The 66,635-nt window shown below is 44.6% G+C and overlaps 8 protein-coding genes across 8 annotated transcripts in view; 5 read left to right on the plus strand and 3 right to left on the minus strand.

The window, feature by feature from the left end:
- Positions 1–3,028, minus strand: part of LOC127760026 (uncharacterized) — a 5,822-nt gene extending 2,794 nt beyond the window's left edge. Inside the window, exons 1-3 of the mRNA XM_052284235.1 lie at positions 2,286–3,028; positions 2,065–2,164; positions 1,898–1,963 (exon numbers count right to left, since the gene is read on the minus strand). Coding sequence (XP_052140195.1) covers positions 1,898–1,963; positions 2,065–2,164; positions 2,286–2,928 — 809 coding nt within the window. The 5' untranslated portion in view covers positions 2,929–3,028. The remainder of the gene's footprint in view (positions 1–1,897; positions 1,964–2,064; positions 2,165–2,285) is intronic.
- Positions 3,029–11,992: 8,964 nt separating this feature from the next.
- On the plus strand, positions 11,993–12,748 carry LOC127778146 (LOB domain-containing protein 11-like). Its single transcript, XM_052304803.1, has 2 exons — positions 11,993–12,479; positions 12,627–12,748. Exons 1-2 carry the CDS (start codon positions 11,993–11,995, stop codon positions 12,746–12,748), a joined length of 609 nt encoding a protein of 202 aa, XP_052160763.1.
- A 2,026-nt stretch (positions 12,749–14,774) lies between these two features.
- LOC127778274 (LOB domain-containing protein 1-like) lies at positions 14,775–15,302 on the plus strand. The gene has a single exon (XM_052304888.1). It carries the CDS (start codon positions 14,775–14,777, stop codon positions 15,300–15,302), a length of 528 nt encoding a protein of 175 aa, XP_052160848.1.
- Positions 15,303–28,301: 12,999 nt separating this feature from the next.
- Positions 28,302–28,688, plus strand: LOC127768235 (LOB domain-containing protein 22-like). The gene has a single exon (XM_052293772.1). The coding sequence runs from the start codon at positions 28,302–28,304 to the stop codon at positions 28,686–28,688; it is 387 nt and encodes a 128-aa protein (XP_052149732.1).
- Positions 28,689–42,692: 14,004 nt separating this feature from the next.
- On the plus strand, positions 42,693–48,060 carry LOC127782982 (ATP-dependent zinc metalloprotease FTSH 4, mitochondrial). The gene is made up of 7 exons (XM_052310281.1): positions 42,693–42,814; positions 43,642–43,729; positions 44,060–44,320; positions 45,077–45,313; positions 45,403–45,527; positions 46,245–46,721; positions 46,807–48,060. The coding sequence occupies exons 1-7, from the start codon at positions 42,788–42,790 to the stop codon at positions 47,719–47,721; spliced, it is 2,130 nt and encodes a 709-aa protein (XP_052166241.1). The 5' UTR covers positions 42,693–42,787; the 3' UTR covers positions 47,722–48,060.
- Positions 48,061–50,526: 2,466 nt separating this feature from the next.
- LOC127782973 (ATP-dependent zinc metalloprotease FTSH 5, mitochondrial) lies at positions 50,527–56,371 on the plus strand. Its single transcript, XM_052310270.1, has 7 exons — positions 50,527–50,814; positions 51,383–51,470; positions 51,783–52,043; positions 52,807–53,064; positions 53,150–53,274; positions 54,482–54,958; positions 55,044–56,371. The coding sequence occupies exons 1-7, from the start codon at positions 50,788–50,790 to the stop codon at positions 55,953–55,955; spliced, it is 2,148 nt and encodes a 715-aa protein (XP_052166230.1). The 5' UTR covers positions 50,527–50,787; the 3' UTR covers positions 55,956–56,371.
- Positions 56,372–56,417: 46 nt separating this feature from the next.
- LOC127782993 (glyoxylate/succinic semialdehyde reductase 2, chloroplastic) lies at positions 56,418–59,323 on the minus strand. Its single transcript, XM_052310292.1, has 11 exons — positions 58,944–59,323; positions 58,645–58,710; positions 58,082–58,157; positions 57,916–57,971; positions 57,735–57,819; positions 57,533–57,593; positions 57,374–57,426; positions 57,213–57,283; positions 57,038–57,110; positions 56,847–56,951; positions 56,418–56,742 (listed from the first exon to the last, which is right to left on the minus strand). The coding sequence occupies exons 1-11, from the start codon at positions 59,162–59,164 to the stop codon at positions 56,581–56,583; spliced, it is 1,029 nt and encodes a 342-aa protein (XP_052166252.1). The 5' UTR covers positions 59,165–59,323; the 3' UTR covers positions 56,418–56,580.
- A 292-nt stretch (positions 59,324–59,615) lies between these two features.
- LOC127783004 (probable pyridoxal 5'-phosphate synthase subunit PDX1.1) lies at positions 59,616–60,456 on the minus strand. The gene has a single exon (XM_052310303.1). The coding sequence runs from the start codon at positions 60,073–60,075 to the stop codon at positions 59,731–59,733; it is 345 nt and encodes a 114-aa protein (XP_052166263.1). The 5' UTR covers positions 60,076–60,456; the 3' UTR covers positions 59,616–59,730.
- Positions 60,457–66,635: the final 6,179 nt, after the last annotated feature.

The following is a 66,635-nucleotide window of genomic DNA, read 5'->3' on the forward strand; positions in this document are numbered from 1 at the left end:
GTATAAGATCAATTGCTTTCTAGAAAGGATTAAATTACAAATGTGTATTTACTACCACTAGGTAACGATCTAGAGATAAATGTTTAATCACACAGCCAGGCCAGAACCAAAGCAAGTCCATCTGAGCAATGACCTAAGCCAAAACTAACTTGACCTGTTGAACCAAGTGCAGTCCAGGTCAACTTAATCTTGTCCTAGGCCCATCCTAGGACTAACCAACTAGGAATAGACCCTACCAGCTTATCCCACCCAAACCCACTATTTCCCTGCTTTGTTCACTTGTTAATCAAAAGGCCATTGTAGTACTATGATGCGGAGCAAGAGTTGAGCTTTATTTGTGAGCAGGGTTATTCTGTTAGTAATAATTGATTGATTAGTTCATTCTAACAGACACACAAGAGATTATCCAATTTTATGATATGGGACAACTCAAGAAAAGAATAAATGCTATAAGGATTTACATGAGCCCTGACCAAGGATAAATAGCTTTATTGAAGGCCTTGAGGAGAACATGCTCATAGCACAATGGTAAGACCTCCAGGTATGAGGCTGCCAACCAGGGCTCAAACCTGGGATCACGCAAAGAAAGGCCCCTTGCTGTGTATGCCCCGTGGTCGTGGCAGGTCACTATTCACTAAAGCGATAGCTGGCTTTCTGGGCCTTTTCTTGACCTTAAAGCAATGCTTTCGGAACGTCTCTCCACTTGGATCGAGTGTTATTATTATTAACAATAATATTAAAGGCCTTGATGCCAGCATTCACTTGTTCAATGAACCAAATTAACCACTTCATTTTGAAGTGTTATATCATCTACATAAACATGATCATGTTAAATTTTAGTTCCTTCAGTTTTTTACTCCCTCCTTTTCATATTATAAGACGTTTTGAGTTTGTCCTAAGTCAATTTCTTCAAGTTTGACCAAGTTTATAGAAAAGCATAACATCTACAACACCAAACTAGTTTCATTAAATCCACCATCGAATATACTTTTAAGTATATTTGTTTTGTGCTGAAAATGTTGCTGCATTTTTCTATAAGCTTGATTAAACTTGAAGAAGTTTTACTTAGAACAAACCCAAAATGACTAATAATATGGAACAGAGTGAGCATTATGTTTACGGGTGGTAATGGGCTTGGCCCATGGGTCCTTTCACAGCCCAATTTTCTAGGCTAAAATGTTGGGCCCTTTACCACCCTTAATTCTGTTAGGTGTCATACATCAGGAATTCAGGATTACTTGCAAAGTGGCAAGTTCTACCTTGTATTAAAATGCAGCTGTCATGTGTGTGAGCACTGAGCAGCAACCATGAAACTATAGCAGCAGTTTTGTTGGTTGTCATCTAATCTCCTATTTGCAAATCTTATTTAGCAACCTGGAGGGATATGATATTATCTGGTTGAGAATGTCTATCTCCAATTGTTAATTTGTTAAGACAAGCTCTAAATACACGGACCTTTCTTATGTAATAAAAGATGGAGCAAATCTAAGTCCCAACCCCCTTTGTCCGTCCCATTCTCTAGTCTCTACTCTATTCCCTTCTTTAGCGAAACCAGCTCCACCTGCTTTGTATGTATCCTGGTGTTTACTTCATCATGATCTAAGGATCCTTACAGTGGAACAGTAAGGAGTCAAGGGTATACTAGCAAAGTGGAAAGTTCTACCTGTCAATAGTAGCTTCCAAGTTTTAAATGTGAACAGCTCTGGAACTGTTCTTAGAATCAGAGAGCAATTATAGTGTTTTGAACACTAAGGAAGTAAGGATTACTGATCAGATACTCAGACCTCAAACAAAAGGGCTTCAAATTGAGGTTATGTACGTTACTGAGTTTCTGGAATGTTATCCAAGCAAACAGTACTACAAAAAGAAACGGTCATCGGGTTGAAGAATTAAGCACCTTATTTCTTGTTTGCAGAGCAAATTGATAATTTGGGGATTCTCTGAATCGCTGGGATTAAGGAAGCTGAAGTTGGAGCACAACCATTCAAACATTAGCATTAATGGCACACTAAATAATCAAAATAAAAAAAATGATCTTCAAATAGAATTCAAATGAATGCATACTCATTAAACTCGGTTTTATTAAGGAAACCATCGCCATCTGCATCCGAAGCATTGAAATGCTCCTCTTTCCACCATGGGAACCCCAGCGAATTAACCTCTCCTGCAAATCATTAATTAAAACACTTACTCCAAATTGTCTCATGGATTCGCTTCCAGCCTTATTGAACTCGTTTTGAACTCCTGGACAGATAAAAAAACCAAAACAAAAATTGCCACATTACCACTCGATTCGTTGTGCTGAGCCCGGAAGTCCCCGTAGGAGACAACCCCGTCGCCATTCTTGTCGTAGAGCTCCATCTCCCGAGCGGAGCGGTGGAGCTGGTCGGCTCTGGACTGCTCGAGGTTCCACCTGGTGAGCTCGTCGAGGGAGGCGAAGCCGTCGCGCGGGGCGAGGTCGATCTTGGGGAAGAGCGCGCGGATGCGGTCGCCGAGGTTGAACCGCTCGTCGTCGTTGATGAAGTCCTCGTCCTCCCTGAGGAACTCCTCCCACTCCCTCATGTGCTCGTCCGCCTCCCCTCCGCCGCCGTCGCCGTGCAGGATGCGGTAGTGCTCGCGCTCCCACTCCTTGTCCTCCAGCCGCCGCTCCAGCTCCGCGATCTCCGGGTCGAAGGGCGCCGCGTGGTGGTGGTTCTGCTGCTGCTGCGGAGCCCCGTTTCCTCCGGTGGGTGCCCCCGCGCCGGCCCCGGAGAGGGAGGGGTTCCTGGGGTGGAGCTTGAGGCGGCGGTGGAGGCTGCGGCCCCGGTGCGGGATGCTGGGGGAGTAGGAGGTGAGGAGGAGCAGGATGACGAGCGCGAAGGTGACGTAGAGGAGGAGGGCGGAGAATGGGGACCTCCGCCCCGCCGTGGCCGACGGCGGCGGCGGCATCGCCGGCGAGATGGGGGTGGAGATCGGAAGTGGGGTCGGGGGCGGAGAGAGGTGGGGTTGCGGGTTGTGTGGGTCGGCGATTTTGGACTAGTGCGACTGTGCGAGGGCAAGGAGTGACGTGGTGACGTGGAAGGCGATGCGTTGGCCAATGGCTGCTCTACACGTCAATCAAACCGCATTGAGTTGCCAAGTTGCGAAGCATTACTAGACTTTTGAAACCAAATCATTGTAAAATACTAGTAATTTGAAATTTTTTGTAATATAGAATAGGTGTGCTGAATCCAATTCTTAGATGGAGTAAGGTACAAATAGGAATAGGAGTAGATTTAATACGATACCGAACATAATTATATATACCAAGGAGCAACGCTATGCGTACAGTCTTATGTTTACTATACTTGTACGATCAAAAGATTCTCTCCTAGCGTTACTGACAGTGTTACGTTTTGGTTACACATGAAAATTGGTTTCACTTCCACAGGGATGGTGTGGTGTTTGATCGTATTGAAATCGTACAGCAACATCGTACGCATAGCATTTTTCTATACCAAGTGGTACATGTGTGACACCAGGGTGGTACTACATGTACCAATATGATACATATGTGGTATCATGCCAATCCATGCACGAAACTTTGTCGTAAATGAGGACATGCTCGTACATGGACAACATCTCCGATAAAACGGGCCAGAACGCCTCGTGCTTCAGGGTCTCTAGGCTGCAGTACCACGTGAGACCACAGTTCTTTAGATCTAGCTCTGTGGCGGCGGATTGGGAGGTAAGGATCTATAGGGCTAGGCCTCCTGGACGAGCTCCTTCGCAGTTGAGCCAACAAGCTCATGTATTGCAGCAGAAGTTGGTGGTCGGAACGAGGGGAATACAAGGCTCCTACGTGCACTGTGGGTGGGGACGTGGTTGTGGACGGCAAGCGGCATGCCAGAGGGAGCATAAAGCGAGTGTAGGAGATATTGCGCGCAGAGATGGGGGACATGATCCTATCCCTAAGATTCATGTATAGATAATGACTCTATGCTCCAGTGTGCAAAATATGGAAGAATAAATCTAATATGCATATGTGTTGCCCCGTTAATGTCGTTGCCGAGCATGGTCTGGTGTTGAGGAACAAGTGGCATCTACGACTATGGTGTAGGTGCGCACCAGGCTTCGTTGGCCTGGAATCTACGGCTGAGCCATGAGAAGGGGAACAAGCTCCTCGCTGGCCGTACAATATCGTGTGTCATGGATGTCTCCACTATATGCATCCATTACAGCCACGGCACACTAAATATGGAGATCCGTCATAGCTTTTCTGACGCCAATGCATGTGCCCTATCTCCTGAGTCTGTTTCTCAATCGTGCGTCACAGTTCTCTCGTGTCTTCATCTATACTACCGACGTCTAAAAGATAATAGTGATGGTGCTGGTGGTTAGCAAGACCATTGTGTAGGTATAAATTGTAAGTGTTTGGTCAGCCTTTGTATATATTTTGTATATACTATGCAGTCTTTACTTTTACTCTGTAGGCTACAATTCTTTAATTTTCTATTGATTTGCCTCTTGTTATCTTGATTAAAAAATCAAAAAAATTTATGTTTTTATTTTAATTTAAAACAAGATAGCTAGACAACGCAATTTATTGACAAGTACATATTTTATAATTACAAGCAAATACACTTGTGTACTACAACACGTGAAGAAAATTTTCACGATTGATAAAAACTCTGTCAATTTAAACGACAAACCAAAACAAGACAAACAAAACAATAGCAAACAAAGTCAAAAATCATATATAACATTGAACCCAGTTATACTCGATGCATGCATCATCACACGAAGAATCCCTTATGTACATCTTTCCAAAGCTTCACAAATCGATCGGGTGGCTATTTCATAAGTTGGTGCATGTGCATTTATATATATATATATATATATATATATATATATATATATATATATATATATATATATATATATATATATATATATATATACCTCATGGACCAAAAATTGAAATTTGATTATTCAATTTGTAAAATGTTTTTTTTACTATAGATGGAAAGCATTTGCGAAGTAACAAACTTGCCGCATAAAAATATTTATGAGGAGAGAAAAAGGAGGAGAAAAGATAGGAGATTGGAAGGAAATGGAGAGGATCAGGATTACCGTGAGTAAAGAAAGGGAGAAAAAGAAAACAAAAAAAGGGAAGACGACAAAAAAAAGATGTCGATCGTGGGAGGGGCGCGCACGGTGCCCAGTGGAGGCGTGCGGGATGGTGTGGGCCGGTTAGTTTGGGCTGGCGGAGGGGGAGGGGTTAGGTTGGGATAGGAGTATATAATAGTTATTCTAGAATCATGTTGAATTTGATAATGATGACGTATAATCAACTCAAATATGGATGACGTACTAAAATTCTGGTGGAAACATCTTCAATTTTTTTAATAGTAGAGATAGAGATATCAAAAGACATCTCTTATTAGCATGATGGGAGTCATTGATCTATATGGAAACTAATACTATCTTTTTTTAAGATGAAGAAGCTAATATTTTTTTCAACAACAACATACTCCCTCCGTTTTACAATGTAAGTCACTCTAACATTTCTCACATTCATATTGATGTTAATGAATCTAGACAGTCTAGATTCATTAACATCAATATGAATGTGGGAAATGCTAGAATAACTTACATTGCTAGAATGGCTTACATTGTGAAATGGAGGAAGTAATTGTTTTTGCTGTTTTGAATAACCCGTAGCAACGCGCAGGTATTTGGCTAGTTATGAGATAAGGAAAGGATGAGAACTTGAGAAGGGGTTTGGAGAAAGAACATAGTGGATTAGAGGTATTCTAACCATCTAGATTGTCACATGATGGAACTGCTGCCATACGAGTACCACATAGGATCAATATTGTCTTAAGATAGGTTCAAGGTATATTTTGTATGGAATTGCTAAATCACATTCAACATAATTTTTTAGGGGATTTCTTGCAGATTTGTGACCTTATGATCTGCTTCATGATTTGTGTTTCAACTCCCGCTCCTATAGCTTTGGGAACCCCTTCTCTACTTCTTACGACCCAACAAATGATAGTAGAGTTAGGGTTTAGGGTTTCGAGTTGGGGTAGGAGAAGTTGGGGGGGGAGGAACATAGATGAGATCACTAGGTTTAGAGGGATGGTCGTGGGAAGTGGTAGTGCGGTGGATGGTGGACACATGTGGGTTGCGAGACGTTGGCAGCGGTGTTAGAGTTGTGAGGATGGAGGAGAAAAGGTGGGTGTTAGAGTTGTGAGGATGGAGGAGAAAAGGTGGGCTCTTGTTGTTGACAAGGCAAAGCGGAGTTGTGGTTAGAAAGCGGTAGGTGGTAGTAGTGGTGTATTTAGCTACGAGGAACCGCCGGAGACAGGTAAGATTGGAGGGCTGGGACTCTTGCCACCCTCGGCTTGAGGAGAGGGGGAGAAGAAGGACAGGGAAGGAGAGAATACCGCCTGACTGGGTTCTTGCTGGTGCCTTTCAGCTAGCCGGAGAGACCAGACAGCACAGTAGTGGGGAGTAGGCGGGTGCATTCTAATGCAAATGTGAAGGCAGTGGGGAGAAAGAGGGGGAGGAGAAGAGGGATATTAGGTTGGAGTGCTGCACGGGTATCAAAGCAGTCCAATAGTCTATAGTTTGTGAAATTTGTGAGGGTATTTTCTATCGACAGCCATATACTAGGTATAGTTTCTATTTGGTACGGAATGTACATTGAGGTGTTTTATATATATTTGGTATTTATAAGTTGTGATTTATAAGGGGAATGCTGCTATCCGGGCGACCGGGCGGGGGGAGCAAAATTGGGCGCTCCCCCCGGCCCCGCTCCCAGCGCGCGGCCGTGCGCCTGCATGCCGCTGGCCCACCACAGTGTCTAGCCCACCACAGTTGTCGGGTCCCAAAACTAATGATTTGGAAACCGACATATTAAAACTGTATCAAGCCTTGGATCAGTAGATTGATACAGATTTAACAATTTGGATCCTCATTGCATACATTTAAACATGACTCCGAAGGATATGTTATTACAAAATATTTATGGGTGTTTACAAATTTGTGGCTAATTAATACAACAGAAGCTATAGAATGACTCAACTCTACTATTTTGCTATAGACTTAAATCATTTATCTAGTCTATACTTGAGGATTAAGTTAGAATGGAACTAACTTAATATGATTGAACTCCCAGCTTCGGTAAGAACATCAATTGGACTCTGAAAAAGGGGGTTGAAGCAAGGGTGAGTACAACGTACTCAGCAAGCTATTATATTCAATAATAAATGCATGAAATGGTAATATCTGAGTAGATCTAGGTTTACTTGCAGAAAGCAAAGAATATAGAGGAATAAAGCCTAGAATGTTTTAAATGCAACAATATTTAATAAAGTTTGGAATTAAGTTTCTAACCAAATACCATATGAGTCCCAATGCTCAAATCCGTGAGCACGGCTATTCAAATAGATTCATTTATACTTTACTGCAGTAAATGTACGCTTTACCCGCAATCCATGACGTGCCAAACACATTAGCCTTGTCATGGCAAAGCTTTTCGGTTACTAACATCAGTGGTACCTGTTCCATGAACTCTAGTCCCCATGCGCTCTGAACATAGCGTTATCAGCAGCGAGAGGAATTCTGGCGTTCCCGAGGTTTTTGGAGAGAACTGGTTGAGAGACCCCCGTCATCTCAACCAGGTTTTCACAATACACACACAGTTTGTGATATCACAATTTATCTCAAATATTTACCTGCGCCTCGGTAAATATTGCAATCGCGCTGCTCGGCGTAAGTTTGCTTCCTGCGCGAGGACTTAAGAAGAACCACTATACAAAGGTACCACCTTTGCTAGATAACTTAATCAGCTAGGTCTATGCCCATACGAGAATTGCGGTCGTACTCGTATGTTCTTCACATGTACTTGGCAATTTTATGTCGGTTGGAACAGTACTAGCCACCCGGAAATCAACCATTTCTACAGTACTGTTCCAATCTAAGTTTATTATATTTTATGCAATCTAACTAGGCATGGCTAAGCAAAATCTAGCATATATCTAGTTTGCTATATATTCAGGTTATGCATTCAAAATCATGTATGGCTAATGCACAAGATACTGGAGATATAGAATATAGGATTATTATGCTCAAAGGAGAGGAATAATAACTTGCCTTGCTCCAACGCAAATAAATCCGAGATAGGCAACCTGATTATCCGATCCTTGAAATACCACAGGTTGCCATCCAAAATATAACAAACTCTACGTAGAAGAGAAAGAACCAAATTCAATAAAAGTCACAAAATAACAAGAAAGCGATAAAGGGCGAGAAAGGCTGGGTTTGGGGTATAAATATCTCCTTTAAAAGGTATAGGGATTATTGGCTAATATTTCATGTATGGGTTCTAAAGGGTTGGAGGCTAAGATAGAAAGGGGATCAAGCAACAAATGTCGCTTATATTTCATGTGTGGGTCTTGGTTGTTCGGAGAGTAAGAGATATGACTAGTTAAGCGAGTATGTGGCTAATATTGGCTGGTGGCAGGTTTAGGTAGTATAATACCTAGGGTTTGGTTATATTTAGGCCGATTGGGGATAGGACAGCATATCGGCTAGGCTCTATATTTTATGTATAGGTTCTAGGTAGTTAGAGAGTAGGTGACTGAGAGTAGGGTGGATAGGCGATACTGGTGGGTGTGGAATTTGGATGACAACTGGGATTTAACTAGCAAGGTGTCAGCTAGGGTTTGGTTGTGTGCTAGTCGATGCTAGTGTTGAACAGCATAACGACTGATTTGGTGTCTTCTCTCGCCGATGTCAGCAGACAGCATATCGGCTAGAGGAATAAGAGGTGGGTGCAGGTTAATTTAGTGGGGCGGAAGTGTTACTCCGACAACCGTGAGTGGCGGCTGAGCAGCTAAGATCACACAGAGCCCGAGAGCTAATTGTGCGACGTGCTGTGGAGGTCGAGGGAATAGTGAAGCTCCGACAGTTGTACGCATCGAGGCATGGGGTGCCCGGAGCAGCACTTTGACCTTGGGTTTGGGTTTTGCCTGGCTTTACGACCAACGGTTCGACATCGGGGCCAATAGACCGCGAACGTCTCCATGAAAGGCGTAAAGTTCCAACCGGCGGCTTTTTACTGGCTAAAGGGTATTTTGGAGTAAAAGGAGATATTTGAAAAGCATATGACATTTAAATAAATCAAGGAAATTCAAATAAAATATTTAAATAGCAAATTTGGTATCAAAAGGTAGGGTTTGAATTTAGATGAATTTAGGTCCAAGTTTGACTGGAATCGGATCTACGGTTTAGGAGATATGGGCTTCTAAAGAATAGGATTCAAGTTAAATCTAGAAAATATAAAGTAGTACTGTACAGGGGCCCACCTGTCAGACTTTTTCTTTTTCTCTCTTTTTCTTCTTCTTCTTCTTCTTTCCTGCTTCTTCTCTCTTTCTCCACGAACAGAGAGAAGGGAGAGGAGGGGCGCCGGCTCTCCGGTGGATAGAAGACTGTGACGCCGGCGGCAACACGCGTTCCCGAGCAACGCGCACTCAGGGAGGGTGGTTGCCGGTAGAGAGGGTTAGGGAGGAGACCGGAACGGCGACGGCAAGAGCTTGCTCTGGCAACAAGAGGAGGTGGCTGTGATGGTTGGTTTCGGAAGGGGAAAGGAAGGGGAAACTAGGAAAATGAGTTCGCCTCGTCGAGGCAAACCCTATGGCGCAAGGGCTTGGCCAGAAACACTCCGGTGAGGGAGATCGGCAGTGGCCGGTGGTGGCTAGACATAACAGGAGAGAGAGAGCTCGAGGAGCTCGGCTCATATGTGGAGAAAAGGGGAGGGCTGGCCTTCTATTTATAGGCCTCAGACGTCGGTTGTGAAGGTCGGTTGTAGAGGAGAAGATGGAGTTGGTCTTGGTGGCGGCGACGTGGAGAAGGAAGGCGACGGCGCCGGCTGTGGCTTGTGATTGGTTGGAGATGTCGGTTTGCTCCAGAGGCTGACGTCGGCGGCGTGAGGTGGCAGATGACGTCGGCGGCGATGCCTTAGCGGCGACGACAGGACGTTGGCGGCGATTGCTTGGCGTCGAAGGCAATATGGCGGCGGCGGTAGCTGAGTCGTGCACGGCGGCAGTAGCGGGCGCATGGCGGCGCCTGGAAGCGCCCACGGGAGGAGGAAGGGGCGGCTCGGCTGGGCTGGGCCGAAGAGGAAGATGGGCCAAAAGGAAGAGACAAAGGGATTTTAGCCCAATTAAATTTAGAAATCAATTCTAAATTTTGTAGGTTATTTGTATGATAGAAATTGGATGAGATTAGTATTTGGAAGGAATTTGAATAGGGAATTTTGAAAGGAAATTATATTTGGATATAATTTCCAAAAGAGATATTTTCTAGTTTGAGTGCAATATTTTGAGAGATAGAATATAACGGAATTTATTTGATGCACTCAAATGAGAGGGAGAGGAAATAAATGGAGGAAGATAGATAGGATTTTTAGCCTCAAAATATATGGCATGGGTTTCAAAGAATTGTCTGAGGCTAATAGGAGATTTGGATAGAATTTGAATTTAAAGAAGATTTGGATGACAAGGATATAATATATTATCTTAGCACAAGAGCAATTATTCACAATGTTTGTAATAATATTATTCTTGTGCCGAGAAGGAAATCAAGCCACAGAAATTAGATCACCGGCTAGATCAAAAGGAAGAATTTGGATCAAGAATCAAAGGATATGTTTAAGGTCAAAGGATGGGCTAACAAATAATCCCGATAAAATTGGAATTACTTTGGTTTAGGTTCAATGGCAAAATTGGGAAGGTTTCTTGGATCATAATCCATAAAAAATAGAAAGGGTTTTGAAATTAAATTTGAATAAAAGAATTTTAGTCGAAGGAAGGTTTTAAATTAAAACCAAATCAAGAAATACCTCAATTTAACCAAATATATTTTTAAATGAAAAACACAAAAGAAATTGAATACCAGAGAAGGATTTTATGCAAGTTAGTTTTAGAAGATCCCTCTAATTATATTTTCCTAGGTTTAGGAAGTTATTAAGAACATAAGACTCAACATGATGCAGAGTTAGAAAATAGTTAATTTTCGGTATGTTACAACAGTGCCTATCCCCTGCAACATATCAACCACATATTTTGAAAACTCTCTATTAAGTAAATTTGGTTTATTTTTGTTCCACAAAAAATGTTTCACCTAGTGCACTCACAATGTTTCACTATGTATAGATCTAATGTTGCAGTGAACTGAAATATTCCATTGCAACAAAAAACCCACATATTTTGGAAACCCTCTATTAAGGGAATTCGTTTTATTTTTTGTTCCACCGAAAAATGTTTCACTATGTGTGGATCAAATGTTGCAGTGAACTGAAACATTCTTTCGCTATTTGTTGAAACATTGTTTTTATATAAGGTGAAACAACACCTGATTTAAACGAGTGAAATATTTTCGATCTACTTAGTGAAACAATTCCGATATACCTGGTGGAACATCGTACAACATTAAAAAATAATTCAATAATAAGCTAATATTTTTTTTCGTCGGAATATATCCATATGTGGTCTTGTTTTGAAGATTTAATTACAACGAAATTAATGGTACAATCGGATCATGATTTGGATAAGTAATTTAAGAGAAAAATTAGTTTAAAATAGTTTTGTACGTAAATCGGATGCTAACGTCAGCGCCCGATTTTACTCCGAATTGATCGGGCGCCCGAGCCTAGGCTGCCCCGATTTATAATTCGGGCATTCACTATACTTTAGCCATAATAAGATAATAAAGAGACTTCATTCAAGAATGAGCCTATACGCCATCTCCAACCTCTGTTTCGTTCAAGAGCCTAAGGGCTAAAGGCCCAAAACACTGAACTCTAGCTAGCTAGGGTTCGTCGTTGCGACGGCGTATCTCGCTCTCCGGCCGTTTGATCACTAACCAAAAACATCCCGTGCAAATCGGAAGGCATGCAACTAACCCTACGCCGCCGCAGCCGCGTCCTCATCAAATATCCACCGCGACACACGGGGCGATTGCCATGGGCGACGAGGAGGCCGGGCCGTCCTCGTCCGGACACTCCTCCCCCACCTCCAACACCAGCACCACGCCCCCACCTCAGCCGCCGCCGCCGCCGCCTCCACCGCCGCACCCGCAGGCGTGCGCCGCGTGCAAACACCAGAGGCGGAGGTGCACGCCGGAGTGCCGGCTGGCGCGCTACTTCCCGGCCAACCAGCCGGCGCGGTTCCGGAACGCGCACCGCCTGTTCGGCATCAAGAACATCCTCAGGGTCATGGCCTCGGCGTCGGAGGAGCTGCGCGACGACGCCATGAAGTCGGTCGTCTACGAGTCCGACGCGTGGGTGATCGACCCCGTCGGCGGCGCCGCCGGCATCGTCAAGGGCCTCAGCCAGGAGCTCGCCCGCTTGAAGGCCGAGCTCGACGCGGTGAAGGGGCTGATCGAGCTCCATCGCCGTGCCGCGGCCCAGCAGCAACAGCAGCCGCCCGTCGCCGTCGCCTCCAATGGGGGCTTCCTCCCCTCGCCGCCGCCACCGCCACAGGGGCAGCAGCAGCTGCTGTTTCTGCCGCCGCCACTGCCGACGATGATGCTACAAGATGGCCACTGCGACGACGAGACGGTTGAAGATGATTACCTCGTTGGTCCACCCGCCGTAGATGCTGCTGCGGCGACGTCGACGGCGCCGGAACGCCGTGGGGACGGACATGCGCCTCCTGCCAACGTCAAGGAAGAAGGCAATGTCGACCATACCTCGTCGATGAGCTTCCGCGATAGATGAGATTGTCACGACCGGTTGTCTCAACTGCTGCATATTTGCCCCATTTGTATGTGATTAGCCTTCTAATTTTTTTATTAGATGCTACATCTTTGATTTAGCAAGATAGCTCTATGTTTTTTTTTGAAAAAAATAAGTAGTCGTTGCCGGATCCATGTTCTAACAAAAAAAAAAGAGTAGTCGCTGGACCGAATCTATGTTTTGGAGAAAGAAAAGTAATCACCGGATAGTTCACGGGTCATCTCTTATGTCAAAGTCTGTATTTTCAGACGAGAATATCCTTTATTAGTAACACAGTTGCTCTCTTGCTAGTCATAAAAACGGTCGTCTTTAGACTTTTTTTTAAGTCAACAAGCTTGACCACCTAAAATCCTTTTACATAAATCCAAAATAAGTAAAATTATTTTATTTTAACAAATCAAATTTATTATTTTCATATCTATGCTCAAAATCTATGTTCTAAACAATAATTGTGGTGAAATTTTAAGTTACTTTTGTAGACCCACGCGTAATTAGCAAACACCAGTCTACTCGATCGGTTTAGCCAGCCGAATTGCCACAGCCGCCTCTGATCCCTTTCTTTTAGGAAAATTTGTAATGATAATTGTTATGCAGTGGTGTCCAAATTATTTAAGAAAAAAAATGGTTTCATATCTCTAATGTTTAGTTTTGTACCTTCATTTTTTTATTTGTTGGCTTGTCGCACCAAAGTTGTGTGTTAATTCCCGCATAGTTCCACATTTGTCTTTATTCTTTATACTTTGTTATTGACAACATGTTTGGTTTAGATTATTGAGTATATCATAAACTAAATATTGATATATAATATAATTAATAAATAGCTTAAAATAAGTGGTTAAAATACAGTAGAACAAAGTTTTTTGAAAAAAATATTTTTTTTAAAAAAAAGTTGAACAAATAATAATAATGAATAAGGCCGACATATATTGCTGATCAGTATTCACCGAATGCAGGTTGCGGTCCTTGCGTTGCTTGACTCCTTGTGGATCTGAGCTCCTTGTGGAGCAGTGGAGGAGTGCTGACCGTTGTTGACGCCATCAAGGAAACACAGCTTATAATTACCCTTTATAATGGGAAAATATGTAAAAGTACCGGCCGATTGGGGATGAAACACTGAAACAGTGAATAACTTGACTCAGGTTAATGGCAAGTCTTATGTAGCGTAAAATATAGAGGCAGAATTTTGATGTTGTACGGATTTTTGTTTTATTTTAGGGTATTAGGGTTGTGAGAGTTTTGCGCTAACTCTACTCCGATCCACATCAACATTACGCAATGCTGATATAAATTATGACAGATCCAAAATCACTATTATACAAACATGCAAATTAATATAAATTTAATCTACATAAAAACAACAAATAAAAATTTAATCTACATTAAAAAATAAATTCTATTTGTGTGCATGCACAGTACTATTATTATTTTTGTTGCTTGGTTTTATTATTTTTGTTCCTTTCATTGTAGACTGAATTTATCCTTCATGTTTACCCCGTTTGAAGTTGATTAGATAAAGATTAAGCTAGGGCACAAAAAAACAAGAAAACCATTAACATTAATTTAGTTTTAATTACTATAAACTTAAAAATTAGATTTATTTTATATTTTAAATCAACTTTAATACATATATATAATTTTCACACAAAATATATCATTTAGTAGTTTGAAAAATATCCAAATCAAGATAACATATGTATCTTAATTACACCAGAATGGACTTATTAATCCTGTCCCAATCAATTTACCATTTTTTTAAAAAAATTCTATATAGCTAAGTTATGCAAATAACGGGTGCGGCCTTGTATGTGTAAAAAAAAAAAATCGATCCCATTAAATTTCTCCATTCAATTTGGCCCAAATTCACCTCAAGCACGTCCTGTGTTATCTGTATATATATCCCGACGCATGCAGGTGCACGCGGCCGCATATTTCGCCGCGAACTCTCCGTTCCGGTGCCCCAACTTACCAATCCGACGGAGACCCAGCTCTCGTCTCGCCGCCGATCTCCATGGCCCAACCTTGGCGCCCGTTCGTCGCCGACATCTCGCCGGTCGCAGTGGCCGACGACGACGACCCACCGGCGGCGTGCGCCGCGTGCGCCCACCTGGGGCGCGCGTGCCCGACGGGATGCCCGCTGGCGCGCTGCTTCCCGGCGGCCGGCGACCAGCCAGCGGACGGCCGGCTATTCCGGAACGCGTTCCGCCTCTTCGGCGTCGGCAACGTCGTCGGCTTCCTGCTGGCGGCCGGCGGGGACCCGGGGAAACGGCGCGACGCCGCGGTGTCCGTCGCCTACGAGGCCGACGCGCGGGCCGACGACCCCGTGCGCGGCGCCCACGGCGTGGTGATGGACCTCGAGCGGGAGCTCGACTGCCTGAAGGCCGAACTCGCAACCGCGCAGAGCGCGCTCGCGCGGCACCGCCAATACGCCCAGCCGCCGCCGCCGCCGCCGCCGCCGCCACCCGACGCACTCGATCGAGCTCGAGCCCTTAACTACTTCTGCCATGGATGCTGCGGCGACGTCGACGGAGCGGCCTGAGGAGGGCCGCGCTTTGATCAGATCAGATGCTTGATGCTTCGCCGGCCTTGTGCCAACGAAGAAAATCTTAAATTCAGACGTGCTGCTACAATTATTAGCCTCTGAATTCATCAGAGTTTAGTTTATTGTAGGTTTATGTCCAGATTGCATTAACAGTTTGGCTCCTAGGTTTTGGAAATACAGTTTGGCTCCTATGTTTTGGAAATAGATTACTAGTGCGTCGTTAAAGTAGTCTCTTGTTTCAGCATTAGTAGCAAGTAGCCCCTGAATTCAGAGTTTAGTTTATTGTAGGTTATCTCCAGATTGCATTAATAGTAAATTACTAGGGCGTCGGCAATCTTCAAATTGAACCATCACAATGCACCTATCGTCGTAGCCAGGTGCGGGCGAACCCTCCCCTCCTCTCCCCCGCCTCGCCGCCGCCGGATCCAACTCCCCCCCCCCCCCACTCGGCCCCTCCCTTGCGGCTGGAACCAACCCGTCGCCGCCGGATCTGGTCGGCGAGCTAATGGCGGCAGAAGACGCGGGCGATGGCGCGGCTGGCCGGTGCGGCCGACGGTGAGGCTGGCGGTTGTCGGGCAAGGAGCCGTGGTGGTCATGTGGCGCCGGTACCCAGATCACCCTCACGGCTGGGAACGGCGTTGGTGAGGTCGGCGGCTCTCGGGGACAGTGCGTGTTGGTGTGTGGTGGAGGTGGTTTGATAGTTGCGCTGTCGGTGAGGCCGTGCCCACGGGGAGCTCCGAGGTTCTTGCTCGCCAAAGGGTCGGTTAGTCAGGGCTAGTGCGGCATTCTTGCAATAGTTGTGTGTGCGGATTGGTTAGGTGTGTAGGAGCGGACAGGGAACTGTAGGCGAAAGTCTTGCCGTGCCTTTTGGCCGGCTTGACGATGGGGACACCCTTTGGCACCGTCCCTCTCCTTGGAGACATCGTTATGGTGTGTTCCCTCTTATTCTTTCACCACTGTGCTCCAGGTGAAAGCCTTGCCCCAGTTTCCAGGCGAACGGCAGCGACGATTCACGTCGCGTCCCTGCTGTGGGTACCGTTTGGAGAACCTTTTCATGCACATCTCTGGTCGTGGAGTTGGCGTTAACTCTAGGGATTTCTACTTCCACACCAACGCTAAATAGGCCCGAAATATTCGGCGAGGCCTTCGCTTTCATGGATCCGCTTCTTGCTTGCAGCTGGCAGCCAATGCCTTTGTTTGAGTTTGCAAGGTGGTGTCGAAGTTGCTTTGTTGTTGAGGCGCGATGAACCTCGGCAACGGTAACACGGTGCAGTCTCTTTCTAGGTGTGCTGGTGCTAGCAATAAGCAGGAAGTGGTAATATGATGGTTTTGGCTGATGTCCGCCGTGGGAAGTCGGAGCTGCTTGGTCGTTTCTATGATGAGCTCGACAACGACGATACAAGTTTGTGGTGAAGTCGGAGGTGCTTTGCTTTTGCAAGCTTAACAACGATGACATGCTTTCAATATGAAAGTCGGACCTGCAATCGCTTTTGCGCAAGCTTTGGCACTGATGACTTGCATTTGGGCTCCATCAATGGTCTACTATGAGTGGGTTGTAGCGTTGAGTTGTTGTGCGTGCTGTGAATTTGTTCGGTCGACAACTGTAGTATTTATTTTTGGGGAGCTTGGCAATACTTTCTCAGCACGATGCTTTTTCTTTATCGTAACCCGTTTGAGTTTTTATTCCTGCTTATTAAAAATATAATTGGCAGCCACTGTCTGCCGATTTAGTTTCAGAAAAAAAAAAGACTCGAGCAATTTGCTGCCGATCGATCTCGATAGCATCAACTGTTCTTCCGTATATACGATATAGCAACAAAATTGAAAGAAGAGGTTGATTTATCTAGCTAGCTGGTAATAGTATGCAGCTGGACGGAACATGTGAACAGGGTTACTGCAACTGCAATATTGCGGTGGATTTTGCAATGCCGGCCACTGCTACGATACGAGAGAGATGGAGAGCTCGAGACGAATTAATAAGAGGGAATCCGAGACTCGAACGATCCGTACGTACGTCGTCGCCCTATTCGGAATCCAACGCAGGTGCCCTTACGCGGCCGCATATTTCGGCCAGAGCTCCATGCATCTCTCTGTGTATTTGCTCATGTGCCACCGGAGCGAGCCGATCGATCGACCAGCCTAGCCTAGCCTCGCAGCGCGCCGAAATTCCAATCTCGATCGAGATCTCATCGGCTTAATTGGATCGGCGGCAATTATACTTATATATATATATTGGTTGATGACTGATCACCCGCCGTGCGCTACCGGTACGCGTGCCTCCTCGTCGGCGCGCGGGGGTCTTCCGGTCCCTGGTGGCGCGCGGAGGAGGTCAGCCCGGCCGGCGAGGTCGCTTACGAGGCCGACGCGTGGCCCGCCGACCCCGTGCGCAGGCGCCCACGGCGTGGTGAGATGGACCTCAGCTCGACTGCCTGAAGGCCGGTGCGGTGGTCGTAGGCCGCGAAGCCGTCGCCCGGGGAGAAGTGGGAGGTCTTTCTCACCGTGATCGAGCACCCGCTCCTCCGCGGCGCAGTACTCCTCGCCCACGATCTAGCCATTGCCGCGGCGCGCGCTAGCTAGCTAGCTGCTTGTTGCTTGCTTGCGTTGCACTGTCTCGCTCGCGTCGCGTGCTTGTCTGCCTCTTCTCCCACCTCTCATACTCTATCACCTCTCTCTCTCTTTCCCCTCTTCCTCTCTCTCTTGTGGGCGCAGTCGGGAGCGGCAGTGGCCGGGAGGCAGGCGGTGGCCGGCGGCGGGCGTGGTGAGGGCGCGGCTTGCGTGGCAGGGAGGCGGGCGTCGACCGAGCGAGCGAGCAGCCATGGCGATCTCGCCAGCAGAGACGGCATCCACCCCGCGCTGGAGCAGTAGCTCGACGATCTCGGCATGCCCCTCGCAGGCAGCGATGTGCATCATCGTGCTCGACCCCTCCTCCGAGATCTCCAACCACACCTCCACCACCGCCCAATCCCCGCCGAAATCTGGCCGGAGAGGAGGTTGTGAGCCAGGCGAGCGCCACGAGCTTCTGCAACGCTGTGATGGCGACCAGGATCTGGTCGGCGAGCTGGTTGTAGGGCAATGACAGCTCGGATGGGAGGTAGCCCGCAAGTGAGGAGTTGGCGAGCACCACGCCGGCAGGCGACCCTGCCGTCGCCGTCGTCGGTGCAGGTGACGCTGGACCAGCCGCAGGGGTCGTTGTCGGCTTCCCTCCACGTCGAGAGCGTGCCATTGGGATCCTTCGACATGCCCGCACAACCTCGCCACGCCCGCCGCGCCCTTGCCGTGCCCGCCGCCGGCTGCCGGCCACCGCCGCTCCTGATTGCGCTCACGAGATAGAGAGGAAGACGGGAAGAAGGGAGAGAGAGAGGTGCACTACTACAGAAAAGGTTTGTGCAGACGGCTGGAATCTATCTCCACATGCGGTTGGCCAGCCCGCATGCGCGAAATCGTCTGCAAAGATCAACATTAGCGCATGCGGCCGGCCTAGCCACATGTGAAAATCGATCTTCGCATGCGGTCACTTAAGACGGCTGCATGCGAAAATCGATCTTCGCATGCGGCCGATCTAAGCAGTCGCATGCGATAATGCATCTTCGCATACGGCTCGTCGACCCGCCCCCCGGGGGGGATTTTTGCAGGCACGGACACAAGTCGCCCGCATGGAACCAAATCACCCCATGTACAGAAAAACCATTTCTGTAGTAGTGGTGAGAGTACGGTAGGTGGGGCCCGCTCAAGGGTCTCCAATATGCCAGCGACTGAAAGGGCAAGAGCGACATTTTTCCTGCCCAGGCCCACATGTCAGAGCTGCCAAACGGTTAAACCCAAACAAATAGCAACCGAATGGTATGGAGGGCGCGATAAAGTTTGACGTGGGCAGAGAGGGAGGCTCAAACTTTTTAGTCGCACAGAGGCAGACACCATCTTTCTTAATGGCACACAAAGAAAAACCTCTTTTGGCCTTGGGGTTCGTGTGATTTTGGAGGTGGTTGTGAATTGCGATTGCGACGAGAAGCTGGAAAATGTTGGGGGATGGGGAGAGAGACATGTGGAAATAGACAAGGTGAACAGCCAGCTGCACAAATTTTCGTGGACAACACTACAACTTGGGCCCACATGTCGGTGGCGTAAGTGGTCTAACTTGTCAACTCGGAGAGAGCTCTTCACTCTTTGTATATGAATTGCTCTGGTCACCTCAGCCGGCGAGCCCACGTGGCCACGGCGAGTCACCCACGCCCACCGACTTCGACTTCTCTCACCTCCCCTCACTTCCGGTGATCCCACGCCCACACCCACCGACCTCTCTTTCCATCCCCTTGCCATCGGCGAGCCCACACCAACACCCGCCGACCTTGCCTTCCATTCCCTCGCTGCCAGCCACTCCCGTAATTGCCCAAATCGCAGTCGACATCGGCGACAATGGTGGACAATCCGTCCCTTGCGCCCAAGTCATCTCCACTGCCGCCGCCTCCCGCCGCAGCAGTAGAGGCCGCGATGCGCCACCTGCAGGGAGCAGAAGACGGGGTGCTCGCTGGAGTGCCTGCTCGCGTCATACTTCATGGGGACGAGAAGGTACGGCTCCTCAACGCGCAGCGCCTCTTCGGCACCCGCAATATTCGCCATTTTGTCCAAGCAACTCTACCGGAGAAACAAGATGATTTGATGAGTTCAATCAAATACGAGGCCCAAGTGTGGGCAAGGAATCCCCAGTCCTGCGCCACCGGCGTCATGTGGCACCTAGAACGCAAGGTTGAGCGCGAGCTTGCCAAGCTCTCCAAGCTGCGTCAAAAACTGGAGATGTGCAAGAACCTCGCCGCCAAGAAGAGCATCCCCGAGACTAAGGACGTCGGCGTCCGCCAGGTGACATCCAAGGAGCAGGAGCAGGAGCGCCAATATCAGGCATGCCCCGCGCGCATCAGCGCATGGACGCCACGCTTGTTTGTTCACCGGAGTGCCTGCGAGATACCCATTTCCCAAACAGAAAGCCGCATAGCTTGTATGCAGTTCTTCGGTAGGGCCTTCATGGCATTCGCCGGACAGATCCAGGAGGAGGCGATCAACCACGAGGCAGAGGACGCGCACTATGACTTCTTCCCCCTCCAAGCCCATCTGGTGCTCGACTCTCCCCGCAACCCCCACCCACTGGGGAGGCCGCCATTGACGCGCTCGCACAATGTGCACGGCTAGACTCGTTGGCCTCAACAACACCGACCACGATGGAATGCCATAGGGACGGACGTGTGCCTCCTACCTACGTCAAGGGAGAAGGCGACGTCGACCATACGTCGTCGATGAGCTTCCCCAATAGATGAGATTGTCATGACCATATCAACTGCTGCATATGTGCCCCATTTATATGTGCCCCATTTGTATGTGGTTAGCCTTCTATTTTCTTCTGATTAGAGACTGCTACAACATCTTTGATTTAACAGAATAGATCTATGTTTTTTTTTTCAAAAAAAAGTAGTTGTCACCAGATCAATGTTTTGGAGAAAGAAAAAAGGGAAAAAATAGTAGTCCCTTTATGATTCGCGGGTCACTTTTTTTTTCTGTTAAAGACTATTTTGAGAGAAGAATGTCCTCCGTAACATACTTGCTCTCTTCCAGCCCAAAACCACGTTCTAAACAATAATTATGGTGAAATTTAAATTACTTTTGTAGACTACACGTAATAAGTACTCCCTCCGTCCCAAAATATAACTACTTCTAGCCTCTAGAATTTGTCGCAAAATATAACAACTTCTACACCAATATTTTCTTCTCAACCAATCACAACCTTCCACCATTCAATTTTCTCACCTACCTTCAATTCACATCAAATCACAACCCTCTACTATTTAATTCTATATATTTTCATATAACCGTGTCCAACTCTAAAAATGCTTATATTCTAGGACGGAGGGAGTAGCGCAAGAACCTCGCTACAAACAAGTGAATCCCCGAGGCTAAGGGCATCGGCGTCTGCCAGGTGACATCCAAGGAGCAGGAGCAGGAGCGCCGCGCGCATGGATGCCACGCTTGCCTGTTCGCCGGAGTGCCTGCTGGATACCTATTTCCCCGACGGAAAGCCGCAGAGCTTGCACGCAGTTCTTCGGTAGGGCATTCATGGCATTCGCCGGACTGACCAGGAGGAGGCGATCAACCACGAGGCAGAGGACGCGCACCACGATTTCTTCCCCCTCCAAGCCCATCCGGTGCTCGACTCTCCCTGCAACCCCCACCCACTAGGAGGCCACTATTGCTGCGCTCGCACAACGTGCCCGGCCGGACTCGTTGGCCTCAACGACATCGACCACGGTGGACGACAAGTTTGGGCCGACACCCGACACGGCATCGCCGGCGGGGAGCACGAGCGCGTGCACGCCGAGACCTTCGCGCTGGCGCCGCAGCCGCACAAGCAACACAGACCGGCATACCACGTGGCCCGTTTCGACAACAACGACCTCCTCCTGGGCACCCACGCGGCCATCGACTTCTACGAGGTGGACGCATCAGCAGCTGTTGTTTCTGCCGCCGCCGCTGCCGCCGATGCTACAAGATGGCCACTAGACGATGAGATGGTTGAAGATGATTACCTTGATGATCCACCTGCCATAGATGTTGCGGCCTACGTTACCTGGATATGGCAGAGAAGCCATGTATCTGTATCGGATGCGCGAATGGATACGGATACGTATCCCGCACGTATCCACCGAAACAACCGCATCACACCCGGCCGCAGTGAAGCAGAGCGCGCTGGCGCAAGCTAATGGGTGCACTAGCTAGCACTCAGCACCTCCGCCGCCCCCACATAGCACCTCCGTCGCTAGGCACAGCACGGTCACCAGTGCATTTTCCTTCGTTCCAAGTGTCAATCAAGTGCTACCATGGATTTTGGAACTAGAACCTCAAGTGCTAGTGCATGTGTATATCTAGCAATCCTGGTGGTAGCGCGGCTGCTATTGACGCTTACAAATTTATCATGAGACTAATAGAACATCAAGTGCAAGCAACATCTTGATCTGGTGGTGCTTGGTGGCTTGGTGCTAGCGTCATACCACCTATTAGACGACGCTTTAATTGATCTTGTAAATATGATGCATCAATTTATTGATCTTTCATGTATGTGTTCATGTGTTGATTTTTCTCTGATTTGTTGGCAGCTGGCAAGTTAAATCAGCTCGCCAACTTGAATTATCTAGAGAGGAGAATTGGAGAAGATTGATAAGGAATCGGATGCAAAGAATGCTATCTATGGATTATTTCCTTACAAAGCTTCACTATTTATATATTTTTAATTATATATATAAGCGTATCCCCATATCCTTACTTTTAGAAAAATGACGTATCCACGTATCGTCGTATCGCATATCTGTATCCGTATCCCCGTATCTGGGTAACATAGGCTGCGGCGATGTCAACGGCGCCGGAACGCCATGGGGACGGACGTGCGCCTCCTGCCGCCGACAAGAGAGAAGGCGACGTCGACTCGTCGATGAGCTTCCGCAATAGAAGAGATTGTCATGACCGTCACAATTGCTGCATATGTGCCCCATTTGTATGTGGTTAGCCTTCTATTTTCTTCTCATTAGAGACTGCTACAACATCTTTGATTTAACAAGATAGATCTATGTTTCTTTTTTTGAAAAAAAAGTAATCATCGCCGGATCAATGTTTTGGAGAAAGAAAAAAGGGGAAAAATAGTAGTCCCCTGATGATTCGCGGGTCACTTTTTTTTCTGTTAAAGACTATTTTGAGAGAAGAATGTTCTCCGTAACATACTTGCTCTCTTACAGCCCAAAACCTACGTTCTAAACAATAATTATGGTGAAATTTAAGTTACTTTTGTAGACTACGCGTAATAAGTACTCCTTCCGTCCCAAAATATAACTACTTCTAGCCTCTAGAATTTGTCGCAAAATATAACAACTTCTACACCAATATTTTCTTCTCAACCAATCACAATCTTCCACCATTCAATTTTCCCACTTACCTTCAATTCTCATCTAATCACAACCCTCTACTATTTAATTCTATATATTTTTATAATTACCGTATCCAACTCTAAAAATGCTTATATTCTAGGATGGAGGGAGTAGCGCAAGAACCTCGCTGCCAACAAGGGCATCCCCGAGGCTAAGGGCGTCGGCGTCCGCCAGGTGACATCCAAGGAGCTGGAGCAGGAGCACCATTGTCATGCGTGCCCTGCGCGCATGGATGCCACGCTTGTTTGTTTGCCGGAGTGCCTGCTGGTTACCCATTTCCCAGACGGAAAGCCGCAGAGTTTGCACGCAGTTCTTCGTAAGGCATTCATGGCATTCACCGGACGTGACCAGGGGGAGGTGATCAACCACGAGGCAGAGGACGTGCACCACGACTTCTTCCCCCTCCAAGACCATCCGGCGCTCAACTCTCCTTGCAACCCCCACCCACTAGGAGGCCACTATTGCCGCGCTCGCACAACGTGCCCGGCCGGACTATTTGGCCTCAACGACATTGACCACGGTGGATGACAAGTTTGGGCCGACACCCGATACGGCATCGCCGGTGGGGAGCACGAGCGTGTGCACGCCGAGACCTTCGCGCTGGTGCCACAGCCGCACAAAGCAACACATACCGGCATACCACGCGGCCCACTTCGACAACAATGATCTCCTCCTGGGCACCCACGCGGCCATTGACGTCTACGAGGCGGACGCAGCAGCAGCTGTTGTTTCTGCCGCCGCCGCCGATGCTACAAGATGGCCACTAGACGATGAGATGGTTGAAGATGATTACCTTGATGATCCGCCTGTCATAGATGCTGCGGCGACATCGACGGCACCGCAACGCCATGGGGACGGACGTGCGCCTCCTGCCGACGTCAAGGGAGAAGGCGACGTCGACTCGTCGATGAGCTTCCGCGATAGAAGAGATTGTCATGACCGTCACAATTGCTGCATGTTTGCCCCATTTGTATGTGGTTAGCCTTCTATTTTCTTCTCATTAGAGACTGCTACAACATCTTTGATTTAACAGGATAGATCTATGTTTTTTTTTTGAAAAAAAAAAGTAGTCGTCGTCGGATCAATGTTTTTGGGAAAGAAAAAGGGGAAAAAATAGTAGTCCCCTAATGATTCGCGGGTCATTTTTTTTTCTGTTAAAGACTATTTTGAGAGAAGAATGTCCTCCGTAACATACTTGCTCTCTTATATCCCAAAACCTACGTTCTAAACAATAATTATGGTGAAATTTAAGTTACTTTTGTAGAGTACGCGTAATAAGTACTCCTTCCGTCCCAAAATATAACTACTTCTAGCCTCTAGAATTTGTCGCAAAATATAACAACTTCTACACCAATATTTTCTTCTCAACCAATCACAACCTTCCACCATTCAATTTTCCCACCTACCTTCAATTCTCATCTAATCACAACCCTATACTATTTAATTCTATATATTTTTATAATTACCGTATCCAACTCTAAAACTACTTATATTCTAGAATGGAGGGAGTAGCGCAAGAACCTCGCTGCCAACAAGGGCATCCCCGAGGCTAAGGGCGTCGGTGTCCGCCAGGTGACATCCAAGGAGCAGGAGCAGGAGCACCATTGTCATCCATGCCCCGCGCGCATGGATGCCACGCTTGTTTATTCGCGGGAGTGCCTGTTGGATACCCATTTCCCAAACGGAAAGCCGCACAACTTGCATGCAGTTCTTTGGTAGGGCCTTCATGGCATTTGCTAGACTAGACCAGGAGGAGGCGATCAACTAGGATGCAGGATGTGCACCACGACTTCTTCCCCCTCCAAGCCCAACTGGCGCTCGACTCTCCCTGCAACCCCCACCCACTGGGGAGGCCGCTGTTGCCGCGCTCGCACAACGTGCACGGCCGGATTCGTTGGCCTCAACAACATCGACCACGGCGGACGACAAGTTTGGGCCGACACCCGGTACGGCGTCGCCGGTGCAGAGCACGAGCGCGTGCACGCCGAGACCTTCACGCTGGCGCCACAGCCGCACCAGCAACACAGGTCGGCCGACCACGCGGCCCGGTTTGACAACAGCGACCCCTTCCTGGGCACCCCACGCGGCCATCGACGTCTACGAGGCGAACGCTCTCGCCGTCGTCGACCCCGTTAGCAGCATCCAAGGCGTGGGGGTCCTGGTCAACCAGGAGCTCGATCGGCGGCTCGCGCACGGTGCAAGTGCAGCAGCAGCAGCCGCCGGCGTCCAACTTCCAGGACAACATCCTCCTCCTCAGCGGCGACCTCATCGCGAATGCCGGCCATGAGGAAACCATCGTGTACGAGGCGGATCCGGACGCGCTCGCTGTGGACCTTGTCGACGATCGATCCGTTGGTGGATGAGGTCCTCACCATCGATGCCAGAGATATGGAGGCACTATTCGAAATTGATCAATCCAAGCCGTTTTTGAGGAACACCAGGAGAATCCGGAGCTGGAGAGGACGGAGAGGACCAATGTTTTAAATAGCGGGTTAAGGCATTTAGCGGTTAGCTTCTCAAACAGTTATAGCGGCAGCTATAGCGGGCTAAATGGAGCTATAGCGGCTAAATTGTACATGAGAACAAATAGCTAGAACCCTTCTTAAATAACTATAGCAGGAGATAGCAGTAGCTATAGCGGGAGATTTAACCCTGGAGAGGACGCTGATGCTCTCTCAGTCCCATCATACTGTAAGGCTGATGGGCGTACGTGTTTCACCCGTGAGATCTTATTGCCTTCTTCGTTTTTAATGTAAGTATCTCTTCATCCTCTTGGTTGCGTGTTTCACCCGTGGGATCTTGCCTTCTCAGTTTTTAATGTAAGTATCTCTTCGTCCTCTTGGTTTTGGTCACTGTGGTGCATTTCAGGGGTGTTTTGGACTTGATTGTTTCATTGGTTGGTCTTGTGGAATAAATAAACAAATTTTGCTTCTGATTTTATTAGACACAACAATTATTATTTCAGATTTTTTTTTCATCTAATGTCCATGGTTCTTGAGTGCATGGACAATTAAAATTATATACCTGTTGCAGGCCCGGTCATTTTGCTAGTATATGCACAAATTTAATACTACCTCCGTTTTTTAATATATGATATTATTGACTTTTTAACAAACATTTGATCATTCATCTTATTCATTTTTTTTGTAAATATAAATTTTTTTAAGACATGCTTAAACAACATTTGATAACATTTGATGCTAAATCAACTCACAATAAAATAAATAATAATTACATAATATATCTATTAATTATAAAGTTTCTATGCATAAACTTTTCTACATATAAATATTCTTTTTCTAGACCGGAGTAGCACGTTGATAAATTTATTATAAATTTATATGTACAGATTTCATAGGTATAAAATTTGCATTTACATAGTTACTCGTACAGAGTATCTATCTATAAAATTTGTATAAGTATAAATCGATGTATAAATATGTATATAATTTCTATATCCTTTAGAAAAAGTAGTGGTGGTGATAACGAATTTGTCACCCCACCTACTTCTATTATAAATTCTGCAAATCATCTCTTCAAATCGCTAATATTTAAACAATCAAAATCTAAATTGATATAGAGCCACATATAAAATCAAACGGATAGCCACATGCCACATAGTTTCTGTAGCAAAACAACGGGTAACACGTTTCATGGGAATTTTTGTTGTTTATTTTGTTTTACTAGCAAATATGCCCGTGCGTTTCAATAGGAGATGGCTATTGTGATTGACTATATCGCAGTGTGGAATGTAGCATCATTAGTTTTTACTCTTAGTTAAAAAGACAATAGGCAATTATGTTCTTAACTCTGTTTTCGTTCAATTATGATTTTGTCCTTGCTTTTTAACTAAAGCTCAAGTTTGCCTCCATTTCATCAAGATGACTTAGCCGTGTTGTAAATTTAACACTATTTTTTTCTAAAGAATTTATGATTGTGGTTTTGATTTGACAAAAGTGTGTTTTGACACGAATTTTTTCCCAGCCTGAATTTTCATATATTTTAAATACGAATGAACGTCGGATCGCCATTGCAGTGATCAGCCCAGCGTAGTGGTCCTGAGACTCACCGTTGGCCATGCACATGCAGCTGAATTTTCCCTTCAGCGTGTGCTAGCATGTGTGGTGGACTCGCTCCGCGCTGACGAACCTTGTCTTGAGGCACTCCCACACTTGTTTCGCCGTCTTCTTCTTTGCGACCCGCATGAGGAGATCCTTAATTTGGAAGCGCCTGGAGCAAGTGCGACCGGCCTCACCTTGTTGTCAAATGCCCTAATCTTCCATCATCGCCTGCACCCAGATCACCTAGCTTGTGTAGTTGGTTGCAGTGAGTTGCGGGTAGAGGAAAGCACTCCCCGTGCTGCGTCTGTCGTAGTGACGATCGACATAGCTCTGTTATCACTTGTTGCCTAGAACCTCAATCGAACACCTTATATCACTTGTTGCCTAGAACCTCAATCACACCTTGCGGGCAGGGACTCTAGTTGCCCGGCAATGCCAAAGAACAAAGAACAAAGAACTTAATTTGGGACCAATCTTTGTGACTTTGTGTGTTTTCTATTGAATGGAACAAGAGTTGCGATACAATTTGTGAGGAATAATGTTTCCTTTCCTTTTTGTAGCAAAGTCTAAAATCAGAATCCAGCACACGTGCATGCACACTAGCTCGATTAATCTGAAAATTTGGAACACCACGCACACACGCTCTGATCGCGCTCCCAGCATCTAGCTCGCTCCAATCCTGTTATATATATTCCGTTTTCCCTGGTTTCTTAACAGTGAATCCGACTCGGACTTCTTGATCGATCGTCTCTTTTCTCGACGTACGCACGTACACAGACCGAATCGGATTAATTATTTGTGGGCGAGCACTGTCTATATATATATCACTCCGGTGGCCCAAGCGAGCGAGCCGACAAGCCTAACTTGCCACAGATCGATCTCTTGCTGGATTTTTCAACGAAAACCCCTCGCTGACCTCACGCCGCGCGCAGCCGTCGTACGTACGTCGTCGTACTCGATCGTCTTCGACGACGGCAATGGCCGACCCGCCGCCGCCGCACCATCCGCCGTGCGCCGCGTGCGCGCACCAGGGCCGGCCCAGCTGCCCGGCGGGCTGCCCGCTGGCGCCCTACTTCCCGGCCGACCGGCCGGAGCGCTTCGAGTACGCGAACCTCCTCTTCGGCGTGGACGGCATCCTCTGCCGGCTGGAGGCGGCCGGCCCGGACACCGTGACCCGGCGCGCCACCATGGCGTCCATCGTCTTCGTGTCGGACGCGAGGGCCGCCGATCCCGTGCACGGCGCCTACGGCGTCATAAGGAACCTCCAGCAGGAGCTCGCCAGCGTCAAGGCCGAGATCGCCGCCATCCGGCAGAAGCAGCAGCAAGCCCAGCAGCCGCCGCCGGCGCTGGAGGACGGCCACTAACTAAGCCTACGCGCCGCCATCCGCATTTATATATGCATGCTGTGGAGACGGTTCAATTAGATTATGTTTTTCTTAGTAACTCATTAGATTGCTGCAATATTAATTATCTGAATTCAGAGTTTAGCTCCATGTTTCGGAAATCTATACTTTCTACTCCCTCCTTCCCTAAATGTTTGACACCGTTGACTTTTTAAAACATGTTTGACCGTTCGTCTTATTCAAAAACTTTTGTGAAATGTGTAAAACTATATGTATACATAAAAGTATATTTAACAATGAATCAAATGATAGGAAAAGAATTAATAATTACTTAAATTTTTTTAATAAGACGAATGGTCAAACATTTTAAAAAAAGTCAACGGCGTCAAACATTTTGGGATGGAGAGAGTATATAGTTTGTACCTACTAACAATTATTAGAAGCTAAAACTCAATATGCAAACACGGTATATCATCACCCACTAGCAATTACTGTTATTCTAACCCATTTAAAATCCCATGGAAGTATACCATATTTTCACTTACTAGCGAGTACTATTCTAGCCTATTTTAAATCCCATACAAGTATGACACAACATTGACAATATTATATTATAGAGATTGATAAGTATGTGTCGAATCATCTTCCTCACATTATTTTCTCAATGTTTCAACTTTCATCATTTCGATAATATTTAACATATACTCATCCATTAATCCCGCAGCAAAGCGCGGGATATCACGTAGTATATAAGATGGCTCTGTCAGTCTCAAGATATAAGATGTAGCGTTGGCTGAGACAGCATGGGGGCGGGAGGGGTCTTTAGACCCCCTACCCCCTAATAGACCATTAGAGCCCCCATAATACTCTCTAAAATTCTAATACGTATATTTATACTTTGTATTAGACATATAGCCAATTTACTTGAGACATGTTTCACCTTTTATTGGTCACTTTAGTTTAGCCCCACTATAATTTTATCCTGGCTCCGCCACTGAGATGTAGAGAGTCAATCGTTGGTAGGAGTGTAACTTTTAACCAATAATCACTACTATTATAAAAATTGAAAATGTTATTGTTGAAAATTTGGTACGTCATCCGTGTTTAAAACGGTTTTAGGTTTTAATTGAAAAATCGGTTTAATTGAATATGTTTCCGTATAAGAACTTTCGTTTTATTCGTAATTTTGGTTTTTTGCGCCCCTTGCCGTACGTGCTATCCGAATCGGTTTTAATTAAATATGTTTCTGTATCAGTATTTTGGTTGCATCCGTATTTTGGTTTTTTGCGCCCCTAGCCACATGCCTTATCCGAAGGGGGGAATCTAATGGGCGGGTTGATCGCTTACCCGCCCCATCCCCCTATACTCCTATCTATTCTTTCCTTTCATCATAAAATTCAAAAAGAAAACACAAAGTTAGTAAAAATAATTAGAAAAAAAAATCTAATACTCTCATTCATTTGAATAGACTTTATACCGTAAACTTTGCATGCATAAACATAGAAATATTTTACATATAAAATATTTGAATTCAAATTTAAATTTGAATCGGGTATATAAACTTTTGATTTATAAGCATTCACTTTACAAACTTTAGGTGGATAAACTTTGGATGTGTAAACTTTAGGTGTATAAACTTACTAAAAGAGGAAAATATAAAAATATTTGAATTCGAATTTGAATTTGAATTTGAATTGGGTATATAAACTTTTGACTTATAAATATTCGCTTTACAAATTTTAGATGTGTAAATTTTAGTCTTTTAAGTGTATAAACTTATTAAAAGAGAAAAAGAAGAAAAAAAACGATCGCTGGCAGCGAGCGATCGCCCCTTAGCCTTCTCGTATCCGAAGGGCAGATGAACGAGAGAGTTGGGGAACTCGGCACAAGGCACTTTGCTTGCGGCAAAAGAAGCTTCTTCACTTTATCCCAACCGATCATTGATTGGCGGCTATTTCGACTCCATCGGCTAGCGACTATTTGTCTATTTCTATGCCATCATCTGATGCTTGCAAGTGTACATGATGTGCAGAACGCAAGGAGATGTACTCATGTAGAGTACATATCTAATGACGTCTATTGCCTGATCCTATTAGTCATTAATGGATTTGTTTAAGCACATCTCAGGCGGCAGAATGTACAGCTAGCACAACCGAACAAAACGCTTTCTCTGTGAATCCTATCATCATCCACTGACTATGAAGTTTTGTTATCCTATCTTACTGTAAAATAACTCACTGGCTTCTAAAACTTAACATACAAAGATACCACATCATCATCCACTAACAAGTTGACACATCATCATCCACTAACAATCAATACATTTAATATCATGCAAACATGCTATATTATCCTACCTTACTATAAAGTTATAACCTACTAACTCCTAAAGCTTAACATGCAAAGATACCACATCATCATCCACTAACAAGTTGACACATCATCAACCACTAACAATCAATACATTTAATATCATGCAAACATACTATATAATGTATTACATTTTAGAGCTTTTAAAATGAAAGCATGTTAAATCATTAATCCCACATAATCCACATAATATTTTTTTTTTAGAATTACACAGCACAACGTTCACACTCACAACGCACGTACACTATCTTCATTATTTTTTTATAATATCTTATATACTTATGTAGTTCATCCTCACTTGGTTAATGCTAGGTATTTCTTTGAACCTTAATGTTCTATCTAATCTATTTGAGGAATAATCGTTTTTTGATCTTTATGTATATATTCTGTAAAACACTATTATAAAAATCGAAGATGTTTTCGCTGGTATTTTGGTACGTCGTCGGTATTTGAGTCGATTTTTAAATTCTTTCGCTTTTGAAAATACATAAGAAGTCCTAGAAGAAAACCTTTTAAAAAAAACTCGCATGCTCACTTGGGATGAGAGTCAGACTCCTAATTGCTTTTGAATTTTTGCTAAGCCATAAGAAAACAATATATAGGATGTGACCAACATCCCAACAAGAGATCTGAATTGGATATCAATAGTATCTCAAAATAAAATTCCTATATACTTTTTAGACAAAAAAAATATAACAATAATACGATTAAAATAGCCTTCACCCATTGCAACGCACGGGGATGTTTCCTAGTTAAATAAAAATACAAGAAATTAATGTGGCTCTCTTAATTAAATTCTTGGAGCGTGATAATTATACGAAAGCTACGATTTTTAAAAGATACTCCCTCCGTTTCAGGTTATAAGATATCTTGACTTTGGTAAAAGTTAAACAGCTTCAAGTTTAACCAAATTTATAGAAAAAGATAGTAATATTTTTTATCCAAAATAAATTTATTATAAAAAATATTTAATTATTAATTTAATAAAACTAATTTGGTAATGTAAATATTAATATATTTATCTATAAACTTAGTCAAACTTAAAGCAAAGCAGTTTGACTTCAACTAAAGTCATAACATCTTATAACCTGAAACGGAGGGAGTATTACACTATGGTTTGTCAGACTGGCATGAGAAAATCTTTATCTTAATAATTAAAAGATTCGTAACTTTCCTTTCGTCCCCTGATTTTCGTCCGTATTGCGCTAAATTCTCGTCCATACGATTTTGCATCCGATTTTCTTTTTAGCATCCATCCACACCTTTTTGGGGCGCCAAAGTCACTGGCGCCGTCGTCCAACGGGATCTGGCGCCGACCTCTTGTCGACATGGAGGGGCGGTGCTGAGGTGGCAGGGGAGCGCGCCAGCCACATTGGCGCCGCCCTCTCCAACATTTTTTTCTCTCTTATTCTCTCTAGTGTAGAAGAGAGAGATGTGCAACATTTTTATTTTTTTCACACTTAGGAGCAAATAAGAACCAACCCTGGAAAAAATAAACTCAAATGGATGAAATATGTGACTTGTAGATTTTTCCAAAGCTCTACCAAAAATAGGCGTCATTCGGGTGTCATTTCTTAAAATAGGCGTAACTTTCTCATACGGACTCGGAATCAGACAAATAATATATCTAAAACATCTTCAAAAAAAGTTATGGTCCTCATCGGTAACCCTACAGCTTTGGCTGATCAGCCAAAGTTAGCCTTTTCAGTTCAGCATAATCAGCCGTAAAAGGGTGTCCTGAAAGATTGGATCCACTACCAATCGCTGGTGCTTATTCAGCCCAATAAGCTAACCGATGGGCTTGTGCAGAATATCAGCGTCAGCAACAGCAAACCTATGAGGTCCTATATCCGAAGGAGATAATTTTGATTAGTTATTTTCAAATGGTGGGCATTATTCCTAGTAAGTTGTAAAAAGGGTTTATTTTTAAAATTATTTAAATTGAAAAATCGCGCCGCCATGGACAGCGCAACGCACGCGGACGATCTCTAGCGGGGGACACCTCCCCGACAACCCGGAGTACCCCCGTTCCCCGGCCTAACAACTTGTTGGGCTGGACTGGGCTGGGCTGGGCATCCTGGGCCGTCTGAATTATCCTCGTAACTTATTTTTTCCCTTTCTCGAGAGAAGAGAAAGCCTAGAACCTTTCTCATCTCCCCCACCCCTCACCTCGCCGTCGCTGCTGGCGAAATTTTTGCCTCCGCTCGCCATCGCCTCCGAACCTCCGCCAAAATTTTCGCCGCAGTCACCGCAGCTCTACCAAAAATAGGCACCATTCGGGTGTCATTTATTAAAATAGGCGTAACTTTCTCATACGGACTCAGAATCAGACAAATAATATATCTACGGACATCTATATATAGAAAAAGTTACATCCGAAGGAGATAATTTTGTTTAGTTATTTTCAAATGGTGGGCATTACTGCTAGTAATTTCTAAAAAGGATTTATTTTTAAAATTATTTAAATTCAAAAATCGCACCGCCATGGACAGTGCAATGAGCGCGGAAGATCCCCGGTGGGGGACACCTCCCCAACAACCCGGAGTACCCCTGTCCCCCGGCCTAACAACTTGTTGGGCTCTACTAGGCTGGGCTAGGCTTCCTTGGCCATCCGAATTATAATCAAAATTTTCCTTTCTCGAGAGAAGAGGAAAAGACTAGAACCCTTCTCGTCTCCCCCTCTGCTCGCCTTGCTGTTGCCGCCGGCGAAATTTTCGCCTCCGCTCGCCATCGCCTCCGAACCTCCCCAAAATTTTTGCCACCATCACCACAGCTCTACCGAAAATAGGCGTCATTCAGGTGTCATTTCTTAAAATAGGCGTAACTTTCTCATACGGACTCGAAATCAGACAAATAATATATTCACGGACATCTACAGAAAAAGTTATATCCGAAGGAGATAATTTTGTTTAGTTATTTTCAAATAGTGGGCATTATTTCTAGTAAGTTCTAAAAAGGGTTTATTTTTTAAATTATTTAAATCGAAAAATTGTGCCGCCAAGGACAGTGCAACGCGCGCGGACGATCCCCAGCGGGGGACACCTCCCCGACAACCCGGCCTAACAACTTGTTGGGTTGGACTGAGCTGGGCTGGTCTTTCTAGGCCATCCGAATTATCCACAAAACTTTTTTTTCCCTTTCTTGAGACAAAGAGAAAAAGCCTAGAACCCTTCTCGTCTCCCCCACACCTCGCCTTGCCGTTGCCTCCGAACCTCCTGCGCCGACCGTTCGTTCCGCACAGATACTCCTCCCACCCACCCACCCCTAGGTGCTTGGTTGGTTGGGAGTCGGGGATCTCGTGGAAGCAGCTGCGGCACGGCGGCGGCGTGGTGGATTAGGGCTTCCTACCCAATGGCGTGGCGGCGTGTTCTTTCGCAGGTGCGTTCGGCTTGTCTCTTTCCATCGCGTGGTCCTCCTCTCGCTCGCGCGCATGGGCGTGCGGGGGTGGTGCGTAGTTTAATTGGGGGACTCGATCGATCTTAGCGATGTGATGGGGTTTTAGGTGGTGTGTTTTGATGGTTGCGGTCATGATGATGATAAACTTGGGAGTAATAACCTTAGCAAATTGCGCTTCATGAGGGTGCCTATAAATGTACTAGAAACGCTATATGCTCTCCCCGATTAGTTTGATGTTCTTTGATCCAACCAGTGGTGATCCTGTTTATGTTTGATTCTTGAGGCTTTAGACTAATCAATTTGAAGCAGAAAGGCCTCTTCATTTCATTTCACGGTCCTCTATCTTCTCTGTTGAATATCTGAGGATGGACATGGTGGCAACCTAAGTGAGAATCTGTAGGAGATCGCGAAATTTAAGTCCGGGAGCCCATATGTGGTGTGTTAGCTTGTAGTTGTAGGCATTCGTTTTATCTGGATTTTTACAATTTGATCCTTTTAAAAAACATATTTCGCAAATAGACCCCTAAAAAAACTTATCCTAAAAATGGTCCTTTTATGGGGCACCAGAGTCGCTGGCGCCGTCGTGCAACAGGACGGCGCTAGACTCTGGTGCCGTCCTCCTGCCGACATGGCGGGGCGGTGCTGAGGTGGCAGGGGGAGTGCGCCAGCCACATTGGCGCCCCCCTCCCCACCATTTTTTCCTCTCTTCTCATCTCTAGTGTAGAGGAGATAGATGTGCAACATTTTTATTTTCATTTTATTTTTTTCACACTTAGGAGCACATAAGAACCAACCATGGAAAAAATAAACTCAAATGGACGAAATATGTGACTTTTAGATTTTTTTTCCAAAGCTCTACCGAAAATAGGCGTCATTCGGGTGTCCTTTTTTAAAATAGACGTAACTTTCTCATACAGACTTGAAATCAGGCAAATAATATATCCATGAACATCTAAAAAAAAGTTTCATCCAAAGGAGTTAATTTTTTTAGTACTTTTCAAATGGTGGGCATTATTGCTAGTAAGTTCTAAAAAGGATTTATTTTTTAAATTATTTAAATTGGAAAATCGTGTCGCCATGGACAGTGCAACGCGTGCGGACAATCCCCGGCGGGGGACACCTCCCCGACAACCCAGAGTACCCCCGTTCCCGGCCTAACAACTTGTTGGGCTGGGCTGGGCTGGGCTGGGCTTCCTGGGTCGTCCAAATTATCCTCAAAACTTATTTTTTCTCATTCTCGGGAGAAGACATAAAGCCTAGAACCCATCTCGTCTCCCCCTCCCCTCGCCTCCGAACCTCCCCCGCTGACCGTTCACTCCACACAGATACTCCTCCCACCCACCCACCCCAGGTGCTTGGTTGGCTGGGAGTCGGGGATCACGTGGAAGCGGCTGTGGCGCGGCGGAGGCGTGGGGGATTAGGGCTTCCTGCCCAATAGCGTGGCAGCACGTTCTTTCGCAGGTGCGTTCGGCTTGTCTCTTTCCTCTGCGCGCACCTCCTCTCGCCCGCGTGCGCGTGCGCCTGCGGGGGCGGTGCGTAGTTTAATTGGGGGACTCGATCGATCTTAGCGATGCGGCGGGGTTTTAGGTGGTGTGTTTTGATGGTTGCGGTCGTGATGATGATAAACTTGGGAGTAGTGACCTTAGCAAATTGCGCTTCACGAGGGTGCCTATAAATGTATTGGAAACGCTGCATGCTCTGCCCTATTAGTTTGATGTTCTTTGATCCAACCAGCGGTGATCCTGTTTATGTTTGATTCTTGAGGCTTTAGACTAATCGATTCGAAGTAGAAAGGCCTCGGTCCTCTATCTTCTCTGTTGAATATCTAAGGAATAACATGGTGTCAACCTAAGTGAGAATCTGTAGGAGATCGCAAAATTTAAGTCCGAGAGCCCATATGTGGTGTGTTAGTGTTGGCGGCTGTTAAATGCTGAATATATACCACCAACATCTGCATAAAGTCCAGATAATAAAACATCCAACATAGTGATAGGTGTTAAATATCATATATTCCATAAGTGTTGGTGTATATTTATATGCAGGTGATAAATCCAGAAGATGGGAGGAAAACTAGACTAAAGTGAAGAAATGGTATATCCATACAAGAGGTGGGCTTTAGACTTTATCAAAATATCAGAAGATCAGCCCAAAACTCGCAGAAATGGGTAAGGCAGAACATGAGAAGTCCACGGGCTGAAACTGAGGGCCAGGCCAGCCCAGGTTCGGCCGAACACCCGGTTCAGCCAAACCCTGATCAACGCCATTGATCCTGGGGTTTGGTAGGGATGGTCCAGATGCACTCCTGTTGGCGGTTGCGGGCACTTTGGACAATTCTCTTTCCAATAACCGTCATACACATGTCCTATAAATAGACTTCACTTTCTTCACTTTTTCACACACTTTCAAGCTTGAGCTGAATTATAAGAGGCTCTATTGTATTTTTTGTATACTAGAATTAGGAAGAGAGTAGAGTAGAAGAAGTCGGAGGAATTCCGGAGCTGTAGGTAATCTTCTCCTTTTTTTTATTCTGTTTATTACTCTGATATTAATAGAATTATCTTCTTGAGTAATTTAGATTTATCTTGTTAGAACTATTTCTTGGTTAGTTCCTAATCAGCATATGGGATTATTGACCACTATAATCAACTAAAATATAGTGATTGCTTTAGTGAGTTATAAACACTAAATTAGATATTAATTGCTTAGACGTGGTGTTTAGGTAATTATTATCCAGTAATTGTTGCGTATCCCACAGTCCCACAGTACGTTTGAGGTGGGTGTAGAGGTGGTGACAGCCCTTAAGAGCACTTAAGTCCTCCGTGTCCAAGTACGGAGTAGAGCGACATCTGGGAACAGCGGGTTGCCAATGCCTGAAGTATTGCGTTACGATTAAAATTAAGCTTTTCCTAGACATTATTTCTCAATAGGAAATCCTCTCTACCATTTGCTTGGTGTCCTTGGATGAGCTGGAGAAAGAGTTAATCACACACGTTCCCTTGGATTCGACACCCTTGGAATACTCTGTAGGGGAAGTGCTACATCGGTATATCCGTGCGCTTGTAGATTATATATGTGATCGTAAGAAATACCAACAGTTAGCTTGTAGTTGTAGGCATGCATTTTGACCGGATTTTTTACAATTTGATCCTTTTGAAAAACTTATTTTACCAATAGACCTCTGAAAAAATTTATCCTAAAAATGGTACTTTTTGGGGCACCAGAGTCACAGGCCCATTGTCCAACGGGACGGCGCCAGAGGCGCCGTCCTCCTGCCAACGAGGCGGGCCGGTTCTGAGGTGGCAAGGGGAGAGCGCCAGCCACATTGGCGCCCCCCCCGGCCATTTTTTTCTCTTCTCCTCTCTAGTGTAGAGGAGAGAGATGTGCAACATTTTTTTTATTTTCTTCACACTTAGGAGCATGTAGGAACCAACCATGCAAAAAATAAACTCAAATGGACGGATTTTTCCAAAGCCCTACCGAAAATAGGCGTCATTCAGGTGTCATTTCTTAAAATAGGCGTAACTTTCTCACACGGACTCGAAATCAGGCAAATAGTATATCCACGGACATCTACAGAAAAAAATATATCCGAAGGAGAAAATTTTGTTTAGTTATTTTCAAATGGTGGGTATTATTGCTAGTAAGTTCTAAAAAGGGTTTAATTTTAAAATTATTTAAATTGAAAAACCGCGCCGCCATGGACAGATCAACGCGCGCGGACGATCCCCGGTGGGGGACACCTCCCCAACAACCCGGAGTACCCCTGTCCCCCAGCCTAACAACTTGTTGGGCTGGACTGGGCTTGGCTGGGCTTCCTAGGCCGTCCGAATTATAATCAAAACTTATTTTTTTTCCTTTCTCGAGAGAAGAGAAAAAGACTACAACCCTTCTCGTCTCCCCCTCCCCTCGCCTCGCCATTGCCGCCGGCGAAATTTTCGCCTCCGCTTGCCATCGCCTCCGAACCTCCCCAAAATTTTTGCCGCCGTCACCACAGCTCTACTGAAAATAGGCGTCATTCGGGTGTCATTTCTTAAAATAGGCGTAACTTTCTCATACAGACTCGAAATCAGGCAAATAATATATTCACGGACATATATAGAAAAAGTTACATCCGAAGGAGATAATTTTGTTTAGTTATTTTCAAATGGTGGGCATTACTGCTAGTAATTTCTAAAAAGGATTTATTTTTAAAATTATTTAAATTCAAAAATCGCGCCGCCATGGACAGTGCAACGAGCACGGACGATCCCTGGTGGGGGACACCTCTCCAACAACCAGGAGTACCCTTGTTCCCTGGCCTAACAACTTGTTGGGCTGGACTGGGCTGGGCTGGGCTTCCTGCGCCGTCCGAATTATAATCAAACTTATTTTTTTCCTTTCTCGAGAGAAGAGAAAAAGACTAGAACCCTTCTCGACTCCCCCTCCCCTCGCCTCGCCGTCGCCGCCGGCGAAATTTTTGCCTCCGCTCGCCGTCGCCTCCGAACCTCCCCCAAAATTTTTGCCACCGTCACCAAAGCTCTACCAAAAATAGGCGTCATTCGGGTATCATTTCTTAAAATAGGCGTAACTTTCTCATACAGACTTGAAATCAGGCAAATAATATATTCACAGACATCTACAGAAAAAGTTACATTTGAAGGAGATAATTTTGTTGAGTTATTTCCAAATGGTGGGCATTATTGCTACTAAGTTCTAAAAAGGATTTATTTTTTAAATTATTTAAATTGAAAAATCGTGCCGCCATGAACAGGGCAACGCGCGCGGACGGTCCCCGGTGGGGGACACCTCCCCGACAACCTGGAGTACCCCCATTCCCCAGCCTAACAACTTGTTGGGCTGGACTGGGTTGGGTTGGGCTGGGCTGGGCTGGTCTTCCTGGGCCGTCTGAATTATCCACAAAACTTTTTTTTCCCTTTCTTCGGACAAAGAGAAAAAGCCTAGAACCCTTCTCGTCTCCCCCTACCCTCGCCTCGCCGTCGCCGCCGGCGAAATATTTTCCTCCGCTCGCCGTCGCCTCCGAACCTCCTGCACCGACCCTTCGTTCCGCATAGATACTCCTCCCACCCACCCACCCCTAGGTGCTTGGTTGGTTGGGAGTCGGGATCTCGTGGAAGCAGATGCGGTGCGGCGGCGGCGCGGGGGATTAGGGCTTTCTGCCCAATGGCATGGCGGCGCGTTCTTTAGCATGTACGTTCGGCTTGTCTCTTTCCTCCGCGCGCTCCTCCTCTCGCTCGCGCGTGCATGCGGTCGTGATGATGATAAACTTGGGAGTAGTGACCGTAGCAAATTGCGCTTCACGAGGGTGCCTATAAATGTATTGGAAACGCTGCATGCTATGCCCGATTAGTTTGATGTTCTTTGATCCAACCAACGGTGATCCTATTTATGTTTGATTCTTGAGGCTTTAGACTAATCGATTTGAAGCAGAAATGCCTCTTTGTTTCATTTCACGGTCCTCTATCTCCAACGGGATGGCACCAGGCTCTCTGGTACCGTCCTCCTGCCGACGTGGCGGGGCCGTGCTGAGGTGGCAGGGGAGCACGCCAGCCACATTGGCGTCCCCCTTCCTCGCCATTTTTTTCCTGTCTTCTCCTCTCTAGTGTAGAGGAGAGAGATGTGCAACATTTTTATTTTTATTTTATTTTTTTCCACTTAGAAGCATATAAGAACCAACCATGGAAAAAGTAAACTCAAATGGACGAAATATGTGACTTGTAGATTTTTCCAAAGCTCTACCGAAAATAGGCGTCATTCGGGTGTCATTTTTAAAATAGGCGTAACTTTCTCATACGGACTCGAAATCAGGCAAATAATATATCCACGGATATCTACAGAAAAAGTTACATCCGAAGGAGATAATTTTTTTTTAGTAATTTTCAAATGGTGGGCATTATTGCTAGTAAGTTCTAAAAAGGGTTTATTTTTAAAATTATTTAAATTGAAAAATCGCGCCGCCATGGAAAGTGCAATGCGCGCGGATGATCCGCGGCGGGGGACACCTCCCCGACAACCTGGAGTACCCCCGTTCCCCGGCCTAACAACTCGTTGGGCTGGGCTGGGCTTCCTGGGCTGTCCGAATTATCCACAAAACTTATTTTTTCCCTTTCTCGGGGGAAGACAAAAAGCCTAGAGCCCTTCTCGTCTCCCCCTCCCCTCGCCTCGCTGTCACCGCCGGTGAAATTTTCGCCTCCGCTCACCGTCGCCTCCGAACCTCCCGCGCCAACCGTTCGCGGCCTAACAACTTGTTGGGCTGGGCTAGGCTGGGCTGGGCTTCCTGGGTCGTCCGAATTATCCTCAAAACTTATTTTTTCCCTCTCTCGGGAGAAGACAAAAAGCCTAGAACCCATCTCGTCTCCCCCTCCCCTCGCCTCCGAACCTCCCCCGCTGACCGTTCGCTCCACACAGATACTCCTCCCACCCACCCACCCTAGGTGCTTGGTTGGTTGGGAGTCGGGGATCACGTGGAAGCGGCTGCGACGCGACAGCGGTGTGGGGGATTTTGGCTTCCTGCCCAATTGCGTTGTGGCGCGTTCTTTGGCAGGTGCATTCGGCTTGTCTTTCCTCCGCGCGCTCCTCCTCTTGCTTGCATGCGCGTGCGCGTGCGGGGGCGGTGCGTAGTTTAATTGGTGGACGCGATCAATCTTAGCGATGTGGTGGGGTTTTAGGTGGTGTGTTTTGATGGTTGCGGTCGTGATGATGATAAACTTGGGAGTAGTGACCTTAGCAAATTGCGCTTCACGAGGGTGCCTATAAATGTATTGGAAACGCTGCATGCTCTGCCCGATTAGTTTGATGTTCTTTGATCCAACCAGCGGTGATCCTATTTATGTTTGATTCTTGAGGCTTTAGACTAATCGATTTGAAGCAGAAATGACTCTTCGTTTCATTTCACGGTCCTCTATCTCCAACGGGACGGCACCAGGTTCTCTGGCGTCATCCTCCTGCTGACGTGGTGGGCGGTGCTGAGGTGGCGGGGGGAGCGCGCCAGCCACATTGTCGTCCCCCTTCCTCGCCGTTTTTTCCTGCCTTCTCCTCTCTAGTGTATAGGAGAGAGATGTGCAACATTTTTATTTTTATTTTATTTGTGACTTGTAGGTTTTTCTAAAGCTCTACCGAAAATAGGCGTCATCCGGGTGTCATTTTTTAAAATAGGCGTAACTTTCTCATACGGACTTGGAATCAGGCAAATAATATATCCACGGACATCTACAGAAAAAGTTACATCCGATTCTTCCTAGCCTTGCCGGGTTTGGATAAATTATAACCTCCAAATTCCACTTACAAGATTGTGTTTTCGAGGTGAGGAGCTTTTCGGTAGAGCTTTGAAAAATTCTACATGTCATATATTTCATCCATTTGAGTTAAACTTTTCTATGGTTAGTTCTTGTGGGTTCATAAGTGTGAAAAAATATCAGAAAAATAAAAATAAAATAAACAAGTTGCACATCTCTCTCATCTACACTAGATAGGAGAGGAGTGGATAAATTCTACAAGTCACATATTTCGTCCATTCAAGTTTATTTTTTCTATGGTTGGTTCTTGTATGCTCCTAAGCGTGCAAAAAAATATCAAAAAAATAAAAAAAATAGGGGAGGGGGGGCGCTAGCCACATTGGCGCGCTCCCCCTGCCACCTCAGCGCTGACCCGCTACGGTGGCAGGAGGACGGCGCCAGCCTCTCTGGCGCCGTCCCGTTGGACGACGGTGCCAACGACTCTGGTGCTCAAAAAGAACCATTTTTGGATAAGTTTTTTAGGGATCTATTTTCGAATAAGTTTTTTAAAAGGACTAAATTGTGAAAAATCCATGGATAACCCGCAGGTTATGTTTAACTTGAATAACTGGCATGTAGTCTTCCATGTACTAAATATATGCCTAGATAAATTGGTGCATTCCTCCTTTTTCTTTCCCAGCGTTAATAAAAGCTATCAAAATTGGCATAATTTTATTATAATTTATTGTAATGTTTTTCTGTATGCAGCACCACCGCTTTCAACTCGGGATAGAAACCAATATAAACCTGAAAGATGTCTTCCCTAGTAAGGAAACCTGAGACCCGATGAAAACAGACATGGGCTCCGACAGAGCCCAAACTTTAGCATTTTTTCCTATTTTGATCTTAAGTGGTAAAGTGGCAAATAAAATTAAAGAATCCATCTCACTCTAATGACAAATTTATAAGTCCAAACCTAAAAGAAATATTTGGCTAATTGACAAACGTAAAATTGGCAAATAGTTAAATCCCCCTCCCCCCTCCCCCTCCCCCTCCCCCGCCGCCGCCCTCACACAGGGTTCTTAGTTTTCCTTGTGGGTTTGGGATCTCATCGCGGCGGCGGCGGCGGCGGGATTCCGGCCGATGGCGTGGAGGCGCGTCCTTTCGCAGGTGCGTTTTTCTTCCGGCCTTTCTCCCTCCTTTTGTCCGCTGCGCGTCTCTCCTCGCCTCGTGGGTTGTGGTCGGGGAGGAGGACTCGATCTTGCGCGGTGGGCGCGGGGAGGCGGGGGAGTTGGTGTCGTCTCCTGTTAAGAGTAGTAATCTTGGGAGATGTTCGCGTGGGTGCCCGTATTGGATGGAAGGGTTAGATGCTCCGCGCCGCGATTAAGCTGGCTGTTTCTTCACCTGGATTAGCGTGATCCTGTTCGTGCTGGATGCTTTGTGGTTTTAGACTAAACCGTTAAAAACAGCAACGCAACCTTGTTTTCATGGTTTGGCGTTCTTTCGCGTAGTCTAATTGGGGGACTCGATCGATCTTAGCGATGGGCTGGGTTTTAGGTGGTGTGTTTTGATGGTTGCGGTCGTGATGATGATAAACTTGGGAGTAGTGACCTCGGCAAACTGAGCCTTCACGCGGGTGCCTATAAATGTATTGGAACGCTGCATGCTCTGCCCGATTAGTTTGATGTTCTTTGATCCAACCAGTGGTGATCCTGTTTATGTTTGATTCTTGAGGCTTTAGACTAATCGATTTGAAGCAGAAAAGACCTCTTCGTTTCATTTCACGGTCCTCTATCTCGGTGTGTTAGCTTGTTGTTGTAGGCATGCGTTTTGTGGAAAAAGCTAATTTGAGCATATCGGTGCTGCAATGATTTGCTTTATTGCACTGTATTTTCTGTTTCTCTTCTAGTTTTTATATGCATTACATTAAATGAGTATCCGTGCTGCAATGATTTGGTTTATGACGCAAGGTTGCTTCTTTTCTTTTTTCATAAAAGCTTGCGAGGAGTCGACCAGCATCCACAATCTACAATGAACTGATAACCTCCAGACCTTCGTGGCTGCTTAGAGGTGACGTCAACGGTGGTATGTAGTCTTTGTATAAAGCTCAACCATTCTAGTCATGCAGTAACACTATCCTGCAACAGCAACCTTCTAAAATTATGGTACATAAGAGGTTATGTCTAACTTGAATAACTGGCATGTAGTCTTCCATGTAAATATATGCCTTGATAAATTGGTGCATTCCTCCTTTTTCTTTCCCCTTTCCTGTGCTTTAAGAAAAGCTATCGGAATTGGCATAATTTTGTTATAATTTATTATAATGTTTTTCTGTACGCAGCACCACCACTTCCATTTATGCTTGTTGTGGAATAATTTCTTTGCACTTCCTTTATTGAGTTGTGCTTAATGCAGGTGGCACACTTAAAAACTTAAATGAGAGGTATCAGTCAAGCTTTGTTGGTAGCTTAGCACGCAGGGTGCAAAACCTCGACGTTCCAAGTGAAGCCTCTCTGCTGAAAGAAATATATAAAAGTGACCCAGAACGTGTCATACAAATATTTGAAAGCCAGCCATGGTTGCACTCCAATCGTTTAGCACTTTCAGAGTATGTTAAAGCTCTTGTCAAGGTTGATAGGCTGGATGATAGCACCTTGCTTAAAACACTACGGAGAGGTACCGATATCCACAAACACCTTATCTATTTCACAGCTATGAAGCATTACATCTGCTGCTTTTGTTGGGCTATATTAGTTTTCCTTAATTAAACAGTGAAGGGTTTAATCAGTTTGGAAAGCACTTGTATTTAATGGTGCTAACTAACAAATTCCTTGTGGATGTGACTTATTACGAGTATAATCTTTCAGTTTGTCATTAAGTAGTACAAGGGAATTACAGGATATTATAACAGTAAACAATTCTCTATATGATAGCATATAGATGTTGCCTCGAAACCTTCATCTCGTGTAGTGTGATTTGTATATCTCCATGGCCCATGGAAAGAAATTACAACATATATAGCATATAACAAATTCATAGATGTTCGTCCTGACGTACCATATAGATTTTGCCTTGAAGAAACTATCAGACTCTACTTTAGTTCCTATTACTTTAACTTGTAGTTCTTCATGGCCTGTAACCTTGTAGTATCTTAATTTTTGGTCATTGGCTTTTACAATAGTGGCATAAATCATAATCTTGCGCTACATGTTCTGTACTTACAATGGCAATCCTATTTTTCTCTTTGGTATTTGATTTTGTCTTCTCGAGTTTGGGTTCAGAGAAACCTATTTGTTGTACATGTTGAGAGTATCTTGTATGCCATTGACTAAACTACTTTTACTTTGAAGCCTGTGTATGTTTCCTTCAGTTATTAATGGTGACTATTTGATTAAACTGGCATAAAGCTTCATTGATGTGTTATCCGTACAGGTATGGCTGTTTCAGGAGGAGAGGGAGAAAGAGTTGGTAGCTCTTCTGCATTAAAGAGTGCTGGACAAGCGACAAAAGATGGAATTCTTGGCACTGCAAATGCACCCATTCACATGGTGACATCAGAAACAGGCCATTTTAAGGATCAGATTTGGCGTACCTTTCGAAGCCTTGCACTAACTTTCCTTGTAATTTCGGGCATTGGGGCTCTTATAGAGGATAGAGGAATAAGCAAAGGTTTGGTTTTCTGAAATATCTGAATGACTAATTTTCTAGACCTTTACTGGACTTCTTTGCTGTGATTCTGATCGATGAAATTTGTGTAGGTCTTGGTCTAAGTCAAGAAGTTCAACCAATCATGGATTCTAAAACAAAATTCAGTGATGTAAAGGGTGTTGATGAAGCCAAAGCTGAACTTGAGGAAATAGTTCACTATCTTCGAGATCCCAAGGTAATTGTTTCTGGACACCTGTTGTGAAAGATGGTAAAATTTGTCTGGCTGCTTGGATACAGAGTTATGTCAATTTATATGATGTGTCTTAAAGGGTATATTTCCTCACTTGACAATGGTTTTAACAGTTACTTATTTTTAGTAATAAACATTAATATGAGGTAATTTCACAAAAACCACATGCTTATAGTCCAAGTTGCAGAAACCTCTGTAGGTTTAACACTTGGCACTTAATCACTATAAGTTTCATAAAACTGCAGTCTTAACAAATTTAGCTATTTTTGCACGTGTGGTCCATCTGCAAGCTGGCCTGGATTATTCTTTTCCATGCTATGATGTAAACTGTTCTGCAGGAGATTCATCTGAAATGTTGTTTTTCTGAATCTTGAGGTGTTGATTTTGTTGATAGTATCAATGTCCTGGTCCATTCAAAACTTTTGCTTGATTTTGTTGATAGTATCCAGCTTGTTTATCCTATTATCTGGGTCCTATAACTTTGACTTGGCACTATCAAGTGCATGGCTTTTTCAATTGCTTTCTTAAATCAATGTTTTGTGATTTAGACCATATCTGTGGAGATAATATCGTGTTATGTCAGTCTCTCACAGATATGTTGTGCACTTTAATGCATATATGATCTATCATTTCATAACTGTTTTTGTCATATACTTGTGCTATATGGTGATCAGAAGTCACAAGCTGCCTCCTTCTTTTCAGCGTTTTACTCATCTTGGTGGAAAACTGCCAAAAGGTGTCTTGCTGGTTGGCCCTCCTGGCACTGGGAAGACCATGTTAGCGAGGGCTGTTGCTGGGGAAGCTGGTGTCCCTTTCTTCTCATGCAGCGGTAGTGAGTTTGAGGAGATGTTTGTAGGTGTAGGAGCTAGAAGAGTCAGGGACCTTTTTGCTGCAGCTAAAAAACGTTCTCCCTGTATCATATTCATGGATGAAATTGATGCAATCGGTGGGAGCAGAAATCCAAAGGATCAACAGTACATGAGGATGACCTTGAACCAGTTGCTTGTCGAACTGGATGGCTTTAAGCAGAATGAGGGAATAATTGTCATTGCTGCGACCAACTTTCCTCAGTCCCTAGATAAAGCACTAGTGAGACCTGGGCGCTTTGACCGGCATATTGTTGTTCCGAATCCTGATGTTGAAGGCCGGCGGCAAATCCTAGAGTCCCATATGTTGAAGGTAATTCTTGAGAACTTTTGGTATCATGTTTGTCCAGACTAAAATGGAATGTCTTATAGTTATCCTTATACACATATGATTACAGGTCTTGAAGAGTGATGATGTGGATTTGATGATCATTGCCAGGGGAACACCTGGATTCTCAGGTGCAGACCTCGCTAACTTGGTAAATGTGGCTGCTCTTAAGGCTGCCATGGATGGGGCAAAAGCCGTTACAATGAATGACCTTGAGTATGCCAAGGACCGGATCATGATGGGCAGTGAGCGCAAGTCAGCAGTTATTTCTGATGAATCCCGGAAATTGACGGCGTACCATGAGGGAGGGCACGCCCTTGTTGCCATCCACACTGAAGGTGCTCGCCCTGTCCACAAAGCCACCATAGTGCCCAGGGGAAGGACCCTTGGGATGGTGTCCCAACTCCCAGAAAAAGATGAGACAAGCTTCTCACGGAAACAGATGCTGGCATGGCTGGATGTCTCCATGGCAGGACGGGTGGCGGAGGAGCTTATTTTTGGGGATAGCGAGGTAACATCCGGTGCATCGTCCGATTTCCAGAACGCGACCAAAATGGCAAGAGCAATGGTTACGAAATATGGCATGAGCAAGCAGCTTGGCTTTGTCTCTTACAATTATGAGGATGATGGAAAGAGCATGAGCACAGAAACAAGGCTTCTGATTGAGCAGGAGGTGAAGAGCCTGCTGGAGAATGCCTACAACAATGCAAAGACCATCCTCACAAAACACAGCAAGGAGCACCACGTTCTAGCCCAAGCACTTCTTGAGCACGAGACTCTCACCGGAGCCCAGATAAAGAAGATCTTGGCCCAGGCAAATAGCACACAGCAGCAGCAGGAGCATGCTGTTGAAGCTCCACGGAAGACGCCAGCTGCGCCGTCGTCTCCAGCTGCGTCGGCGGCTGCAGCGGCGGCGGCGACGGCGGCCGCCGCAGCAAAACAAGCTGCGGCGAAAGCCAAGGGTGTTGCTGGTATTGGATCTTGAGCGCGTGGAACATCCACCGATTGGCAGCATAGGAGTACAATCTAAGTAGCAGCTAAGGTAGGAGATTTGAGCAAAATGTGTAGTGTTCACCTGCTCTTCTGCGCAAGAAATGTCTTTTGGTTCGTTCTCACCAGGTCAGAGCTGTTTTGTTGCTGGAGACCTTCCCTTCCAGGCTCCAGCGAGGGGCCTATCTAGTGTTGATATATTGTAGTAATAATTTGATAGCTAACCGTAGTCCATGTCCTTTGTTTATTTATCTTTATTTAAGAAACTGACGACTATTAAAAATAGAGGGGACATAGGACCAATATTCAGGAAATATTATTAAGGTTCAGGCAATTATATTGGACTAGTCTAGGGTCGCACGTATAATTCGAGTTAAATTATCGGTTGATCGATTGTTCAGTACTTCAGTTGATCATGTATATGAAACACTTGCTAAAACGGGGTCCCAAATTATCAAAGCATTGGAATTTTTTTTGAAAAAAACAAGAAACAAATTTAATGTATAAACTGTAGCACAAAATAATTAACGAAACATCGTAAGACCACAAGTGCAACATTCCACAAAAAAGATGGAGAAAAGTACTACTTTAATCCTTAAGATTATTTTCCATGCGCAATATTACTATCCGTTCTCGTCACGGCCGATTACTATCCGTAGTTTTGACAATGAAGCAAAGTGTTGTTGGGAAAGAAAAAAAAAGATATGACTTAGACCACACTCTATTGTCTTAATCATAGACTCATCTTATACCTGGTTGCATACCAGTACACCAAATGATACATGTTTTTTTTTCTTGTTGTAGATTTTTCTTTTAAATTATTTATCCGATTTATAATCCACTTACACCATTGTGTTCGTTGTAATTAAATCTTTATAACAAGATCTTAGATGACTATATTTTGATAAAAGAAATATCTATGTTGTAAATTACTTTTATTATATATATAAGTTACTTTTATCATATATATAAATTACTTTTCGATTTGATTAAATTACTTATTATACAATCATAATGTTGTGAGTTGTTTATTTTATTATCTTTTTTAGTCAATTTCATAATTTGTGCTGATTAAATTTAATTTTTAGATAGACTCACGTTTTTACCTCCATAACAGATATATTTTTAATGTCATGACAAAGTTACTTCTTTTTTATCTTAAGTTACTTCTATAATATATGTGAATTACTTTTAAGCTTTACTGGAATTACTTTTATATGTCTAAGAAGTAATTTAGTGAAATCTAAAAGTAATTTAGATATACTATAAAAGTAATTTGTATTTTTTCATCAAAATATAATTATGTGAGATCTTGTTGTAAAGATTTAATTCTTACGAACACAACTGTGTAATCGGATGAGTAGTTTAAGAGAAAATTTCATTTAAAACATAGGTGATAGGATTATATTTTGGCAAAATTTGCTACAGGACACTCAAAAATTGTGTAGTTAGCTGTGATAATTTGCCCGATGACACTCTAAAAGTGTGGTAATTTGTTGTATGACACTAGGCGCATTAAAATATAATTTCTACTAAATTGATGAGAGAGAAACCACGTAAAATGACGGTTTTGCACCTTCTCTCCCCCTTCTCTATTTTTTTCCTCTTCCTCTCGTTTCTCGTTGACTCTCCCTATCTCTCTTTCTCTGCTTCTTCCTCACACAAAGGCAGCATAGCAGGGCGAAGTGGCGCGTGAGTCGAATGCTGGTTGGCGTTGCACGGTTTCCCGTGCTCAGCGTCCTCGTCATCGTCATCGCCCATGCCACCGCCCATGTCGTTGCAAGAGACGACGTCGAGGTCGTCGCTTCCAGACCAGCTCATCTTGTTCTCCACCTCTGACGCGTCCCTCGCCTTCATGCGTCCTCCTCCTCCACCGCCACCATCCCAGGCTACCACCGCATCCACTTGCCATCGAGCGAGGAGACCCGCCACCGCCACGCCCTCCTCCTCCTCGCTGCTCCCGCACCGCGCAGCAGACGGGTGATGAGCCCGGCGACAGCGGCTTCGATGGCGGAGGTGGTGAACAGAGGTGGCTGCGGCTTGGCAGCAGCGATCAGCAACGGCGGCGTCGGCGAGCGTGGCTGCCGCGGCTTCGACGACGGCAGATGATGAGCGGCGCTGAGATGCGGGTGCAGGCAGTGGGGATTAGATAGGGCTAAGGGCAATTTTGTCTTTTTAAAATTTCTCTCCCATCTTTTTGATTAAAAAATGATAAAATATTGTCTCAGGTGTCCTACAGTAAATTACATGATTTTTGTGGTGTCCATCAGCAACGACATGATTTTACAGTGTCTCACAGCCAATTACACAATTTTTGTGTGTCCCGGGGCAAATTTTGCCTTATATTTTCTACTTACTTGATGGGGACTAGTACTACAGTTAAGACAATCTACATAGGGTCTCTCGTTAGTGCTAAAACGAGAGGCCTCTTGACATAGATTTTGCCAAAAAAAAAAAACTTACTCTCGTTTTAATTCTGCGTATGCACTAGTACAAAACAAAGCCGTACCACACCACAGCAAAGGAACACACTTTTTTTCTCTTCTTCTTTACAGTGCCCCAGGGAGGCCTAGCAGAGATTTTTACCACGTGTCTCAACAAATAGCCACATTTTAAAAAGCAAAATTGGGAAAATAAAGAAAGTCGCGAGGGCTGTTGGGCTGGGATGATGGGCCTATGGGCCTGGAAGCCCGTCCCAGAGTAGAAAATATCGCAGATTCTTATCACGAAAGAAAATCACCACATATTATATTATTATATTATTATTATTATTTTCGGGCAAGAAAATCACCGAGAACTCCTCCTCTCTCCGGTCGGTGTCCCCCTGCGCCGCGTGACCGTCAACTGACGTGGCCCATCCCTCCTCTCTTCCCCCCACCTCGCCGCCGGCGAATTCCTCGCCTCCGCCGCGGCCGAGCCCCCGCCGCTCTTGGGGCTTCTCTCGCTTCTCCAGCGCAACCCTCCCCCCCCCCTCCCCCGCCGCCGCCCTCACACAGGGTTCTCTTGCGGGTTGGGGATCTCATCGCGGCGGCGGCGGCGGACTAATAAGGGATTCCGGCCGATGGCGTGGCGGCGCGTCCTTTCGCAGGTGCGGTTTCCTTCCGGCCTCTCTCTCTCTCTCTCTCTCTCTCTCTCTCTCTCTCTCTCTCTCTCGTGGGTTGTGGGTTGTGGTCGGGGAGGAGGGCTCGATCTTGCGCGGTGGGCGCGGGGACGCAGGGGGCTGAGGGGTGGGGGTTGGTTTCGTTTCCTGTTAAGATAAGAGTAGTAATCTTGGGAGATGTTCCTGTGGGTGCCCGTATTGGATGGAAGGGTCGATGCTCCGCGCCGCGATTGAGCTTCTGTTTCTTGACCTGGATTAGCGTGATCCTGTTCGTGCTGGATGCTTTGTGGTTTTAGACTAATCCGTTGAAAACAGCACGGCAACCTTGTTTTCATGTCATATGGCTTGTCTTTTATGTTTCGATATTTATCGGATTGGCATGACAATCTCTATGAGAATTTTGTTGGAGATAGCTAAAATTGAGTCCAGGACCCGCTTAGCTTGTAGGCATGCGTTAATTGGAGCTTGTAATCATCAAAAGGGGACTGCAATTGAATAAGGATTGGTGCTACAATGGTTTACTGAACGTAAGGTTATGCTGTTTTTCTCATCACAGGTCGCAAGGAACCGATCCGCATATGCAATCTGCAATGAAATAATAGCCTCCAACCCATCGAGGATTCTTAGAGGTGACACCATAGCAGGTATGCAGTCTTTGTATTATATATGCCAACTCAATCATTTTAGTAATGCAATAGTGGGTTCTAAAATTGCAAGTTTCAAAATTTATGATAGATATGAGGTTCAGTCTTGGATATCTGGCATATAGTCCTCCCCATATTAAACATATACCTTCATTGGTGTGTTCCTCCTTTTTCCTTTTCTGGAGATGTCTTTAAAGCTGTATTATCATATTACTTTCTTATGAGCAGTGCTATTGTTTCCATTTCCTCCTGTTGTGATGAATTTGTTTGCACTTTCATATTGAGTTATGGTTTTTGGGGTGCTTAATGCAGGTGGAACACTTAGAAACTTACATGAGAGGTATCAGTCAAGCTATGTTGGTAGCTTTGCACGCAGGATGCGACAGATGGACTCACCAAGTGAAGCCTCTCTGCTGAAAGAAATATATAGGAGTGATCCAGAACGTGTCATACAGATATTTGAAAGCCAACCTTCATTGCATTCCAATCCTTCAGCACTTGCTGAGTATGTAAAAGCTCTTGTCAGGGTTGATAGGTTGGAGGATAGCACCTTGCTGAAAACATTGCAGAGAGGTACTAATACCGACCAACACTTTATCTGTTTCAGGACTATTCTGCTGATTTTTGTGTGGGTTATGCTACTAGTGTTTATTTTCCTTATTTGAAGACTGGAGAATGCTTCATTAGCTTGCCAAACACTTCCAATGTAGATCTGTTGTCATGTTAGTCTTACATTTGGTGTCATGATTGTTCAGTTTGTCATTAAGCCACACAAGGAAATTACAATATAACAGCAGTAAACAATTCTTCATATGCTAGCACATATATGTTACCTTCAAAACTTCATCTCCTACTGTAGTTCAGCTTACTGTAATTTGTAATTCTTCAAGCCTGTGGACTGTGGTTACCGTAGTTCAAGTCTTACAAGGAAATTACTACACATTTCAGCAGTTAACAAAATCATGGATAATCATCTTAATATGGCATAGAAATTTTGCCATGAAAAAAAATCATCCTCTATTAGTCTATTGTAGTTCCAATTATATTTTTTGTAGTTCTTCATGGCCTGTTGGTTATCATGATGTTTGGTTATTGATTTTTACAACTGTGGGATGGGTCATAATCTTGACCCACCTATTCCTATCTTACAAGGGTAGTCCTATTTGATTTTGTCTTCTCAAGATAGGTTGAGAGAAACTAATTTGTTGTATAGTACTGTCCTTGTCTGTTGTTGACTAAACTACAACTTTGAAGCCTTCTTACAGTTCCTTCAATTAATAATGGTGATTCTTTGATTAACTTGGTCTAAAATTACATCCTTGCTTCATCCTTACAGGAATTGCTGCTTCAGCAAGGGAGGAAGAAAACCTTGGTAGTGTTTCAGAAAATCTTGGTAGTGTTTCAGCATTTAAAAGTGCTGGTCAAGTGACAAAAGATGGAATTCTTGGCACTGCAAATGCACCCATTCACATGGTTACAGCAGAAACAGGTCAATTTAAGGAACAGCTTTGGCGTACCTTTCGAAGTATAGCGCTAACATTCCTCCTGATTTCTGGCATTGGAGCTCTTATTGAGGATAGAGGAATAAGCAAAGGTTTGAATTCTGAAAGATCTGAATGGCTAATTCCTTGTTTACTGAACTTATTCCTGTGTAGTTCTGATTGATAAAATATGTGTAGGCCTTGGTCTAAATGAAGAGGTTCAACCAAGCATGGAATCTAATACGAAATTCAGTGATGTAAAGGGTGTCGATGAAGCCAAAGCTGAACTTGAGGAAATAGTTCACTACCTCCGAGATCCCAAGGTAAATGCTTTTGAGCCCCTAGTCTTGAAAACTGGTAACATTGTCTAGCTGTTTGGATGCAGAGTTATCTGAACATGTTTCTTACAGGTTTGTTCCCCCCATCTGATAATGGTTTTATATTGCAGTTTTTGTTAATAGACATTAATATTTAAGAGGTTCAAGCCCAGTTGTCCAAGTGCAATGGATTAATTTTGACATACTAACGATGTAAAGTTTAAAACTGTTCTGCAATAGATTTATCTCTGACTTTCTTCATTGTACTGAATCACGAGGTATTGATAAGCTAACTCAGTTTATCTATCAATATCCTGATTGATTCAAAACCTTTGTTTGATTTCGTTGACAGTTTCCAGCTTGTTAGTTCTATTACATGCACGCTGTTACTTTATTTGGTAAATGCATTATAGATATACCTTTTCAATTTCATTGTTAATTCTAGGTTGTTTAGCTCACTTATTATAATTTAGATAGGGGTAAATTTCACATTGGACCATATATTTGACCAAGGTTTCACAATGGACAAGGACTAAACCAGCATTTTACCACATATCTTAGCATTTTTGGTAGTTTGGACTTTGGACTAGGGTTGAGCACATCAAGGGAATATGTGAGAAAAAAAGCTAATCCAAACAATCATTTTAGTGTTTCATAATAGTAAGATAAATATATTTAGAGAATTCCGTCAAATGGTATTTTAGCAAATCGAAAAACAAGTTTTTTCAACAGATCACAGGAAACAGTGATGTGAACATGTTCTAAAAAGGGCACAAATTAATCTACACAGACTCACAGAGGAGCAAATGAATAAAAACGAAATATAAATAGAACTTATTGATTAGATACCACTAAAAAGAATGAACAAAACATACAATGTGTTACCTCCTATTTTGGTATTCATCCATGCTTAACCACATAAAGTTCTCACATATTCTCTTGGTATGCTTACCCCTAGTACAAACTAATGCAATAATATACATGGTGTTATGTGAAAACATTGATTAATCCCTGGTACATTATGAAACTTTGGTCAAAATATGTGGCCAATGTGAAATTTACTATTTAGATAATGTGTGGAATTGATGTCCGGTTATGTCACATATATCTGTTTATGCATCGTTAAGCCCATAAATGGTGTGAGGATTTACCCCTCATTTTCATCACATGCATATGTTATACGGCAAATGACAAGCTGCTTCCTTGTTTTCAGCGTTTTACACGTCTTGGTGGAAAACTGCCAAAAGGTGTCTTGCTGGTTGGCCCTCCTGGCACTGGAAAGACCATGTTAGCAAGGGCTATTGCTGGGGAAGCTGGTGTTCCTTTCTTCTCATGCAGTGGTAGTGAATTTGAGGAGATGTTTGTAGGCGTAGGAGCTAGAAGAGTCAGGGACCTTTTTGCTGCAGCTAAAAAACGTTCTCCCTGTATCATATTCATGGATGAAATTGATGCGATCGGTGGGAGTAGAAATCCAAAGGATCAACAGTATATGAAGATGACGTTGAACCAGTTGCTTGTCGAGCTGGATGGCTTTAAGCAGAATGAGGGGATAATTGTTATTGCTGCAACCAACTTTCCTGAGTCCCTAGATAAAGCACTAGTGAGACCTGGGCGCTTTGACCGGCATATTGTTGTTCCAAATCCAGATGTTGAAGGCCGGCGGCAAATCCTAGAGTCCCATATGTCAAAGGTAATTCTTGAGAACTTTTGGTATCATGTTTGTCCAGACTAAGATGGAATGTCTTATAATTATCCTTATACACATATGGTTACAGGTCTTGAAGAGTGATGATGTGGATTTGATGATCATTGCCAGGGGAACACCTGGATTCTCAGGTGCAGACCTTGCTAACTTGGTAAATGTGGCTGCTCTTAAAGCTGCCATGGATGGGGCAAAAGCCGTTACAATGAATGATCTTGAGTATGCCAAGGACCGGATCATGATGGGCAGTGAGCGCAAGTCAGCAGTTATTTCTGATGAATCCCGGAAATTGACGGCGTACCATGAGGGAGGGCACGCCCTTGTTGCCATCCACACTGAAGGTGCTCACCCTGTTCACAAAGCTACCATAGTTCCCAGGGGAATGGCCCTTGGAATGGTGGCCCAACTCCCGGATAAAGATGAGACAAGCGTGTCACGGAAACAGATGCTGGCAAGGCTGGATGTGTGCATGGGAGGGCGGGTGGCGGAGGAGCTTATTTTTGGGGATAGCGAGGTGACATCTGGCGCTTCATCTGATTTTCAGCAAGCAACTGCAGTGGCAAGAGCAATGGTAACCAAATATGGTATGAGCAAGCAGCTTGGCTTTGTTTCTTACAATTATGAGGATGATGGAAAGAGCATGAGCACTGAAACGAGACTCCTGATTGAGAAGGAGGTCAAGTGTTTCGTGGAGAATGCTTACAACAATGCAAAGAATATTCTCATCAAACACAACAAGGAGCTCCATGCTCTAGCCAATGCGCTGCTTGAGCACGAGACGCTCACCGGTGCCCAAATAAAGAACATATTGGCCCAAGTAAACAACAAGCAGCAGCAGGAGCATGCTATTGAAGCTCCACAGAAGACACCAGCTGTACCATCATCTACAGCTGCATCAGCTGCAGCGGCAGCGGCAGCTGCAGCAGCCGCAGCACATCAAGCCGCAGCGAAAGCGAAGGGTGAAATCGCCGGTATCGGATCTTAGCAGTCACCAAATGATGTTGGATTGATTGACAGCTCTTGAGGATCACGAAGAGTTTGCTAATGCTGCTGCAGTCATCAATAGAACATATTGATTGTGTGTAAGCTGTTATTTCGTTTCATGTTCCTCAAGTGTGTGGTAAGAAAACATAAGAGAAATTATAACATTGTAGAAGGCACATTTAGACTGTGCTTGATATGTGAATTTTTGTATCACATGGCCACACACACGGAAATACTGTTTACATCCTAATAATTTTCAGCTACCTTAGACGTTGGATGGTTATACCTAACAGAGAACCTGTTGTATTTGTCTAGAATGGTAGCTCCAGAGTCCATTTCTTTAGCCCTGTGATGCTCCCTTGTTGTACTGTATGTTCTGCAAGTTGACAAAAGAAGTTTTTCTGTATCTTTGCTGAATTGCCGTGCAATGACAAACAGTAATGTTGGGGCCAGATACTCGCCAATTGCAGGTATTCTGTCATTAATCAGTTTTTTATTCCTGAAAAACAAGTATTACTTCTGTAACAAAATTGGGAGAATTGCCATGGTTTCAGTTCATTGATAGACAATGCTGCATCAATGGCAGCTGAACAAACATTTTGTTTCCTATGCATCAATGGCAGTTTTCACTTGCTCTGCTCCTTTGCCTTCAGCGCCTCGATTACAGCAGAGAAGTCCTGGTCTGCAAGCCCAAGCGATTTCGCGACCTTGTACAGCTCGTTTGCAGCTGCGACTGTAGGAATAGACTGGGACACCGATTCTGCCAGGGCCAATGCGAGCCTCAAATCCTGCCATGAAAAATCCAGTTTTTCGCAGTGCCACAGAAATCAGACGAGATGCAATTGTTGCTGGTTTTTAGTGCTGGCAACATTAACATGCAATTAGGGGCTACCTTCTGCTGATGCTTCAGAGGAAAAGCAGTAGGGTATGCAGCTTTAACCATGGAAGGGCCCTTGAGGGAGAACATGGGAGCACTGATAGCACCTTGTGAAATAACCTGTAAAGGATCAATGCATGGTGTGTCCTAGATTAGATTCCTGTACTTGGGTATTTACCACTGAAGCACTGTAAGAGCTAACTAACCTCGACAAGAGTATTGGGGTCTAGGCCGACTTTTTCGCTCAGGAGCAGTCCTTCTGAAAACGAAACCATCATGCTGCAGTATTTTGCCAAGATCAGAACTCATTCATTAATAAGTATCAACAGACTACAGGAGTAAGGTTGCTAGAATATTGAATGTGAAGGACTTCTTTGGTACCTCCCCATGACCATATTAACAACGAGCTTCATGTCTGCACCTTTGCCAATGTCACCGAGGAAAAATCTTGACTGATTTCAGAGTAAGGACAGCGTAAGTGCATTTCCTGGCTCAATATGAGGGCCTAAATGGAGTACTGATTGTAGATAAAAGAAGTTAACCTTGCCCATAACATCAAGGAGGGATGCCACTCTATTGTACAAGGACTCATCACCTTACACAAACGTATGGACCATTTCAGGTAACATAATAAGGAACATGACAGCTGCACACTGAAATCTCACAATTACAAAGCTTGGAGGTGTCAGGTGGAAGTTTACCTGCGGTAAGAAAGATGAGCAGCCCATCTTCTGCTGGCTTTTTTGAGCCTGAAACTGGAGCCTACTGAAAAGGTATCGAGTTAGCATTGGACCAACAGTACAAGAGCTGAAATCGCATCGCTAGCGACACATCGAGACAACACAATCAACAGTTGAACACATGACGAGTAGGGTACGATCAGTGGCAGGGACCAGAAACTACCTCAAGGAAAGATGCCCCAGTACTTGTAATGTGCTTGCCAATCAGCTTGGATGTAGCAGCGTCAACCGTCGACACATCGACATACCTGTGACAGAAAACACGATATAAGAGATAATGCTATCTAGGCCAGCACATTCTTGATGCTCCAGGCTTTCTGATGCCTTCTCACAGCAAAGATTACCCTTTCCCTGGGGCCATCCCCTGTGCAGCTCCATTGGCCCCGCATGCAACCTCAACCTGAGTGGAGGTACAAACCGTTAGACGAATGATTAGATCTGCCATGTGAGCTTTCACAAACACGAAATAGTATTGCAGACTGAAGAATTTTCTGAAACGAGGGCATATACCGCGCTCTCCGGATCAGCAAGCATCGCGAAGGTCACATCGCAAGATGAAGCAACATCGGCCGGTGAAGGCTCGTACCTGTAGGCAGGCAAGGCATCCTCTTTGTATCAAGCAAAGTGCTGCACATATCTTTTTGTCAAATAGAATTATGTCTTTTTTTTTCTCTCTCTTTTCTTTTCCCTGTCTCTCTGTTTGGGTCAGCATGAACAGTAATGACAGCAAATTTGTTATAGCTGTAAAGCCTCTGTGCTCTACAAGTGGATTACTTCTGAGTGGAATTTCAGGAAAAGAGCATATGTCATCGAAAAGAAAGTAAAGAATCACAAACGAAGAGCAAATTATGAACAATCTCCGTTTGTGCCTACCAATCCAGAGCTGCACTGCATTGCATTGCAGTGTCCACTGTCCAGCTCCAGAATTCCTAATCATGGCGCACACTATTGCCTCACCCATTCAACAAGCAAGCAAGCAAAGCTAGCTAGCCAGCTAGATTGTTGATTCATAAGGGGAAATGGAAATGGAAATGGAAATGGAAATGGAAATGCAACGGGTGGGGATGGCATACTTGGCGCCGAGGCTGAGGAGCGGGTCGCACTTGCTCCTGGTCCTGTTCCACACCGTGACATCGCACCTGCAGCAAGAGGAGACAAAACAAGCACACAACTGTAGAAGCATCAGCAGAAGCAGAAGCAGCAGCAGCAGCCATGAACACCATCGAAACCGTACAAGCAGAAGCTGACGAACTAGGCTCGAGACGAATTCCACAGGAGAGAGAAAAAAAGATATGTAGAACAGTAGTAACAGCTACTAGTACCAAGAGCAGAGTGAACAAGGAAGGAGGAGAGCAGTTGCGGATTAGTTTACCCGGCGTTGATGAGGTTGGAGGCCATGGGTGCGCCCATGATCCCGAGGCCGAGGAACCCCACCTTCCCACTGAACCCTCCTTCCCCGGACGGCGACGACGAGGAGGCGGAGCAGGAGAAGTCGAGGCGTGCTCCCCTGCCTCCGCCGCGTAGGCGCAGCGTGGGCGCCGCCGCCGCCGCCGCCCTCGCGCACAGGAGGGAGGCCGCCGCCATCGCCGCCATGGATGCAGGAAGGGGGGAGAGAGAGAGATAAGGAAGGAGGCGCTGCTGCTGCGAGTGCGATGCGGGCGCGCAAAATCTCGTCTCGCGGCGGTGGTTTGGGCGCGACGCCGCCGCGCGGCTGCAGCGATGCGATGCGATGACGGTCTGACCCGACCCGGTCGAGCCGTGGTCCGGGCCCGGTCTGAGGCTGGCTACGACCTACTCGACCCGTCGTACGTGGTTCGTGGATGCCTCTGCGTCACACACGCACTCGCACTACTGCAGTTCGATCGCGTCATCTTTATCCTCTGCATAGCCAACAACCACACAAAAGTGGCAATTCATACATGCCAAAATTTGCTACAGAACATCGAAAGATTTTTGTGATCTTTGCTGTGAGACAACCGAAGATCGTGTATTTGCTCGTAGACACTGTAAAAAAGTGGTAACTAGCTGCTGGACACTCCTCTCATTATTTTATTATTTCCTGTCAAAATAGAGAGAAAAAATTTGGTTAAAGACAAATTTTCCCATGGGCCCACTTGTCAATCTCTCTTTCTCTATTGTTCTTCTTCCTCTCTCTCCGTTCATCTCTTCCTCTCTTTCTTCTTCCGCCAGCGAGGACGACGAGGCGGCGGCGTGCTTGGACGCGACAACCTGCAGTGGGTGACGCCCTGCACGATGGCGCGGGCGCGGCGCACGGGGTCACCGCTCTTGAAGATGCCCGAGCCGACGAAGACGCCGTCGCAGCCGAGCTGCATCATGAGGGCGGCGTCGGCGGGGGTGGTGACGCCGCCGGCCGCGAACTGCACGACGGGGAGGCGGCCCAGCTGCTTGGTCTGCATGACGAGGTCGTAGGGCGCGGCGATGCGCTTGGCGTAGGCAAAGACCTCGTCGTCGTCCATGTTGCGGAGCGCGCGGATTTCGCCCATGACGGAGCGCACGTGGCGGACGGCCTCGACGACGTTGCCAGTGCCTCACAGACGTGGTGCGCGGCTTCCTCGATGACGCTGATGATGTGCTGTTCGGGCAGCTCGCCGCAAAGCACGCGACGACGCGGCGGCGTGCTTGGACGCGACGACGCGGCTGGGCCACGGCGAGGTGACGAGGTCGATGAGGTGGGCGGCGTGGGAGCGCGACGCGAAGAAGTCGAGCCCGCCACCGCCGCCGCGCACCGCGCCGACGCGGAGGGCGTCGCCGGCGGCGCCGTGGGCGATGCGCCGCCGCCGCCGCCCCGCCGTCCGCCGTCCGGGCCGGCCGCCGTCGCCCTCTGCTCCACTGCGAAGAAGAAGAAGAGGGGAAAAGAAAAGAACTGAGAGGAAGAACACTGTACAGGGGTATTTTGGTACTTACACAACTCTTTCTCTCTCTATTTTGATCGGAAATAATAAAATAATGAGAGAAGTGTCCAACAGCTAATTACCAATTTTTTACATTATTCCACAATATTTAACCTTGTACGACACATTTGGGGAAAATTTTCCTCCGTACAAACCTATCCACCAGAGTTTACATGAGAAAAGAAGAATTTTGGATGATCAGTTTTGAATTTAAACATAATTCAAACCATCATATCATGTGTTGCTGATTCATGCCTTCAAATCATCAATTCACACATTTTGGTTGGGGTTTTCACCACGACGGCTTCTTCTATTCTCAAGGTACCACCTCTGTAAATATAAATGCATAAGTAATAGACATGTTCTTCAATACACAACTTTTGCTGTTGATTTTTTTTTACAGTATATTATCAACAACTATGAATTGGCATCATGTAAAATTAATTCCAAATATGAATCTAATGCTATCAGGCAAGGAATTTACATGTAAAAACGTAAACTGAGCGTCAACTTGACATGAAACAACATCCAGTGAAGAAAACTTGCTGCTTACTTACAAATATTGAGAATTTCAGAAATATTCCCTCCATCCTAAAATATAGTAACTTTTGGTTGGATAGGAGAACATATCCTAGTACTACGAATCTGGACAGACCACCTATCTAGATTCATAGTACTAGGGTATATCTCATCCAATCAAAAGTTGCTATATTTTAGGACGAAGGGAATATATGTTTTTGGACGGAAGGGGTGCTGCTGTAAGAATGTGAAGAACTACTACATTGTGTTCTATTTATTTCTTTTATCAGAAAACCATTATACTACACGATTTCATATTTCTTCTATTCAAGGATTGATCATACATGATTTCCTATTCATCTATTCCAGGGTTGATCTTCTAATCATGGAGACAATTTACATCAAGAAAATATTTGTGAGAATTGGATTCATATATTGTTTGACTCTTCTTCATCTCCATGTGATTATTACTTGTACCATTAGTATGTTGTATTTTAATCTCTTTTGTGGAGTAGGCATATGCTCCGGCCTTCCTTTACTTGGGAACCGGGAGAAGTGGGACTTAAGACAAATCATTGCACTGCATTGGAGGGATAGGTCTGAATTAGCTTTGCAAATATTCTTCCTCTTTTTACCTTTCTATGCAGAATATGGCATGTGCCTTCTTTTTCTTCTTTCTTTTTTTCAGTATACACTAGTAGAGCTGAGTGCCACTCTGGTATGTGCTGATGTGCAAATGGAGTACCCTATCTTTCTGGGAAAAGTTAAAATGAAAAACTTTACTCCAAAATCTCACCACTCTGTAGGATTGTTCATTGTGTAGAAATTTCAAAGTAAATGGTAGTATTCAATCCCTTCTTTCAAATATCTTCAAAGATTTTTTTTATTCTTATAGAATTAAAATCCTCCAAATTTCCTATATTTTTCATAGGACTCAAAGTGGTTCTTAGGGCCCCTTTGAATCGCAGAAATAAAAAAAAGAAAGAATAAGAAAAACACATGATTCTGATAGGAATGCAAGTGCAAAATGCAGGAATAACCATTTGAAATGTAGGAATTGGAAGAAAGAGATAGACTCAAAGGAAAATTTATCAAGAGATTAGAGTTCTTGCTAAATTTTCTCCAAAATCTCTATAGGATTGTCCATTCCATAGGAATTTCAATGAATAGGATAGGATTTGATCCTTTATTTCAAAGGCCTTTATAGGAATTTTTTCTAAAGCATTAAAATCCTCCAAATAAGTTCTTCCTCCAAATCAAAGGGGTTTTTAATGAATTAAAGCTCCATGAATCAAAAACAAACATATCCATTGCATAGCATTTGGCCGCGTTTATTCAAATTCAAAGGCCTGTCAAGGTGGAGCCTAAAACGGACGAGACTCCCCTGACTTTGTATAGTTTGCAGTTGTGGCAGGGGATCTGTTTCCGTCTAAAAACCTATGTGATATGACCTCTTAGTTATGTAATCTTGCAATACTTAATTAGCAACCTTATAGTTTTTAAAGCTTCATCTTAATTGAACAGGATATTAACACACACACACACACAAAAATTGTAACAAATAGAAGACGTCACCGTCCCATTTTGATAATACGGTGCTGTCTTACAATACACATGGCGTGGACTATGGTACACGCCGCACCATACACAGGTGTCCTCCACAGGAGAATAGAACGGTGTGATTGTGACATCAGCACATGAACTGCAGTGAGAGAGAAGATTTCTAGATCCAATCCATGGGCGACGTTAATTAATAAATTGTCTAATATATGCAAACCCATCACCATTCTGATGCTAAAGTTAATTAACAAACATGTTTGCAACGTACATGTTGGAAGGGCACAGCCAGGGGTTAATTAGCTAGGTGCCTGGGTTTTAGCCGGTCGACCACGTGATTCCTCCAAAGTTTAACCCCGGCCGTCAAAACAGGAGCTCAATGGGTAATAATGTACTACATATTTTAAATGCACGACGCCGTTAATTTTTTATCAAACGTTTGACCATTCGTCTTATTCAAAAAATTTATATAATTATCATTTATTTTATTGTGACTTGATTCGTCATCAAATGTTCTTTAAGCATGATATAAATATTTACATATTTGCAAAAAAAAATTGAATAAAACGAATAGTCAAACGTTGGTTGAAAAGTCAACGGTGTCATATATTAAAATACGGATGGAGTACTAGATAGTCTAAGCTTCCTGGTTATTCCTTAATGTGCAGACTGTCGCGCGGAAATTTTGCAAGGCATTCGTAGGAACTAGTTAATTAATTTCCACGAAAATCGGCCTCAAAACTTAATTAGATGCATATTATTTATTTTTGTAGTTAGATTAGAGATATAACAATTACATATTTATATATGTATCGAAAGGCATTGTCATATTGTTATAATTCCTACTATAGTTATATGTTTGAGGCCACATTGATGAACATCTTTCATGACATAAGAGCATATGAGAACTATGGCAATGTTTTCGCCACTAACAAATCAAATCTTCATTTCCTTTTTGTCCTTCCTTTGTCTAGGGATTTTGGCGTGGGTCGACATATGAGTAATAATTAATTCATTTTAGTTCTGACTAGATGATGTACATTTTAGTTTTAATATAAAAAGTAAAAGTTAGTTTATTCAGTTAAACTAGATTAAACCCGCTCTTATCCCTATCTTTGCCAAAGATGATCTTGTGTTTGTGCAACTCCAATTGCAAAAAGTGAGATGCACATAGCGATAAACAAGACATCATCATTCCTTATCGGCAAAAACAGAAGGTCCCCTACAAGATAAATTTGGCTTGTTGTTGCCCAAAAAACAGTTGTTATCTTACACATTTCCATTTCTCTAGTCCTTTTCGAACCATACTAGTACTTCCGTTTCATCGGGAGTGTTTGTTTCATAAGGCACAACAGGAGGACACGAAAAGAAAACAAAGCAAGCTACTTTTAATCACATTACTGTTGTATTTACGTACACCCTTCATCTTAAAAAAATAAAAAACTACTGCCTAAGCCTCAGGAATTGATTGTTTTGGAGATGGAGTTAATACATAAATGGAATGTTTGCTTTGTTGCAATAGCACAAGCATTAAGTATTAAAACAAAGAAAATGCAGCTAAAAACTCTTTCTCCCACCTTCGAAAAGCCAAATGACCATTCCAAAGAAAAAAAAAATCTAAAAGCTGATTCTTACCGCTTGCCTATGCATATAAAATACTTTCTCTTGCTATGAACAAATCTTTTTAATGAAACACCGTAAAAACGCAGATGTTCCACGAGCTTCTCATTATCGATGGATACATCGTCTACCGCTAAAAAAAATTAGCTATAAACACGAGCATTCGTGAGTTGGTTCCAAAAAAAAAAAAGTCTAAACTTACGCTCAATTCGCATAAAGCAAATCTCGTTATATGAAAAGAAAAAAAGAATGGATATGATTGAATCATGAACACCCCCCCCCCCCCCCCCCCCCCCCAATGTGGCATTCGGCAGCAAGATCGGAGGCCCAATACGTGTCGCGCCTGGAGGGCGTACGCTGCGAGTTCATCACACTCGTAGTAGTAGGTACAGAGGAAAACGGCATCCGGGCCCACCTGTCTGTCACTATCCCATGCTTTCTCGGCGCCCGTTGGCTACGAGTACCCACAGGACTGGAGGGAGTACAATATAAGCCACTTGCTGATGCTGCAAGTTGCACTCCTTTTATCGTACTGTACCACATTTGCACATGTGTGTGTATTGCTTAGCGTGCCAGAAAGAAAGCAGATGGGAGAAAGAATGGGAGTAATTCCAGCAAAAATCTATATAGAGCTTGTTTCATTATCTAAAAAAAAAATATAGAGCTTGTTTGAGGGCTACCAGCCTCTAAGAATTTGAAAATACTGGTTTTCTTAACTTTGGTTTCAAGTTATTTTTAAAATTTTACAACTAACAATTTCTTAGAATCTCTAGAAAAAAAATTAAACTGTTTAAGAGAGCTTCTGATTCTGAAAAAAGATGCAGCAGCCAGCAGCTAAAGCTCCCCCAAACCTGCCTATATAGTCCTGGTCTCCTGGATGGTTTGCAAGTTACTAGTAGTACACGCTTCTCTTAGACACATACTATAATAACAGTGTAACAGCCGTTCGACAATACTATAGTAATTTTATGTTGATGAGATAATTCCACATTGCTGAGTGTACGGTACAACCCCCAACACCAGAGCTTCTTCGGAACACACGGATGAAAAAAAAAAAGGGCTCATCGACTTATCCTTATGCTTTCAACCTCTTAAATTTGAAGTTTTTTTATCGAAGTTTATTTTCCAGCCTTTACTTTTAGATCGCTAAGAATACGTATATAAAAGTTTTATTCTTAAATTAGTTTTTGTTTGCAAATATACCATTTCTCAGGCTAGTGCGTGTTTTTGACGTCAACAGATGGCTCCACTTATTCTCAGCGAGGCGATTCAATTCCTGCAAAAATAAAAATAAAAACAGAGAGAGGATTCCCCTACAACAACATATCCCCAAGCTCAAAGACATCTGAGAAGCTGAGTGAAGTATACTTCCATTAGATGACCGTTACGTTTTTGGTCCATGTGGTGGTGGTCTTAGCAAATTGCACCCCCCCCCCCCCAAAACCCAATGCCCCCACCCCCAACCACTACCCCCCATTAAATACCCCCATCCATCCATCCATCCATCCATCCAATCTAAAGTACTTAATCTGGAGTAATCTAATCATCTCAAGTTACTCCATCCACAATTAAGTTCACAGAGAAAAAAAAAAGGTTACTCCACAATTGTACTATCACCAGCGCACCACCACCACTACCACCCTCTCACACACAAACACCACTCATCACCTTTGCTCACAGTCCCGATAGCAGATCAAAATTCACTCACAGACGGTATCATCAGATTTCACGTAATCCGCTAAGAAACCAATAAAACCCCGATCAATTTTGTTAAAAAAATAAAATTCAGTTTAATTTTTTTTAAAAATTATTTAAAAAAACGAGTGATCTGTGTTTCGCCCAAAAGCCTGCTCAAGTGCTCATCACTCTCTCTCTCTCGTCCGATGGGAACGAGTGACGTCTCCCACTCTCTCTCATCGCCCCGACACACGTCCTCCCCACCCTATACCCTTTTCTCCCCCTCCATCCGTACCCGCCACGCCACTTACAGGTGGGCCCGAGCCTAGGTGGCCCCCCTACGTCAGCCTGCCAGCTAAGGTACACCTGTTTCCCAGTCCGGTATTAGCTGGAAGCCTGGAGGGGACGCCCCAAAAAAAGAAGGAAAGAAAAAAAAAACCGACTCCGTGATGAGTGACGCCACCGACACGCGCGCTGCGTAATTGCGCCATTAAACCCCAACCCAAAATAAAAAATAAATAAATTGCAAGCTTACCATTTACTACTTCTACTGCTAGCTCACTCACTGAGATGTTTTTTGGTTAAGTTAGTTCTTGAGAAGAGAATTAATTGTGGTTTTAATTACTGTAATAATTATGGAGTAGTCCAGTACTAGTCCTATGCAGGAATTGCTGTTGCTGTATCATGATGAATCATTGAATCTGTAGTTTGGGGGAAATTGGGAGGAGAATTTGGGGGGAGGAATTGAATTGGGGAGAAAAAAAAAGGAGAAAGTTGAT

The sequence above is a fragment of the Oryza glaberrima genome, chromosome 1 (genome assembly GCF_000147395.1).
Source record: "Oryza glaberrima chromosome 1, OglaRS2, whole genome shotgun sequence".
NCBI classification, from domain to species: Eukaryota; Viridiplantae; Streptophyta; class Magnoliopsida; order Poales; family Poaceae; genus Oryza; species Oryza glaberrima.

Bases quoted from the DNA above. Each gene is read 5' to 3' on its own strand.
- LOC127778146 (XM_052304803.1), top strand. From the start codon at position 11,993: ATGGGCGACGAGGAGGCCGGGCCGTCCTCGTCCGGACACTCCTCCCCC. The intron at 12,480-12,626 runs GCTTCCTCCCCT...CACCCGCCGTAG, and splicing joins CGCCGTCGCCTCCAATGGGG to ATGCTGCTGCGGCGACGTCG.
- LOC127778274 (XM_052304888.1), top strand. From the start codon at position 14,775: ATGGCCCAACCTTGGCGCCCGTTCGTCGCCGACATCTCGCCGGTCGCA.
- LOC127768235 (XM_052293772.1), top strand. From the start codon at position 28,302: ATGGCCGACCCGCCGCCGCCGCACCATCCGCCGTGCGCCGCGTGCGCG.
- LOC127782982 (XM_052310281.1), top strand. From the start codon at position 42,788: ATGGCGTGGAGGCGCGTCCTTTCGCAG. The intron at 43,730-44,059 runs GTATGTAGTCTT...TGCTTAATGCAG, and splicing joins TAGAGGTGACGTCAACGGTG to GTGGCACACTTAAAAACTTA. The intron at 45,528-46,244 runs GTAATTGTTTCT...CCTTCTTTTCAG, and splicing joins ACTATCTTCGAGATCCCAAG to CGTTTTACTCATCTTGGTGG.
- LOC127782973 (XM_052310270.1), top strand. From the start codon at position 50,788: ATGGCGTGGCGGCGCGTCCTTTCGCAG. The intron at 51,471-51,782 runs GTATGCAGTCTT...TGCTTAATGCAG, and splicing joins TAGAGGTGACACCATAGCAG to GTGGAACACTTAGAAACTTA. The intron at 53,275-54,481 runs GTAAATGCTTTT...CCTTGTTTTCAG, and splicing joins ACTACCTCCGAGATCCCAAG to CGTTTTACACGTCTTGGTGG.
- LOC127782993 (XM_052310292.1), bottom strand. From the start codon at position 59,164: ATGGCGGCGATGGCGGCGGCCTCCCTCCTGTGCGCGAGGGCGGCGGCG. The intron at 58,711-58,943 runs GTAAACTAATCC...CTCTTGCTGCAG, and splicing joins TCCAACCTCATCAACGCCGG to GTGCGATGTCACGGTGTGGA. The intron at 57,972-58,081 runs GTATATGCCCTC...ACCTCCACTCAG, and splicing joins TTGCTGATCCGGAGAGCGCG to GTTGAGGTTGCATGCGGGGC.
- LOC127783004 (XM_052310303.1), bottom strand. From the start codon at position 60,075: ATGGGCGAAATCCGCGCGCTCCGCAACATGGACGACGACGAGGTCTTT.